Below are 60,948 nucleotides of genomic sequence, written 5' to 3' on the forward strand. Positions count from 1 at the left end.
TGTCCTCCATATTCCCTAACCCTAAAACTGAGAAAATTAGTTTAAACAAGCTAAATTAAAGTCCGTCCATGAAAATGGAAATTAGTCATGAAAACCCTAAATCAATAAATTGAAAATGAGAATAATTCAAATGATGAGATGAAGTTAAATAGATGAAATTCATGATGTAGGAGATCCAGAAAGTATCTGGAATCACGCCGGACGCGAGGAAAGAAGTTGAGACACCGACAAAAGAGGAGTGAGAAGATGGAGAATGGCTTTAATGGAAGCTTGTTAGAGACAAGATTTGAGGTTTGAAAGGGATAGTTGGGCTTGAGATTCCTTTTCCACCATTTTCAGGGAGAGCTCGTGATAAAGGAAGAAGAATTCTGGTTGAAAAAGTTGCAGAAAAGAGAGATGAGAGAGGAAATTAATTAATACGGAGTATTACTTGGTATTTAGCAGCAAGTTGAAATGTAAGGGAAGTGAGACGGAATCAAAGAAGAATGCCAAACATGTCTCACTTGAGAGAGAGAGGGGTAGAGAGTACCAATTATTAGTTTGTGGATTAGGGTTGTAATGTTTTGTGTTTATGTGGGGACAATGGTCCCACCATGTTATATTTTTTGACTTTTTTATTATTAGAGAAATTTGTGACGATAAATTTTTGGTTTTTTCACCGGTGGATAAACAACTGTGTGGTGAGTGGTGATTCTAAGCTTATAATTTTTTCATAAAGGTTAACGTTTGTGTTAAATTTACGTTATTAGTATAGAAATCGGTGCAATACTTGAAGTTCTTAGTATGAAGATGTATAAATAAAATTTTCAAATTTACGTAATATTCAAATTATTTAGTTTATAAAGATGGTACATTTACGGTACATAATATATTCAAATCAATAATTTTGTCTAATCTAGCTCATTCTAAGTCATAATAATTCAATTTATTCTGTTTTTAAAAATAGTAAATTACTCAATTTAATTAATTTTTGAAATCGCTAAAAATGTCATGTTGATTGATTTTATTTGCCACGTAAGCCATCATCAACCAATAAAATCACTTCATCTTGTGTGGAACTCCATGAGGATAACATGTGGAATTTTCTAATTTTTTAATTAGATTGTATGATTGTATGATACCATCTTGTGAAGCTCTATGAAGATGACACGTAGAATTTTCTAGTGTTTTTATTATATTATATGATATTACCCAACATAACGATTCTATTCATATAAACAAATGTCGCGATTACCCTTATAGAGTACATTTTTAGAAAATTTATTCGAATTAAGTACTTAATTTAATAAAGAATTTAAACCTTTTTCTACCATATGAAAAAGTTGAAAGCTCGGGGCCACCTCGCGGATTAAAAAAATATTTGTGTACCATGCGAAAAAGTCAAAAACTCAGATCTACAACATGGTATTATGAAGTTATTAATATTGTAGGGACTTAGGGCTATTTTGTAAAAGAGCTGATTGAGGAACTTTTAGCTAATTGAGTGAATTAACTAGTTTTTATGGGTTAAATATTATATCATCATATCATACAATCATACAATATAATAAACAAACTGGAAAATTGCAAATATCAACTTCACAATTCATCCAAATAAAGTCAAAACAATTTGAATCAAAGTTGAATAAAAAAATATTAAATAATTATATAAGTATTATCAAGAAGAGAGTCAAAACAACTATATGAAGCTATAATAAGTCAAAGTACAGCAAAATAAAAAAAAATAAAAAAAATCCCTCCAAGGTACATTACCTTCTCTAGTCCTCTCCAAACATTCTACAGGTATGAGAAATAATTCATTACGCACTAAATTGGCTTTACGATTGAAGGTTTGAATAGGAGACTTCAATAAACTCTAGTGAATTATTAATGGTGAAACTTTACTAATAATGTATATTTTTTTTTTAATGAAATATATTAGAATTTGAAACTTTATTATCTAGCACATACTTTAATATAAAAATACAAATATATATTGTAAAAAATTTTAATTGGAAATCTTATGTTACTTTTAAATTCAAAAAATATGATATTCATACTTTAATATAAAAATGCAAATATATATTCTAAGAAATTTTAATTGGAAATCTTATGTTACTTTTAAATTCAAAAATATGATATTTTAAGAAAATTTAAAAGAACATATTTTATTATGATATATACTACTCATATATTAAGGAATATATTGATATTAATATTGGCAATAATTATTCCACATGACAAATCACAATGAGAGTGTCCTACGAAATTTTATAGTCTCTTTATTACACTGTACTAGATAGATTTTCGTGCCAAGTAGGACAAATCAAATTATTAACCTAACTCAAAACGCTGAATTTTCTTTCCCTCAGTTGGGACATCCTTAGGGCAAAACTTCAAATATTCCATAAATTTCTGATAATATTCATCCACCGTTAAGTTTCCCATTTCGAACCTGGCAAACTCATTTGATTTGTCCTTCCTCACATGAGGCGGATAGAATTGGTCCCTTAACGCCCCGCCCCCTTAAAACCTTCCCAGCTTAAGTCACCGTCGTTTTCTGATATCTATCTTACTATGTGTCCACCAATAGTCAGTGTCTTCCACTAGTAAAAACGCGGCTTGGTCAACCATGAGCTCAGCAGGACATCTCACCACACTAAAAAGCTTGTCAAATTCTCTCAGCCAATTTTCCAGCATAGAAGGTTCACCTTTTCCACTATAAGTCGAGGGTTTACTCTGGGCTATTCTCTTACTAATTGACGAAGCCTTTTCCTCCAAAGATTTCTGTCTCAGATTCCTTGCGCCAGCTAGGGCCTTAACTAGGTTTCGAAGCACGCGGTCAGAGTTTCCTCTTGGCACAGACCTTTTCAAAAAGGGTGGCATGATGGCAGGTAAACTACATTAGGTTAAACAAGGTATGTAAATACATTTCTACAGCGTTGGTGTTTAAGGAAAAACTCATTATGTTATTGCTCTAAAATAAACAAGGTGATAGCCCTAAAAGGTAAAAGAGTTGAACAATGAGTCTATAATCAAATCTATTCATTTTTCAATAAATACAATACTTAATCGGTTCTACTTACTAATGTTTAGACTTTTAAAAACAAAATTCAAATTCAAAACAATAATACCATATAGTTCCAATCTAAAAAGAAATACTTGGGTATAAATTCCCACATAACCACAGTTCAAATACTACAAAAGTCCGAGATAAATAACCAAATCATTTAACCAACAAAATTTTTCGCGATATATTTTACTAAGGAACTAGACATACGAACTCGTACATATGCATAATCAAATAGAGTAGAAACAATCAGGCAAATAAAGGCGACGCATCCAGACGGTCCTGATCCTCCATGTATCGATCAGGGTCAAAATCAGCATCACCAGAGTCATCGCTAGACGCGCTATCGGAATTAGAAGGGGTTCCTACAGATAAGAAATCACTTATAGTAAGTCGCGCTACGGAATCAGAAAGTTCTACAATTATTGGTTCAGGTGGTTCTTCCTCCCACGTAATTATCTCACTTTCTTCCTCACTTATGACATCTTCTCGCCTCACCGGCCAACCCCCTAGAATAACTACCTCGCTATCAGTATCGCTCATAATTTCATCTCTATCAGCTATTCCCCCCTCCTCATCAGCATTATATCCATCTCCCAAGTTATCCTCATAAGGTTCTTCTACCACTCCTAAGGAATCTTCCTCCATAATTTTAACCTGTTCCTCATCAAAATTTTCCTCGAAATCCTCCTCAAATTCTTCTTCTGGGTCCTCATCGAGGTCCTCCTCCGAGTCCTCTTCTGGATCCTCCTTGGGATCCTCCTCGAAATCCAACTCGTCGAAGTTTATTAGTAACACTGATTTTAAGTTTACTACGGGAACAACCTCCTCAATAATATTTGTCTTAGCCCCACTAGACTCTGGAACGTCAAATTTGTCCCGACCCACTGCTCTTACCCTTCTATCAAGTTCTAGGTGTAACTTTTCACTCCTCTCTTTCAGTACAATCATCTCTTCGTCCATTATCCTTTCATACACTTGTTTGGATCTCTTGTAAATCATTTCCATTCGTCGGGTGTAATCCAAATCGCTTTCTCCCTCTTTTCTGTCCCAAATTCCCAGAGCCTCTATTTCTGCCCAGGCTGGGGCATTAACTAAAGCTCTCCAGGGTTCCTCTCGGGTATTAATTCCTTCCTCGGCCGGTATTTTTCTTTTATCCATTAAAGAAAAGTAAAAATCGAACTTCCTGACTCACAAAGAAAGAAAACGAGACAATTAATTTCTGAGATAAGACAAGGATAGATAAATCAGAGCATCAGAGATATAAACACAGAAATTCTATCATGCACACATCAAAGTTATCCATGACATCATGCTTAAAGACACCAAGCACAACACATCATATCCCTTTAATGTCTACCCCTTTTACTCTCGTCAAATTTTTTTTTTTTACTTTTTTTTATTTTTTTTTTCTACGTTAGTCTATCGATATAGATAAACAACACTAAATAAAACTCCCGCACTGATACCAGTTGTAACATCTCAGAATAACTCGGGTCGTACGAAAAGAGAAGATGACTTTTTAAAAAACGAAATAAATATTGTCCAAGTCAAACCGGGATGTTAGAAGGCAGTTAAAACGGATTTGAAGTTAAGGGAAACTTGCGGATCGAGTTCTATTAGTGTTATTATAAACTACTAGATATAAGAAATTCTTAGCAGCGGATAAGAACGAAAAGTTAAATCTACTTATTACAACTTGAGAACGAAAATCGTCTCATAAAACCAAATGTTCTTTAAACTTATTTAGAAGTTCTTATCAAGACTTCTATATCCTAATGTAACACCCCGTAATTTTTCGGGTTTAAAAATAAATAAAATATAATAAAATAAAATAAATAAGTAATATTAAATTATATTATTTTACATAGTTAATTACAAGAAATAAAGTAGGTTTAATTTTAATGGTAACAAGTTTTATCGCGTACGATGTTATCGCGTGACATTTCTTGCTGTTTTAACAAAAGTATAATAATTACTCAATTAATAAAAAAAAATTATGGAAGGGAGGTGAAGGGCTGCCGGTTTGGGTGAGTATGGGAGGAGTCTTGTAACTCCTCTCATAATGGTGTAATTAGGAGTAATTAAGTTGGTCCTTAATTTCCCTATTAATCCTTAAGCTTCAATTTGAATTCCTCACATTCCTAATCACATTTTTAATCTTCTTAGTGAGAAAAAAATTCAGAAATTTTTCCCTTTGTGTTCTTGGTTTCGGCACTCAAGAAGAAAAAAAAAAACTTTTTCTTTGCTCAATCCAATCTTCTAATCAAAGGGTAAGTTAAGTTGTTAATTACTATTTTTATTTATAAGAAATTTTAGTATGAGATTACATAATCTTCTTTCCTTTTATGATGATATCCTATGACTTATTAGGAGGATTGAGTATTTTATATAAGTTTTCTTTAATAATCATTTGATAAAATTGGTTTGTTAAAAGGATTAAATCCTATTTCTATTATATAAAATTTTCCTTGATTTGCATTCTTTAACAAAGTTTAAATTTGTTATAAGAATAAAGTCTATTCAAAGGTTAAAATGGATTTATTTTACGATTTATATTTCTCTAGCAAGATTTTAGTTTGTTAGAAGAAATTTTAAGTGTATGAATTAAGTAATGTAGGTATCCAAGAGTTTATAAATCCATTAACAAAATTTGATTTGTTTAAAGGATTGTCCTTATATATATGTTTTGATTCAAAAATGATGATATATGATTCTCTACAAAATTTTAATTTGATAAGAGAATCAAGTATTTAATTTTATTATCATGGTTTATGAAATTTTAAGTACTCTTGAAGGATCTTGTGGATGAGTATGTCTTAAGTTGCTAGCTTTATGTTTTTGATGATGGTTTAGATTGTTGATGGGATTTTGTATATTGTTAGATGTGTGGAAATATCAAGTGGTTGTGTGATAGGAGAATTGGTTTTGTTTGCTTTATTTTAGTAGAATGTAAATTCGGTTTCGGTTAAGTGTATCTTGGTAATGAGGTTTAAAAAGGATTAAATAAATTAAATAGAAAAAAAAATATATAAAATAAAAATAATTAAAGTAAAAGGAATTTTGGACAGCAGCTGCTGCCTCGATAGTGGCGCCCCGATCCGAGCGTTGGGTGTGTTTCGTTGTTGTTTTATTTAACCGATGCGTTTTAAAACTCGTTAAAACGCTTAAAATAATTAAAAATAATAATTGGATGCTAGAAATTATGAAATTTGGTACCCAAGGTAATTGATGCGTTCCGGACGCAGCGGTGAAGTCGGATTTTTAATTTGAATTTTCTAAACTGTCCGAAATGGCCATAAAAGTTTCTGGTCAGAAGTAAAAATTTGGAACTATTGGGAGTTTGATGAAAACATTTGAAATTATCAAGTCTTAGTGATATTTTAATGGTATTGAGTGGATTAAATGTTTAAACACGGTCTAATACGTGATCGTTTTGTGTGTGTGTTATTTAGGACCTCGTTTCATAAGAGGGCGAAATTCTAATTGTGCTTGAACAACGTGTGTTTGCAGCTTTCAAAGGTACACGCGTAGACCATACTGTTTATATGGTTGTGCAAGTAATGTTGTTTTATTCCTAATCGAGGCATTTGTAATCACATAAGGATTAGACACCTCAAATAATATGAAATAATCAAGTGTAAATTGAGAATTTATGTGTTTGTCACCCAGAAGGGTTGACGTTTGGTTATGTTACCCAAAAGGGTTAACAAATGGTTTGGAATATTATAAATTATTTTTCCCATGGCAGTTGTGGATCATTACGGTCACCATGGGGGTATGCATACTTTAGCCTTTGGCAACCCGAACAGGACGGGCAACGTCTTAGGTAGGTGGTTGCCTTGGGATTAGCTCTCCCAAGTGTATTCCACCAAAACAAATTTGAAATTATACTTGTACGACCCGAACAGGACGGGCAACATTACAAGATTGGAAATATTGAATAAAGAATAAGTATTAGAGCCTTTGCATGCTAGGGTAAACACAATGCTTGTATTCAACCTGTTTAATATATGTATGAAGTCTCTGACGTGTATTGGTTGTTCTTTGGAACCTGCTACGTGTTATCATACGACGTGCAGCAGGTTGACTGCAGGAGGGGGCTGGAGTGAGGATTCAGCTTAGAACCCGTAACCATCAAATCTAGACATACTTTGTAATGAGTCGAAATAACTCAGTTTATGTAACCAAAGTTTTTGACGTATTCTTTTTATCTCGTACAACTTTTAGCTAGTCTAAAGGCCGGTGGGCTCTTGAGTTGTATGTAAAGACTTCCGCTGACTTGTTTTATTTTGCTTGGCGTTGTTTCCTGTGTTGACCATATTCCTTTTACCGTTGGAACGTTGACGATCCGAGTAAAAGTGAATTTTCTTTTGTGTCCGTTTTTGAACCGGAATCATGTTTTCATATGATTTTCTGGGTCACTTAAACCGGGCCGTTACACCTAATGATTTATTTCTCCAAGGGTCAATCCTCACTCCCCAGACCTGCAACTTAACTTACTGCTAGTCATTGCCCAGATAGGAAACAACATCATGGCATGGTCGTTAAGACCAAAAGTACACGTCAGCAAACGTCGCATACCAAATAAATAATAACAACAAGAGAAAGTTTTAATTTAATAGCTGTCAATTCACAGCAAAGTACGCTGCGATCATGCTAATAAAGAATAATTATTTTCATATAAAGATTAGTCAACCATACTGCTGTACTATCCAGCCATACTGCCGGTATAACTCCAATTTCCATAAGTGAGACATTACATTAGGGGGAGCTAACCCCTAAGCAAGTCTGTACCATAGACACTCGCCTTACTTCGGTGCATATGGTTAAGTATGCATACCCCCGCGGTGGCTCATAATGCCCCCATATACCGCGAGTAATTCATTTCCACCAATTGACATCATACTACGTCCACTTTTAAGGTTAGTGAGGTCATACTACCTCTGCTTACCAAACAGTGTATCAAAATTATTTATTCGGAAAGATAACATTATTCATACTATATATATCCATGCTTTACTTTTGTATACCATTATTATATGATACATCGGACTAAATGCGAACTTCGCTGCGTGTACATACCTTAAGCAAGATAACCAACTCACAAGCGTCTTAATCAATTCCCGGTCACGAATCGACTTCCTACAAGGTTCAATCGTATTCGGGAAATAAGCACACATACACATTTTCCTCAAATCATCCATAACACACATATACAATTACACCCATACCTAGAATACCACACACAACATGAACATCCATCACATACTATAACATGCTAAATGCACAAAACAAGACAGCATACATAATCTGTCCAGAAACACAACTTAAAACTGTCAAACTGAAAATCCGACTTTACCGTTGCGTCCGGAAGGCGTCAAAACCCCCGGGTACCAATTTCCATAATTTATAACATAGTATAAGTATTTTTAACTGAATTTCAAAGCCAAAAATGTTCCAAAAACACATTTTTTTTCACCATTTTCAAAACCTACGGGATTTTGTCATTTTCATTTTTTTATCACAAAAATATAAATTTCAATGCTTTATTTCCTATTAAATCTAAACAACAAAATTTACATAATTTTCATGATCATCTACGAAAATAAATTTTAATTAATTATTATTATTATTTCCTCAAAAAAATAATTCTTTTTACACAAATGTACACACACATACACATCATATATAAACATGTATTTTTCCCTACCAACATTATAAATTCCTTCTATTAATATATATAAAAAAAAATAAATTTCTAACACCACATACATTTTTTTCTATGAGCATCCATTTTTTATATATATATACTTTTCAATCATCCATCAAACAAATCCTTCACACACATATAAACATATCTAAAACCCTAAAAACCATACATTAATTTAGATAGAAAAATACATCATACTTTCACACATGAATTTTAAATCATAAACAAATCATAAATTATAAAATAACACACATAAAAATCATAGAAATTTAAATTAAAACTTAAAAATAAAACTAGGTTAAGAATTACTTACAATTGCACAAGAACAAAACACCAAATTGATGAACCAATTGATGATTTAGGCGTGAGGATTAGAGAGCATTTGGGAGTGTTTTTTTTTCTTGCAAATGTTTTTGAAATAAAAGGATGTAAGGTAAGAAATCAATTAAGGAATTATGAAATTTAATTATGATAATTGCCTTAACCATCCAATTACCAAAATGGAAGTTACAAATCTTCCCCAAATCCTCCATATGGCCGGCCACCCCTTTTCAAATTCCCTCTTTTATTTTTTTTATTTTTTTTTTTGAAATTAAAGATAGGTTAGAAAAAAGGTTTGGGCTTAAAATGGTTTTAATTGCCTTAAAAGTTGAAATCTCATGATCTAACCCACTAACAAAAATAAAAAAAAAATATACTCTTCTAAAAAGAATAATAATAATAATAATATTATTAGTAAATCATTTAATATATCGGAAAAATATCGGGGTGGTACAGTTATTATATCCAATATGGACACTATGACTTCTATACATACTCAAACACAAGATATCTTTCAAGTGTACTCTAATCACCTCCGCTATCCCTTTGTTAACACAAGATATGAGAATGTTTTTGGCCGGTACCGATCTGTAAGCTATCTAAAAAAATAGAAACAACAGGAAGTCAGATTTAGCTGAATGTGCAAAAGCAATCCAAACCACAACATAATACGAGAAATAAAAATAAAAGACTTAAAAGCAATATTAGTCCTAGATTTTTGTGCACACTAGGAGTCCAGTTGAGAGGAACACCCATAGCGCTAAGACTATGTCAATCTCGGGTGAAACTAGTCAATATCTAAATGACAACTCGCCTCAAAGAATACGGAGTAGGAAAACAATGCCCCTCTACTCTGTTAATGACCAGCCCGTGACCCCGATCCATTGACCATATCACAATATCAATATAATCAGTCATAACAATTTTGTTTCAATAATTATCAATTTCAAAAGAACTATGATAAAACTATTTTCAATACAACAATCTGACCAGACTTTTTAAAGGACTGCTAATACTCACCAACAATGTCGCTTCAAGGAGTCAAGTCCAGTCCACAGCTATCAGCTAGAAGGGTTTCTCGATGATATCGTCTCCTGAAGCATACAACATCACCAAAGAGCGTTTGATACTACTAAACTAATATATAACTTATTACATCCCCTCCTAAAACTGTAGGTTAACCGAGACTTTGTTTCAGCATTTTTAACATTTCATGTCATAAGGTTGTTTCTAAACATATCAAATAACCTAGAGCTAACCAGCAATACTCATAAATTTATATTCATCCTAAATCATCACTTATCGATACCCTCAAAAATCATCTAACATTTCATCTTTTTGTTTTTTTGTTTTTCTTTTTGTTTTGTATTTCTTTTTTTTTTTTTTTGCTATGTAGAAATTAGGTTAATAAAAGAAATTATATTTAAATAAAAATACATAAAATGTGAAAAGAAAGGAAGAACTACACAAGTAAAAGAGAGATTGTAGCGGATTTGCAACACTCTCAATATATAATTAACACTAATAATAATATTTAAGATAAATAATGTAGAAGTGTAAAATGTCAAACTGCTAAAACCATTAAAAAATTAAAACCGTTTAAAACATAAGTTAAAAATATTACAATTGAGAAAAATATAACATAAAGGTTGCTTAAATAAAAAAACATAAGTATAATATAGTCATCAAAGTCATCAAGTAAAATCAATGCAACTAAGTTGTCTATTGAATGATTAAAGTTGTGGCCTACATCAAAATCTAAGCTAAATCTTCATGTAAAATACTGCCATCCATAATATGGATGACAGCCGATTGAATCGGTTAGCGATAAAGTTGAGTACAATTTTCTCAACAAATTTAAGATGCAATAGTTAAATCATGCTTACAGAATAATAATCAAGCACAATATATTTACTCATTATTGACCTTTGTTAAGCTATTAAGTCACCGTTCTCAAATACTTGTAGAAGTTCAGAACTGCTACTAAACACTTGGTAACCTTAATGCTTATTTAATCAAGTTCGATTAAGACTCATAACTTTAACATCATAGCATATCACAAGAGCACAACAATAATGACTACTAATATATGTAAAGGTCTGGTTATGTGAAGACCGTTGTCCTAATCCCTTTTGTTGTGGGCGTCATTACTCCTTTCAATACTGTTATGCTCAAGTCTTCACAAGATGAATTTTTCTTGAACCTCCTGTCTGACACCGCATTTTATTTACCGGCTTACACGGGCGCCGAAATTTTACATGTCGGTCCATAGTTCAACGTTATCTAACTATCAGAGTCATACAATCAATATTATGAAATATCAAACAAGACTCTACACCAAAAGGTTTACATTCTTACAAGACAAACTTCCACTTAGTCAAATTTAGAAAATTTTACCCTTTTAATAAAAACAAATTACTAGTTATCTAATAAAATAATATCTAATTAAATAATAATTTTTCACAACATATACTAAAATTTCAAAGACTAAACTAAGTCATTATTAGGCATAAATAATCATAAAAGTCAGGGATAATACTTTCAAATACTTAATTACTCATTTTATCAAATAATCAAGTAAAATAATAAAATGAATCTATAATAACCATGAAAAATAATGTAAAAAGTTATTAAGGGTCCAAAATATAAATGAAATGAGTTTTTAAACCAGAAAGTTCAAGAAACCAACGCTAAGCATTTCACAATTTAATTTGGTTATTTTACTGATAAACTGATTAATAGTTCTTTTTAATTACTCAAGTATAAAATAAAATTTTATAAAAAATACCAAGGTGATTGTAACACCCCGTCATTTTCTTACGTCATTATTTATTTATAATAATGATTTAGAGATTTTTTATTTTAATAATTATTTTGAATTAGTTTATCTCAGTTATTTACACATGTATACGAATGCCTACAAATTTATATTAAGAGTATATTTATAATTACTCAAATAAAGATGTTCAAATTAAACTTATACTTGTAATTTAAAATTTTACTAGCATATTAAAAGTTGTCTTAATTTAGGCTTGTTAGTAAATATATGATTATATAAATGGATTTGAGCTTTGAATTAGGAAAAATAAAAAACAAAAAGAAAGAAATAAATAAAAGAACCCAAAGCCCTTACTCATTCTCATGGCTTCCTACATCTCTTTCTTCTTCACCTCTCTTCCTCAACACCAAGTATCAACTGCCAGGTAGCGCCGCCGCCAGCCAGCCACCGCTGGAAGCAGTCGTACGACCACAGCCACCCAGCCGGCCAGTCGCAGCCAGCCTCCACGCGGCCTCTTTCTTTTCTTCACCTCATTTTTTGCGAGCTTCTCTTTCTTGTTAATTTAGTGCTATAATTATAAAGTTTTGGGTAAATTCATGAATCTGAGCTTAAATTAAGTTATATCTTGATAGAATTTATAGTGAGTAAGTGTTAAAAAATGTGATTTAAACATTAATAAGTTAAATTAGGATGAATTTAAAAGTAATATGTACTACTTTTATGGTTTGGATGGTGTTTTATTAATTAAAAAACCTTGTATAAGCTTTGTGTATGTGACATTGTTTATGTGTAACATTTGAGAATTTAAAATAAATATTAGGAATATAAGTTTATTTGGGTTCAAGTATATAATTAATATTAGATCCTTATTTAATTATTTGTTAATTGAATCTTTTCCCAAAATATTGAAATTTAGGAAAATAATTCCCACTTTACGTCAAAGGGAATTAATAATATTAGATTACTAGATCCAATTGCATATCGCTCATGTTATATATAATAACTCAATCCTCCATTTGGAATGCATATTCCATTTTCGCACACCAAGGTTATGAAAATCCATGAGAAGCAACTGGGCGTATAGTATGTGCCAATTGCCATTTAGCTAATAAGCCCGTGGATATTGAAGTTCCACAAGCGGTCCTTCAAATACTGTATTTGAAGCGGTTATTCGAATTCCTTATGATGTGCAATTAAAACAAGTTCTTGCTAACGGCAAAAGGGGGTGTTTTGAATGTGGGCATTGTTCTTATTTTACCTGAGGGATTCGAATTAGCCCCACCAAATCATATTTCTCTAGAGATGAAAGAAAAGATAGGCAATATTTCTTTTCAGAGCTATCGCCCCAATAAACAAAAGTTTCTTATAATAGATCCTGATCCTGAGAAAAAATATAGTGAAATTACCTTTCTTATTCTTTCTCCGGATCTTGCCACTAAGAAAGATGTTCACTTCTTGAAATATCCCATATATAGATGGTAGCAAAGGAAGGGGCCAAATTTAAGGTTAAAATAATAAATAGTAATGTTAGTTTAAGGAAAGAAAATTCAAATGTAACGTTTTACAAAATCGTAAATATAATGATAAAATGTTACTCTTCATAATATAAAATAATAAAATAATATTTTAGTGCTTAAGGAAATTTTTTAAAGAAAATAATACTTTAAAGTTTAATATTTGGAAGAAATTAAAAAATCGGGATGGCTTGAATTGGATAACTAAAGTATTAGGAATTCAAATTGAATATTTAAAATAATTAACATAAGAATAAAATTAAGAATTTTGAGTCTGTTACAAAGATATAATACTAACCATATAATTGGACACAATTACATATCCACAACTCCTTCTAACTTTAACCCAAATAAACTTATATTCTTAATATATTTATTTTAAACTCTCCGATTCTGAAATATTACAATTTTACAACAAAAAAAATAATATAAAAAATAATTTAAATGTTCAATGTCTTTATAAAACATTAAAATAAGTTTTCAACCTAAAGAATATATTTTTTTACTATAATAATCAACATATAACCTAATTTATTTATTTATGTATTATAAGCTTGTGAAACATAGGTGATAAAATTATCATTTGAAATTTATTTCACCGATATTTATCCTAACTAATTAATTAAATAATTGATGTGTAAACTATTTAATTTGTGTAGTTTTTGAATAGGAAAAATAGCCTAAACTAATCCAACCATTTCATGATTTTACTACAATAATTCCACCTGTTGATTAACCATCAATAATCCAATTTTAGAGGGCATTTGCCTAGAGTAAACTTGGGTAACCCAATGACCTGCTATAGTAGGTAATTCACCAGTTTAGTAAACTGAAAATTAATGTAAACTTAGAGAAAAATTTTGAAAATTTACATAAAAAGTTCTGAATAATAAAAACAAATCAGAATTTATCGAAATTTTATTGGGTTTACTCTAGGAAAATACCCTTTAAAGTTGAGACTATTCATGGTTAATCAATAGGTGGAATTATTGTAGAAAAATCATGAAAAGATCGAATTATTCTAGGTAATTTTTCCTTCTTAATATAGTCATGTAAGTAATATATATGATTATCTATAAAAGAAACTCTTTCAAAAAATATTTTCTTTTTATAATTTATTGCAAAATATTTTAATGAAAATAAATTTTTTTACATAAGTAATTAATATATTATCTGATAATTATCCATTGTAATTAAAAGATACTACTATCTTAATTGATTGTATATGGTAAAAATTAGTAAATAAGGTATAGTTTTAAAATCTTTTATAACTTATAAATTAAACAAATTCTTTGAAAAAAATTAATTAAATAAATCTAATAAGAAAGATATTACATTATATAATAAAAAATAAATGAATTAATAGAATTAAAGATAAAAAATTACCTAAAACAACCTAAGTAGTAGAATTGGGAGAGAAAACTTCTTATTGCAATGACACATGTTTAAGTATTCTATTGTTTTAATATGAAGTATGAACTAAAAAATATTTGACTAATAAGAGCATGAAACAGCTAGAACTTTTTTATCGTAAAGTCGACATGTGTCTTAATTGTTTCGCCATTAGTATGATTTATATAGAAGATTGTTAAATAGATGAATTAATAAAATTAAAGATAAAAATTTATATAAAATAACCTAAGTAGTAGATTTGGAAAGAAAAACTTTTCTTATTGCACTGATACGTGTTTAAGTCTTTTATTGTTTTAGTATATAGTATATATGATGGTATGATTGTCTAAAATATTATTTACCAAAAAGGAGTATAAACGGTATCAATAATTGCAAATAATAATTGCACTTATCGGTCTTGTTTTTAATAATCAAAATGTTGATATCTTTACTAAAAGCTCTTGGCATTCAATAATTTTCGTCTCTTTTTTGCAAGTTAAACAATTGTGACCTACATGCTTCAACTTATAAGTATTTAATGTAACAGTTAATTATTTTTCTTTTTTTTGTAATTTTAGGGTCAAGCCATCTAACTATTCTAAAGCTAGGCATTTTAATCTTATTAGCCGGTCTTGGCCGAGACCGTCTCAAATTGAGACCAAGAGTGGTCTGCCCAATTCGCACATGTATCAACCTCACATGCTTTATCTCGTTTTTTCATTTTTTGGACATTTTTCAATTTTAATCTTAAAGATATTAATTTTGACTTTAAAGAGTATCAATTTCAACTTAAAGTAAACTTTAAACAAACCAATTAATATAAAAAGTTTCAATTTTGACCTATTCGTGATCAATTTTGACGTTAAACTGATCAGTTTCTACCTAAATATGGTTCTGTTTCACAATTTGAGAACGAAGTTAATAAAATGGTATTATTTTATCATTCTATGGATAAATTTTAAACAACAAATGAATGATCAATAACACTATCAATAAAAGTGTTAAAACATTGTACAATACATATACTTTTATTCAAAGCATGATGATGGTTCTAATGGAGCATAAGAGTACTTGTACTCTTTAATCATTGATCAATAATAGTGATATTACTCTTTCCTCAACACGTTTATATATATTTGTAAATAGTTCAAATTGAATATGTTAATAGTTAAATTATAACACATAAATTGACAATTAATGTTTTATGATCTAACTCAATTTTGAATATATAAGCTTCAATTGTCGTTTTCAAAATAAGTATTTCAAAGTCTATAAAGATATTGTATAGGATTTAATTCAAATTGAATATGTTAATAGTTAAATTATGACATATAATTTGACAATGATGTTTTATAATCTAATTCAATTTTGAACTTCTAAACTTCAATTATAGTTTTAAAAATAAATATTCAAATTGTATAGATATATTGTATAGCATTTAGTTCAAATTTAATATGTTAATAGTTTTAACACTATTATTGATAGTTTTATTGATCATTTATTTGTTTTTTGAAATTCATCCATAGAATGATAGAATAATACCATTTTATATAACTTCGTTCTAAAATCGTGAAACAGAACCATATTTAGGTAGAAATTGATCAGTTTAACGTCAAAATTGATCACTTATAGGTTTAAATTGAAATTTTTTACTTTAATTGATATGTTTAAGTATTATTTTACGTTGAAATTGATATCTTTAAGGTCAAAATTGACACCTTTAAGGTCAAAATTGACACCTTTAAGGTCAAAATTTATAAATGCCTAGAAAATGGAAAAAACAAGGGGAAAAACGTGTAATGTTACACGTGCGAATTGGGTTGGTCCACTCTTGATCTCAATTTGAGACGGTTTCGGCCAAGTTTTTGTGTAATCTTATATATAAGGGTAACTTAAACATTTTCTAATGTTTATGATTGCTATATATTTTTCTCTAATTTTCTTGTAACATTATATAATACTTATGATTTTTACGTGTATTTCACTAATTTTATTTTGACATTTTTAATTGCTTTTGGTTTTTATATTTTTTCCACCTTTTCATTTTTTTTATTGTCCTTATAATTTTCACTAACGTTATTATTCAAATATAAAATCTCGAACATAGATTCTCAAATGAGACAGTCTCACGGTGATATCATCTCTATTACACCCACCTAATATACACTTATTGTCTTAAAGAAATCACTTATAACTTTAAAATGATTACTTGCAATTTTGAAGTGATAACTTTTTATAATCTTAAAGCGATCACTTTTAAACTTAAAATTATCACTTACATGTTACAATCTTAAAGTGATTATTTAGAGAAATTGGCTAATTATATAAATTTGTTTCATGATGAAACGGTCTCAAACAAAAATTGTTGTATCTGCATTGTCTATTACTCCCATCTAAAAGTATCAACTTTTCTTAATCGTTGTGAGAATTCTGATCGAAAACATCATAGAGGAACACAGAGTGTATTTTTATAATGTAATTTTATATGGATTATGTTAAGATATAGACAAAAACATAACTTTGATGCTATCATATTGAGCATTTTTTGCTAACACCGGCAAAAGATTTTTTTGCCATTTCTTTCTTGCCTATTTTATCGTGCTCACTCCTATTCTAATTAAATATCTCTTTTGATAATATATCAATTTTATAAAAAGGATCGATGAAACCACGTAGGAGTGACTAAGGAAAAAAGTAATAATTTAATGATTATTGTGCAAATAGTTGAATCTCATTATGTAAGGCATAAGTGAAATAGGTTATCAATAAACTCTATCTAAGCTACTTGCTTTTCTTCTTTTTTTCTTCTCTCTCTAAAAAACCCTAATCTCTATAGTTGGTTTGGGGTCATCATCAATCTTTTGGTTGATGCTAAGCCCTTAACCCTGAGGTTTTGGATATTTGTTTTGGATATTCCACGTGTTAACCCTGAGGTTTTGGGTTTTCCACGTTGTATCTAAAACTTTTAAAAAATCTACGCGATAACCCGTAACCCTGAGGTTTATCAAATTGTTCCACTGTAACCTTTTTGCACATAAAAACATTAGTAAACGTTAATTTTGAAACTTTAAAGTTATTGTACGCCTATTTATGCGACTCACAATTTCAAATGTCATCAGTTTCAACCTTTTCCCTGAAAACATAAACCCTAACTCTACCATTTGGATTTGGGGAAAAAAATATGATTCAGATGAAAGATGGTAGAGTTGGGGTTTATGTTTTGGGGGAAAATGTTGAAACTGATGGCATATGAAATGGTTAGTCGCATGAATAGACGTAGATCAGCTTTAAAACTTCAACATTAACGTTTATTAAGTTTTTACGTGCAAAAAGGTCAAGGTGGAATAATTTGTTAAACCTCAGGATTACCATGTGGATTTTTTAAAAGTTTTCATTAGCACGTAAAAAACCCAAAACCTCAGGTTACCACGTGAAATTTCCCTATTTGTTTTCTCCCTATAGGAGAGTTGTTCTATCTATTTATTGTGTTAATTCTATCCATATATTGAGTTTTGATCCCTCTCTTGATATTTTGGGGTTATGAATTTTGTTCTTTAGATGATTTGTTAGTAGAGATTAATACGATAATGCAGTAGACATCAAAATTGCAATTACCATCAATAACATCAAATTCAATTCTATCTCAAGACTACAACAAATCGATAACCCATCATAGAAGACTATAACAAATAGCAATGTGGAAGAGGAAATTCAGAATTGTCAAATCTATCATAGTTTTATTAATTTTAAATTATATTTGGTTAAAGTTGTTACGTACTTGTTGATTTTTATCTCTTATGTAGATGTCGTATGGCTCTTTAATAATAAATCATGTACTATTAAAAAAAAGTAGAAAAAAGTTATAAGATAAGAAATAAAACATTTAATGTGATATAGAAAAAAGTTATCAGATAAGAAATAAAACATTTAATGTGAACATATTAGGAGTAGTATCTAGCCTACTTTGGAATGGATGGAACAAATCTTTGGCAACGACCTTTGAACATGTAGAAATTTTCATATGGTCCTTTTGATGATGTTCATTTTTGAGGGAACTTTCCCCCTTACACGATGCAAGCAGCTTTAAGTCTGATAATTTTAAGTCTGATAATTATAATACAAATGAAGAAATACATGTTGATTTTGCGGCCTTTGATGAGAATAATAATGTTGGGGATGAAGACTTGAATGTTGATGTAAATTTGGGATCGAATGATGCTTTTGACACTGGACACTTGGGTGAACAGCAGCATCCAACGTCTAATGGTGAAGTCCGTCACGCCTCGCAGCCAGCTTCTGTTTCAGAGGCAGAAGGCGCTGGCTGTGAACCCCAGCAGCCGCCACCTATTGTTCAAGCACCGCCACCCTTTGATAATCTTACTGCCCAGTCCGACACCTCTGCTGGATCAGAGCAGGTACAGCAGCCCACTCAAACAAACTTGGGGCGTGGCTTTCGGGAAAAGCATCCTAATGTTAAATATCGAGATTTTGTCTTGGGTACAGTTTTTGCTAATAGTCCGTCCCCCTCTACTTCGTCGTCCAATCCTCCTTCAGGTACTCCGTATCCTTTAGCACACTATATTAAATGTGACAACTTTTCTGTAAATTATCAAAAGTTTATTGCAGCTGTTATTACAGACAAAGATCCGAAGTCCTTTAAGGAAGCAATGAAATCTGTTGAGTGGCGAAATTCCATGAAGCAAGAAATTCAAGCGCTAGAAGATAACGATACTTGGTCTTTGGAGCCTCTTCCTCCTGGTAAGCGTGCTCTTGGTTGTCAATGGGTTTATAAAACCAAATTTACTCTAACGGTGATGTTGAAAGATTGAAGTCCAGATTGGTAGTATTGGGTAATCATCAGCAGGCGGGTATTGACTACAATGAAACATTTGCACCTGTAGCAAAAATGACAACAATACGAGCCTTTCTTGCCATTGCAGCTTCCAAAAATTGGGAGCTCCATCAAATGGATGTTCATAATGCGTTCCTACACGGCGATTTAGATGAGGTAGTTTACATGAAACTTCCACCCAGATTTCATAGTTCAAATTCATCCTTGGTTTGCAGACTGAGGAAATCATTGTATGGCCTCAAACAAGCCCCCAGGTGTTGGTTTGCAAAGCTAGTTACGGCTTTGAAAGAGTATGGTTTCTTACAGTCTTATTCGGATTACTCCTTATTCACCTTTACTAAGGCTAGTGTTCAGATTAATGTCTTAGTCTATGTTGATGATCTCATTATTTCTGGTAATGATTCCGCTGCACTTCGTGTCTTTAAAGCTTATCTCTCTGATTGCTTCAAGATGAAGGACTTAGGTCCATTGAAATATTTTTTGGGGATTGAGGTGGCTCGCAGTTCTGCAGGCTTGTTTTTGTGTCAACGCAAGTATACGCTTGATGTTATTTCTGAAGCAGGTTTAATGGGAGCAAAGCCAAGCGGTTCTCCAATAGAGCAAAATCATAAGCTTGGTTTAGCTAATGGTCATCTTCTTGCAGATCCCGAGGCATATCGAAGGCTTGTGGGACGTATGATCTACCTTTCAGTCACTCGCCCTGATCTAGCATACTCTGTTCATATTCTCTCTCAATTTATGCAAGCACCCCGCATTGATCATTGGGATACAGCTCTTCGTGTGGTTCGTTACTTGAAAGGCACGCCCGGACAGGGTATTTTATTACGTGCTGACAGTGACTTGACTCTACAAGGATGGTGTGATTCAGATTGGGCTGCTTGTCCTATCACTCGTCGTTCACTTACAGGCTGGCTAGTTTTTTTAGGCCAATCTCCAGTGTCGTGGAAAACAAAGAAGCAAAATACAGTGTTTCGCTCTTCTGCAGAGGCTGAGTACAGGTCTATGGCTGCTATCACTTGTGAGTTGAAGTGGCTAAAAGCTTTATTGTTGAGTCTCGGTGTTCATCATCCTAAAGCCGTTAAGGTGCTCTGTGATAGTCAGTCGGCGTTACATATTGCGAAGAATCCGGTGTTTCATGAACGTACGAAGCTCATCGAGATTGATTGTCACTTTGTTCGAGATGCCATCAATGAAGGACTTATTTCTCCTTCTTACGTTTCTACCGACTCACAATTGGCGGATATATTTACAAAGGCCCTTGGAAAACCGCAATTTGATTTTCTACTCTCCAAGTTGGGCATTTACGATCCTCATGCTCCAACTTGAGGGGGTATTGAGATAATTGAGATATTCTGTAATTGAGATAATTATGGTATATCATTGACTAATTGGTTTGGGTAGGATTTCATGGGATTTTGCCTTGTATTATGGGATAGTGTTATATTTAGTTTTCCATATTTATCTCTTAGGAGATTTCCAGTGTATTCCTCTTTATATGGCCAAATTGGTGCCAAGGCCAAGCACACTTTCTGCAGGATTCACAAATTCCTTGCATACCATTTTCATATTGCTTTGATTTTATCAGATTCTTAAAGAAGTTAACTCCAAGATCGAACTTGATATACTTTGAAATTTGAGCCGTATAACTGAATAAATTTTTATTTTGTATATAGATGAAACACGTCATTCACCATGCTTGTTTCTGATGAATCTGCATTATTGTTTATTCGGTGTTTTGTTGAGTTAATTGATCATTTTATTCGGTTCTTGTTCCTAAATGGGCTATAACCAACACTCACACAATATATGCGTAATTCTAGCTCTATGAGTAACTTTTGTATTTTGGTATCCTTTGTTGTTTCATTTTCTTATGTTATGTGCTAGTGGATGTAAATTTAAATTTCTTTTCCTGATTTTTGTCAATCTCTTTATGTAATGTAACAGGGACATTACAAATGAGGGAAAAGAATTGTTTTTTGACCATGGTGCTCCTTACTTCACCATTGAAAACACTGTTGTTTTGGATGTAATTAAGGAGTGGAAGTCAAGAGGTCTGATTGCTGAGTGGAAAGAAAAGTTTGGAGCTTTTGATTGCATTTCTAAAAGTTTCATTGATTCTGGGGAGGTAAGTGTCTCTATGCTTCTGTTCCATCTAGTATTTACATCATTCTTTCTCTATGATATCAAAGAAAGATATAGAGATCTTCAAAAGCACCTGAGTAAGTTTAATACAGAGTGCAATGGATTTCTATTAGTTGTCCACTAAGGTACAAATATATTGATGGGTTGATGCAGCAAGTGTTTGACTAAGAATAGGATGAATAACTGAGGACTCACTAAGGAAAAAAGAAAGATGTTAACCTTACACTACGATTAATCTACTCTCACTTTATTTGCGCACTAGGCAGGTAGAAACCGTACAAATTTAGATTTCTGTGCCCTGGGTAATATGTTTCAATGCACTGCACCTTTGACTTTGTACGAATTTGCTTCTCTCGTCACTTGCATGGTTAAGCTACGGTTGCTAACAGTTCTCATGAATATAAAGAGAATCTGCAAACTCTTAGTACATATTTTTCAATTTTAAAAGAATGGTGTCAAAGATGTTTGCAAGAGGCGGTAATTTAAACTTGTTGAAAAGCAGATTTTCCAGCTTGCCTATTCATATGCATCCTTTATATCATCTTGTGTGACTTATTAAATCTTAAATTAGAAAAACAAACCATGATTTTCATAAGGGTTTGATTGGGTCAAGTGAAAGTCAGTTGCGAACCCAAGGATGCTGGAAGTTTGGTGCAACTCCTTGTTCGATTTCAAAATTAAGAGTGGTTTCATTGTCTTGGTTTTTCATGACATTTGGTTTGAGGATTAAATTAAAAATCAAACTTTTAATTCAATGTTAAATCAAAATGTTCTTATCTAGAAATCTATCAATTCTGAAATAGTAGCTTGAATGGTGGCTAAAAATTGAAATGTTATAGTTTTGAGACTTTCTAAAGATTGAGAAGAAGATTAAATTTTTGGAGTTTTGTCAAGTCTTTCTTTTGAAGAGGTTTCTTTGGTGAATTTAAGGAAATTGTTGGAGGATTTGGCAGCTTGGAAAGAGTGGCTTCTTTTGTGTTACGAAGTTCAGAAACTCTTTGAAAGAAAATTTCTCATCCTTTACCCTGGTTCTTACATTTTTGAAGACATTTTACAAATTGTTACAGCGAAAAACTTGAGCTCATGTTGGAGAGGAGCAGAATCTAAGGATGTTTTTAGTGATCTTTCCTACTTTAGTTGGTGAACTTTGTGCTAGGGATGAAGAGCATATAAATCATCTTTTTTTCTTTACTTGGTTTCTCACTCTTTGGCACTTCTCGCAAGCTTTTTCCTAGGAGCTCTAAAGATTTTCTTGTTTTTAGAAGAGAAGGATGATAAAAATGTGGCGTGCTGAAGTGTGAAGTTGGTTCCTCTTAGGCCTAGGCAATTCGGTGCTTATCTTCCCTTTGTTCCTTGTTTCGGCATTCAAAAGAAAAAAAATATATATTTTCTTGTGTTCCATCTAATCTTTTGATCAAAGGGTAAATTTAATCGAATTGTTAATTATAGATTCTATATACAAGATTTCTAATATCAATTATATTTTATGTATGATGATATCCTACACATTGTAGGAGGATTGAATATTTTTCTTTTATATATAAAAATTTTCTCTAATATTCCTTTAATAAACTATAATTTGTTAAAAGGATTAAGAAAAGAGCTTCATGATCAATATTCTTTAACAAAATTTAAATTTGTTATAAGAATTAAGAATTTAAAGTTATATTGATATTTAAATAAATTTCTTATGGTCTATTTTCTCTAACAAAATTTCAATTTGTTAGATGAAATTTAAACGGTATGGATCAAGTAATGTAGTCATCTAAGAATTTATATATCCGTTAGCAAAATTTGATTTGGTTGAAGAATAATGTTATATTTATAAATATGTCTTGATTTAAAAGGGTGAATTGATTTTGTAATTCTCTACAAAATTTTAATTTGTTAAGAGAATTAAGTATTAAATTTAGTTATCATAATTTATGAAATTGTAAGTCTCTTGAAGGATTTGGTGATTGTGACCTTGCTAGAGTTTTTGGGTTATGAGATTTAAATGGTTAATCATTTGAGTAATGTATATATAATAATAATAATAATAATAATAATAATAATAATAATAATAATAATGATTAAAAAAAAAATACTTTTTCAGGCAGCAGCAGTTCTGTCTCGGTAAAGGTGCCGATCCGGATACGTTACCCGTGTTTCATTGTTTTATGTACCGATGCGTTAAAAACTCGTTAAACGGTTAAAATAATTAAAAATAGTAATTGTATGTTAGAAAATATGAAAATTGGTACCCAAGGTAATTGATGCGTTCCGGACGCAGTGGCGAAGTCGGATTTTTCATTTGAATTTTCTAAATTGACCGAACTGTTCGTTGAAGTTTCTGGTTAATATGTAAAGTTTAGAACTAATTGGATGTAAACATTTAAAATTATCAAGTCTTAGTAACATTTGAGTAGTATGGAGTGGATTAAAGGTGTAAAAACGTTCTAATACGTGGTCATTTTGTGTGTGTGTTATTTAGGACCTCGATTTATAAGAGGGCGAAATTTCTATCGTGATTAAATATCGCTTGGTTGCAGCGCTTAAAGGTACACGCTTAGACCATAATGTGGTTGTGCAAGTAGTGTTGTTTCATTTCTAATCAAGGCATCGTAAATCACATAAGGATTAGACATCTCAAATAATTTGAAATAAATTAATTGGAAATTGAGAATTTTTGTGCTTGTCACCCAAAGGGGTTGACGTTTGGTTGTGTTATGTTACCCAAAGGGGTTAACGTATTGGTTTGGATTATTACAATTATTGTTCCCATGGCAGTTTTGGATCATTACGGTCACCATGGGGGTATGCATACTTTAGCATTTGACGACCCGAACAGGACGGGCAACGTCTTAGGTCAGTGGTTGCCTTGGGATTAGCTCTCCCAAATGTATTCCACCAAAAGGATTGGTTTATACTTGAACGACCCGAACAGGACGGACAACGTTACAAGTTGGATTAACTAATAAAGAATCTATTTGAGCCTATGCATGCTAGGATAAACATATTGCTTGTATTCAACTTGATTGATATTTGAATGAAGTCTCTGACGTGTATTGGTTTGTTTTCTTTGGAACCTACTGTGTGTTGTCATGCGACGACTAGTAGGTTGATTGCAGGTGGGGTCTGGAGTGAGGTCTCGACTTAGAACCCGTAATCATCAATACTATGCTTTTACCCTTTTGTATTGGATTATGAGTAGAAAGAAACTCTGTACTTATGTAACAGGAAATAGTGTAGTTTTCTTTTCGCTTTCGCTTATTTCAATTAGTTTGTCTAGAGGCCTTTAGGCTCTCGAGTTGTACGTAAGAGCTTCCGCTGACTTATTTTTCTTTCACGCTGGTACTGTTTTCCTTTTTAGCTATATTTCTTTATCGATGGAACGTTGACGATCCTAGGGAAAAGTCTTCTCTAGAGTCCAAAGAGTGAACCGAAATTTGTATTTTCATATGGATTTCCGGGTCACTTAAATCGGGCCGTTACAAATTTTCTTGTAACATTATACAATACTTATGATTTCTACGTGTATTTCACTAATTTTATTTTGACATTTTTAAATGCTTTTGGTTTTTATATTTTTTCCACCTTTTCATTTTTTTTTATTGTCGTTATATTTTTCACTAACGTTATTATTCAAATATAAAATCTCGAAAACAGATTCTCAAATGAGACGGTCTCACAGTGATATCATCTCTATTACACTGACCTAATATACACTTATTGTCTTAAAGAAATCACTTATAACTTTAAAATGATTACTTGCAATTTTGAAGTGACAACTTTTTATAATCTTAAAGAGATCACTTTTAAACTTAAAATTATCACTTACATGTTACAATCTTAAAGTGATTATTTAGAGACATTGGCTAATTATATGAATTCGTTTCATGATGAGACGGTCTCAAACAAAAATTGTTGTATCTGCATAGTCTATTACTCCCATCTAAAAGTATCAACTTTTCTTAAACGTTGTGAGAATTCTAAAACATCATAGAGGAACACAGAGTGTATTTTTATAATGTAATTTTATATGGATTATGTTAAGATATAGACAAAAACATAACTTTGATGCTATCATATTGAGCATTTTTTGCTAACACCGACAAAAGATTTTTTTGCCATTTCTTTCTCCTGCCTATTTTATCATGCTCACTCCTATTCTAATTAAATATCTCTTTTGATAATGCATCAAATTTTTTTAAAAAAAGGATCGATGAAACCACGTAGAAGGAGTGACTAAGGAAAAAAGTAATAATTTAATGATTATTGTGCAAATAGTTGAATCTCATTATGTAAGGCATAAGTGAAATAGGTTATCAATAAACTCTATCTAAGCTGCTTGCTTTTCTTTTTTTTTTTGCTTTCTTCTTTTTTTCTTCTCTCTTTAAAAAATTCCTAATATCTATAGTTGGTTTGAGGTCATCATTAATCTTTTGGTTGATGCTAAGCCCTTAACCCTGAGGTTTTGGATATTTGTTTTGAATATTCCACGTGTTAACCCTGAGGTTTTGGGTTTTTCACGTTGTATTCAAAACTTTTAAAAAATCTACGCGATAACCCGTAACCTGAGGTTTACCAAATTGTTCCACTGTGACCTTTTTGCACATAAAAACGTTAGTAAACGTTAATTTCGAAGCTTTAAGGTTGTTGTACGCCTATTTATGCGACTCACAATTTCAAATGTCATCAATTTCAACCTTTTCACCCAAAACATAAACCCTAACTCTACCATTTGGATTTGGGAAAAAAAATATGATTCAGATGAAAGATGGTAGAGTTAGGGTTTATGTTTTGGGGGAAAATGTTGAAACTGATGACATTTAAAATGGTGAGTCGTATAAATAGACGTAGATCAGCTTTAAAGCTTCAAAATTAACGTTTATTAAGTTTTTATGTGCAAAAAGGTCACGGTGGAATAAATTGTTAAACCTCAGGGTTACCATGTGGATTTTTTAAAAGTTTTCATTAGCACGTAAAAAACCCAAAACCCCAGGGTTACCACGTGAAATTTTCCTATTTGTTTTCTCCCTATAGGAGAGTTGCTTTACCCATAATTCTATCCATATATTGGGTTTTGATCCCACTCCTCGTGATATTTTGGGGTTATGAATTTTGTTCTTTAGATGATTTGTTGGTGGAGATTAATGCGATAATGCAGCAGACATCAAAATTGCAATTACCATCAATAACATCAAATTCAATTCTATCTCAAGACTACAACAAATCGATAACCCCCTCGTAGAAGACTATAACAAATAGCAATGTGGAAGAGGAAATTCAGAATTGTCAGATCTATCATAGTTTTATTAATTTTAAATTGTATTTGGTTAAAGTTGTTACGTACTTGCTGATTTTTATCTCTTATGTAGATGTCGTATGACTCTTTAATAATAAATTATGTACTATTCAAAAAAAAGTAGAAAAAAGTTATCAGATAAGAAATAAAACATTTAATGTGATATAGAAAAAAGTTATCAGATAAGAAATAAAACATTTAATGTGAATATAGTATCTAGCCTACTTTGGAATGGATGGAACAAATCTTTGGCAGCGACCTTTGAACATGTAGAAATTTTCATATGGTCCTTTTGATGATGTTCATCTTTGAGTGAACTTTCACCCTTACACGATGCAAGCAGCTTTACTGCATCATACGTAAACCTGGGAAAACGGTCGGTCGGTCGGGTTTTGGGTCGGATCAATTTCGGTCGGGTCATTTTCGGGTCGGGTCAGTTTCGGATCAGGTCAGTTTCAGGTCGGATCACTCTGGGTTTCGGGTAGGTTCGGATTGACCCAACGGGTTACCATAAAATATTAGAATATCCAATCGACTAATTCAACATAAAAAAAATCATTAAAATGTCTAAAAAAAATCATTAGAGAAATTACATGTACGATTTTCAAAAAATAGTTGGTATGTCAGGTTCGTTTAAGTGCAAGAAAAATAGGGGAATTAATACTTATTTTGAAAGACTTCTAAGATACGCGCTTTATAAAAGTTATTTTGTTTATTATAATTGTAACGTTAGATAAAAATGACGTTAAAATTATCTTCACAATTTTCATGTTGGAAAGATATACAACTAACTAAGTACTTATTTCGTCTTATAAGATACGCGTTTTATAATTTAGGGTAGCGACATTCGTTTTTTGAAAAGCTCATTCAAACGTGCGAAACGTTCGTATAAATTATATTGATTTGCTTACTGAAATGTAGAAGAATTAAAAACTCATTTGACTGATTTAACAAGATACATGTATTCAATTAAGATGATTATAACGTCCTGTTTTTAAAGAAAAATAATTACGATGGCTAAAAAGACGTTAAATACGTGTTTTTTGAGATCTATTGATGAGTTTTAGGGTTCAAGTGATATACTCAATATGTTGAGATACTTTGAAAACTAAAATTTTATTTGAAATGAATTCTAACATTGAAATTACTCTAAAAATTGATATTAAATCTGTCAAAACGGGTCGGTTTCCGGTCGGGTCATTTTCGGTCGGGTAATTATCGGGTCGGTCATGTTTCGGATTAAGTCGCTTTCGGGTTTTGTCGGGTCGGGTCCCGGGTTCATTTTCGGGTCGGATCAAATTTTCCCAGGTCTAATCATACGCCTATGCGCGTCTTATGTGCTTCATTACCAAGGCCGGTTGTTAGCCTATTTCGGATAGCCGATCGTTTAAGGCCTTAAAAAATAAGGAACCTCAAATTTAAAATGGTATTATTCATGTCTAATTCTAAGCAATAATTTTTAAGTAATTTTTTGTAAACTTTTTTATATTTGAATTAATTTTAGAATATAATATTACAATACATTTAATCTTGAATCATTTTTCTTAAAGGGAAAAAATTTTATCTTTTGATACAATGAAAGACCCCATTTCGAAAAACATCGAAAAAATAAATAAAGGCCTCCATAATCTTTACTCTGTCCTTGTTCATTACATATTTACCTCACTTTCTTTTTAATTTTTACCGTTAAATTTGCATCATTTCTATTTTTGATCATGATTCACACTTATTTTTATTTTCATATGCATATTTAATTTACATTTTCCTCTAATCCACACATTTTTATCATTTTTCCATAAAATAACATTTTACCCACTTTTTTCAATTTTCCAATAAATTGCCAATGGCAATTGTCATGGGATTAGAGGTAGTATAATCTTGATTCTCGGGATGAATTTTAAATTTTCCATTCTGATAAGAATTATTCTAAATAAATCCACACATACGTCCAACTGGCAACCATAGTAAACAGGTAATGTGAATGGGATTTTCTCATAGTAATAGTTTAAAACCTGTTTTGACTTTAATATTAGTCGCCTAAAAGACACTCTTAGATTTGACCGGGAAAAGTTGAACACCCAAAACTCAGCATTTACATCAATAATTTGGCTGTCCATAAACTCACTCAGCAATGGCCGATAATTATCACCATTACTATTTACTATCCAATTATCCATTACCAGTTTATTATAACAAAAATCAACTAACTCAAACTTATGTGCACCTGCCTTTAAGAACATTGAGATAAGATTGTCTTAGTAATAATATGTTCTAGAGATTAAATACTCCTTTCGTAAACGGCTGTGAATGTCAATGTGGCACTAGTTGATGCACCTGATGAAAACGTCGAGTTGTTCATGCTGTCTGAACTGTCAGTAAACACAGTTTTAGGATCTCGGGGATTTCGAACAACTAGTTCCGAAAGATCAGAGATTAAACCTGGTGCTGTTATCTTCATTTCATCGATACTTACTACGCCTGTTAGCATCTTCACCACAGTAGACATGGATGGTCGCAGCTTCGGAGCATCTTGGGTACAAAGCAGACCGACCTTCAGAAACTTGCAAGCCTCCTCTACATCATACTTCCCTTCTAATGTGTCGTCTATCAGTGCTACTAGCTCATTTTTCTGATAGTGTTCCCATGTCTGACAAAACAAATTTATGTTCTATAATTAACTTTGGCTGGAAATACTTTATGAGGAAGATCTCACATCACTAAATTAGTGGGTTGTGGACTTGAATATAATATTTGGTGGGTAATCCTCACTAAATTTATAAAGGATGGATCACTGAAGGGAACAGCACCGAAATTTTACAATCAAAGTTTTTAATCTATGTTCAATATGATGGATTGGTGAGAGAAGAGGATGCGCTAAGTAATAGTAGTACAATTTAGTCAATGTTTTGGATGAGCTGCGTTCTTCAACTAAAAATATCTGAACTTTAGCTCAAAGCTTAGGAATAAAACTTTTAATACTTTGTTTGGATAAGAATTTTGAGATAAAAGGAAGGGTGAATGATAAGAACATTTTACTTATTTGTTTAAGAGAAAAAGGAATGGAAAGCATGAGAAAACCCACTTTCTTTCTAAATGTTTTTACTTATGGAGATATTTTATGGTTAAAATAATGAGGGAACTAATCCATTCAAACCCCTTCTTTTCAAATCTATTCCCTCTAAATTTGTTATTCTAACAAAAGACATGGTATCCTGTTAAATCTCTTCCTTTTCTTTCCTTCTAATTCGTTCTATTCAAAAAAGTGTAAAAGAAGAAGTCTAGTTTAGTTGCTTTAAGATATGAACTCTTAAGCAAAAGATTAAATACTAGACAAAGAAATTGGCTTTATTTAGGATAAATCGTTAGCTGTTAACACCTAAAGCTAAGTTAATTAGAAGTAAACTATTTTTCTTTACTGGGTTCGCTCAATAGGTTTTGAAGCTTATAAAGTAATCCCACTCAAGTTTTGCACTCAAGTGTAATTAGGCTTACTAGACACAACATGATAACCTGACACAAACTTGAGACAACCATACTCAACACACCTTACTTGATAGGCGCTAGCGCTATAACATGCTCCACAAATAACCTCTCATGACATGCATCACAAACCTTCAAATTTCAGCTCAATCAAATCTGAATTTTTTATACTACCATCATCTATTAATATTTGGAACAAACCCAATACGATTAAGGCAAGTCCATAACTCATACATAAGGGACTACACGATGTTCACACAAAGCTAACCACATGCCTAACATTTTTTGATAAAGTCAAGCAGACTATGTTTCTGTAAACCAGTTTAAATGTAAAATCCTACTTGCACATTCAACTACATATTGTAAACTTTTGGTTGAGTTGGTGATTCAATGATCAATCCATGTTCATTATTTTTTTGGCAATCAAAGTGACTGTAGAGCTATTTCAAAGTGACTGTAGAGCCACAAAGGCTATCTTTTATAGAGAGGTATTTCCTGGCAATCCATGTTCATTTGTGAGGAACATTAGTGGAGCTTCTTGCTTGAAATTTCTTATGAACATAGCAAAATTATCAATACAATTGTGTTCCATTGTTTTGGTGAGTTTTACAGTCGTTGAGTGGATTTTCCTACCGGATTTTTCCACCTTCCAAAATTCTTCAATTTATCTTGATTTGTCAAATTTTCATTTTTAATTGTTCTTACTCTAATTATTAACCAACTAGTATAAAAACCCGTGCAATGTACAAAGTTCTAAGTATGAAGATATATAAAAATATAACTTTTAAAGATATTTAATAATAACCATACTTTATACTAAAGATGAAATAATAATTGTTAAGATATGTTAATATTACATTGTTTATCTGTGTAATAACTTAAATAGTTTGTAGATGAACTTGAATATCAGGAATGAACTTGTCTTGTAAATTAAATATAATTGATTTATTCATTCATCTATTACGTATAAATTCTTTTTTTAATAGATCATGTTATCTTTGTTGTTTCCTAACGTCGCTCCACACTTATAATTAAATTCTCCATAAAACACAAAAAACTTATACAACGGTGCTAAACTTGAATTTACGAAACTAATTTGAAGTATATAATCTCATCATTATTTGTATTTGGACTAAGTTGCTAATTGTTCTTTTGTTTAAATGGTCAACCTCTACGACGCTTAAGTAGATTTTGATCATTCATTTGAAATTTACTTTTCATATCACTATATTTCTAAACAATAACATAAATAAACCTATTAAAACTATTAGACATTTTATATAAAACTAGTTTAGAAACCAGTGCAATGCACAAATTTATAAAAATCGACATATGTAAATTTTAATTTATAAATAAAGGGTAAATTATATATTCATTATCAGATTTCAAATTTCAGTATTTAACAATTTGATAATAGACATTTAGATGTATATATTGATGCAACTAAACATATATATATTTTACCAAATTTAGATTTATAAATAAATTATTGTTTGTTAATTTCTCATAACAACTGTTTATAAGGCTGTAAGATTCAACATTAAAATAATGCTAAATTTACATTTGATAATTTCCTTATATATGTGTTCATTATAGGTATCAAATATTTTAATGCTATATAATGTAAAAAATGCCAAATTACATTAGAAATAGTTTAAATTCAAAACTCTTTTAGTATGTAACTTTTCTTTTTATAAAAAAAATTTCATTATTTTATCCAAGTTTTATTTAGTTTACATCTAAATAGTTTTTGGCCCACTAAAATCTTGACATTTGTCTGGGTAATTAAAAGAATGCCACGTGGAATTTGGCAACTCTTTTAATTAGGTGTATGATAGTTTTTGGCCCACTAAAATATTGACATTTGTTTGGGTAATTAAAAGAGTGGCACGTGGAATTTGGTAACTCTTTTAATTAGTTGTATGATTTAAAATTGTTTAGCATGTAATTTATCTCTTTTTTTTAAACATTTCATCATTTAATCTAAGGTTTATTTAGTTTACACCTAGGTAGTTTTTGGTCCACTAAAATCTTGACATTTGTCTGGGTAATTAAAAGAGTGCCACGTGAAATTTGGCAACTCTTCTCTTTTAATTAGTTGTATGATATTAAAAATGAAACTAATGATTTTATTAATCTAGTCATTAATTAGTCTTACAAATATTATAAATAATCAAGACACTTTTAGTTAAGTACTTTTGGTAAACTGCAACCATGTTACAACGACGACAAAGCTAATGAGAAAATTTATGGCTGACATTTTCCTAATTATAAGTAAATATATATTGTAAGATATAAAATATAAATAAAAATAAAACCATGTATTTTGGACTATTATTTATGTCAATTATGTCATTTAACTAAGTAACTATTCTAGAAGGGTCATCTCTTTTGCCTCGTTATTCTTTTTTTATACTATTATTGTTATGTTATTATTATTACTATTCTGAAAGACTCCAATAAAATGATACAACTCGTATTTAAAAATAACCAATTATGTCATTTGAAAGCACACAATGAATTACTCACAATAACATTTCATTTCATTTTCCCAAGTCTAGAAGAATCTAAATGCTTTTTAATTAATCGGTCATTTGAAAATAATTTGCTTCCAAAAAAATCCTTAAAAAAGTCCAATTTCATATTCAAATTAATTAAACCACTATGGTGGATAAATTTTAATAAATGTATAATCCAAGTTATTTTTGAACCTTATTTATATCATTCGATGCAGTAAAAATTCAGCTGATTAGTCTTATAATTGTATTTAAATTATTTAGTTTATAAAGATAGTAATCTTACGGTATGTAATAAAATTCAAATCAATAATTTATTTAATGTAGCCTAGTCTAAGCCAAAATCATTCAAAATATTTTTTTTATAAATGGAAAATTACTTCGTAATTATAGGATGGCTAAAAATGACAGGTTGGTTAATTTTTTTGCCACGTAAAGCCAACATCATAAGGATGACATGTTGAATTTTCCAATTTTTTTTATTAAATTGTATGATTGCTCTAACACTCTTTACTGATAGCCATGAAAAGTGTACCTATCACAAGTTGCTAGAAGCCATTAACCAAACAGGCACATGCACACCAATAAGAACCACTCGAGTCAGCACCAACATATTGTTTTTTATGGTCCCTCCATCTTATGTATTAATCTATCGCCCATCCATCCTCCGTACTTGTTTGCTAATCAAAGCCTAATAGATTGATAAAACACCTAGAACTAAGCCATAGCAACTTGATTATGGCTGCGGACCGACACTTTAAAAGTTGCGTATCCTAAAGAGGGATCTACCTCCATTTTAGCTTTAATCAAAAATATAGTAATTCAATGCCTAAAATTAAGATTCTATTGAGATAATTGAGATATTCTGTAATTGAGATAATTATGGTATATCATTGACTAATAGGTTTGGGTAGGATTTCATGGGATTTTGCCTTGTATTATGGGATAGTGTTATATTTAGTTTTCCATATTTATCTCTTAGGAGATTTCTAGTGTATTCCTCTTTATATGGCCAAATTGGTGCCAAGGCCAAGCACACTTTCTGCGGGATTCACAAATTCCTTGCATACCATTTTCATATTGCTTTGATTTTATCATGGTATCAGAGCCTACCAATTAATTTTTTTTACAGCAAAACAATGGTGAAATGATAATACTTCACTGCCTCCTCCTACAAAAATAGAGCTCAATTCTCCATTTTACCTTGGTCCTCAAGATAGGCCAGGGGATTTCATAACCTCTCAACGTCTCAAACTCGATAACTATAATGATTGGTCTCACGCCATTTACATTGCTCTGTCTTCCCGACGAAAATTTGGTTTTCTTGATGGTTCAATCATGGATTTTTCTACTCCGTGTACAAAGGATGATTGGGTAACCATCCACTGTATGCTTGTTTCTTGGATTATGAATACCATCGAGCCTGAGGTTAAATCAATGCTCTCACACTATGACAATGCCAATAAATTATGGGATGATTTAAAGGAACGTTTTGGTGTTGTTAATGGCCCTCGTATACAACAACTTAAATCCGATATTAATCGATGCGAGCAGTCCAAAACCATGCCTGTGGCTGTCTATTACAGCAAGTTGTCGATGCTATGGGACGAACTTGATAAACACGAACCATTAATTTCTTGCAAGTGTGGCAATTGCATTTGTGAAATTGGGAAGCAACACGCTGAAAGGCGTGACAATGATCGCCTACAGCAGTTTCTTCTTGGATTATATTCTAAATATTATGCCTCTCTTCGCTCTAACCTCTTGTCCAAGGACCCTTTACCTACCTTGAACAGGGCATTTCAGCAGGTGGCTCAAGAAGAACGGGTGCGTGGTATTTCTCGGGTCAAAGATGACCCTCCTTCAGCTGTTGGTTTTGCTGTACGGGCTGGAAGAGGGAGAGGTACTGGAGCTGTTGACAGACCCGTGTGTGAGAAGTGCAAGAAAATAGGACATGAGACTGCTCAATGTTGGTCTGATAAAGTTTGCAATCACTGTCAAAAGAAGGGCCACGTAGAACGTCGTTGCTTTGAACTCCATGGATACCTTGACAACAGGAATGATGGAGAGAAGTCCGGGAAGCCAGCTGGACGAGGACGTGGTGTCCCTGCTCGTGCCAATGCTGCGTCTGGCAGTAGCAACATCCTTGCATCACAATCTCCCAATGATGCCTCGTTTGGGGCAGTGTTTACTCCGGAGCAATGGAAAGCCATTACGGGCCTTTTTGGTAATAATAAAATTCCAGAAAATCGTTTGAATGGTAAGTTTGATAGTACGTCTTGGATTATTGATACGGGTGCCACTCATCATGTAACTGGTGAGAAGTATTGGTTGTTTAATGAGACACAGATTAATTGTCCCGTTGGATTACCCAATGGTGACACGATTTTTGCTTCCCTTACGGGTTCGGTTCGCTTGTCCGACACAATCACTCTTCGTGATGTTCTTTACGTGCCTAACTTAAGCTGCAATTTACTTTCTGTTACTCAACTTAATGATGATTTACAAACAATTGTTCAATTTAATAATTCTATGTGTGTCATACAGGACCAAGCGAAGGAGCTGATTGGAATGAGAGTTAGACGGGACGGACTGTACTATTTTAGCAAACCGGAGGTGGTTCAACATGTGTCAACTGCTGGAAATACATCAACTTTGAATTTGTGGCATAGAAGAATGGGGCATCCCTCCGAGAAAGTAGTTAAGTGCCTTCCCCATGTTAGTAGCAATAAAAGTCATTTAGATAAGGGATGTGAAGTATGTTTCCGCGCTAAACACCATTGAGATAAATTTTCTTTAAGTGATAATAAGAGTAGTAGAATTTTTGAAAAGGTTCATTGTGATTTGTGGGGTCCCTATAGACATGTTTCATCTTGCGGGGCTCGTTATTTTTTGACTATTGTAGACGATTATTCCAGAGCTGTTTGGATTTATTTGTTGAATGATAAGACTGAGGTTTTTCAAATGTTTATGTCTTTTGTTGCAATGGTTGAAAGGCAATTTTCTCAGACTCTTAAAATCGTACAAAGCGATGATGGCACCGAGTTTAAATGCTTGCTTCGTTATTTTACCGTCGTGGGTATTTTATTTCAAACCTCTTGTGTGGGTACGCCACAACAAAATGGGCGTGTTGAGCGTAAACATAAACATATTTTACAAGTTGGGAGGGCTTTACGTTTTCAAGCACACTTACCTATCTATTTTTGGGGGGAATGTGTTCTAGCTGCAGCCCATCTAATAAATCGTACCCCAACGCCTCTATTACAAAATAAAACTCCCTTCGAGATTTTGTTTAATAAGCCTCCTTTGTATGATGCACTCCGTATTTTTGGTTGTTTGTGCTTCGTTCAAAACCAAAAAACCCATGGAGATAAGTTTCCTAGTAAGAGTCGAAAGTGTGTTTTTCTTGGCTACCCTTATGGGCAAAAGGGGTGGAATTTGTATGATCTTGACACTCATGAATTTTTTGTGTCTCGTGATGTTAAATTCATCGAGGATACTTTCCCATTGGCTTGCTCGGATGATGTAAATTTTAAGTCTGATAATTATAATACAAATGAAGAAATACATGTTGATTTTGCGGCCTTTGATGAGAATAATAATGTTGGGGATGAAGACTTGAATGTTGATGTAAATTTGGGATCGAATGATGCTTTTGACACTGGACACTTGGGTGAACAGCAGCATCCAACGTCTAATGGTGAAGTCCGTCACGCCTCGCAGCCAGCTTCTGTTTCAGAGGCAGAAGGCGCTGGCTGTGAACCCCAGCAGCCGCCACCTATTGTTCAAGCACCGCCACCCTTTGATAATCTTACTGCCCAGTCCGACACCTCTGCTGGATCAGAGCAGGTACAGCAGCCCACTCAAACAAACTTGGGGCGTGGCTTTCGGGAAAAGCATCCTAATGTTAAATATCGAGATTTTGTCTTGGGTACAGTTTTTGCTAATAGTCCGTCCCCCTCTACTTCGTCGTCCAATCCTCCTTCAGGTACTCCGTATCCTTTAGCACACTATATTAAATGTGACAACTTTTCTGTAAATTATCAAAAGTTTATTGCAGCTGTTATTACAGACAAAGATCCGAAGTCCTTTAAGGAAGCAATGAAATCTGTTGAGTGGCGAAATTCCATGAAGCAAGAAATTCAAGCGCTAGAAGATAACGATACTTGGTCTTTGGAGCCTCTTCCTCCTGGTAAGCGTGCTCTTGGTTGTCAATGGGTTTATAAAACCAAATTTACTCTAACGGTGATGTTGAAAGATTGAAGTCCAGATTGGTAGTATTGGGTAATCATCAGCAGGCGGGTATTGACTACAATGAAACATTTGCACCTGTAGCAAAAATGACAACAATACGAGCCTTTCTTGCCATTGCAGCTTCCAAAAATTGGGAGCTCCATCAAATGGATGTTCATAATGCGTTCCTACACGGCGATTTAGATGAGGTAGTTTACATGAAACTTCCACCCAGATTTCATAGTTCAAATTCATCCTTGGTTTGCAGACTGAGGAAATCATTGTATGGCCTCAAACAAGCCCCCAGGTGTTGGTTTGCAAAGCTAGTTACGGCTTTGAAAGAGTATGGTTTCTTACAGTCTTATTCGGATTACTCCTTATTCACCTTTACTAAGGCTAGTGTTCAGATTAATGTCTTAGTCTATGTTGATGATCTCATTATTTCTGGTAATGATTCCGCTGCACTTCGTGTCTTTAAAGCTTATCTCTCTGATTGCTTCAAGATGAAGGACTTAGGTCCATTGAAATATTTTTTGGGGATTGAGGTGGCTCGCAGTTCTGCAGGCTTGTTTTTGTGTCAACGCAAGTATACGCTTGATGTTATTTCTGAAGCAGGTTTAATGGGAGCAAAGCCAAGCGGTTCTCCAATAGAGCAAAATCATAAGCTTGGTTTAGCTAATGGTCATCTTCTTGCAGATCCCGAGGCATATCGAAGGCTTGTGGGACGTATGATCTACCTTTCAGTCACTCGCCCTGATCTAGCATACTCTGTTCATATTCTCTCTCAATTTATGCAAGCACCCCGCATTGATCATTGGGATACAGCTCTTCGTGTGGTTCGTTACTTGAAAGGCACGCCCGGACAGGGTATTTTATTACGTGCTGACAGTGACTTGACTCTACAAGGATGGTGTGATTCAGATTGGGCTGCTTGTCCTATCACTCGTCGTTCACTTACAGGCTGGCTAGTTTTTTTAGGCCAATCTCCAGTGTCGTGGAAAACAAAGAAGCAAAATACAGTGTTTCGCTCTTCTGCAGAGGCTGAGTACAGGTCTATGGCTGCTATCACTTGTGAGTTGAAGTGGCTAAAAGCTTTATTGTTGAGTCTCGGTGTTCATCATCCTAAAGCCGTTAAGGTGCTCTGTGATAGTCAGTCGGCGTTACATATTGCGAAGAATCCGGTGTTTCATGAACGTACGAAGCTCATCGAGATTGATTGTCACTTTGTTCGAGATGCCATCAATGAAGGACTTATTTCTCCTTCTTACGTTTCTACCGACTCACAATTGGCGGATATATTTACAAAGGCCCTTGGAAAACCGCAATTTGATTTTCTACTCTCCAAGTTGGGCATTTACGATCCTCATGCTCCAACTTGAGGGGGTATTGAGATAATTGAGATATTCTGTAATTGAGATAATTATGGTATATCATTGACTAATTGGTTTGGGTAGGATTTCATGGGATTTTGCCTTGTATTATGGGATAGTGTTATATTTAGTTTTCCATATTTATCTCTTAGGAGATTTCCAGTGTATTCCTCTTTATATGGCCAAATTGGTGCCAAGGCCAAGCACACTTTCTGCAGGATTCACAAATTCCTTGCATACCATTTTCATATTGCTTTGATTTTATCAGATTCTTAAAGAAGTTAACTCCAAGATCGAACTTGATATACTTTGAAATTTGAGCCGTATAACTGAATAAATTTTTATTTTGTATATAGATGAAACACGTCATTCACCATGCTTGTTTCTGATGAATCTGCATTATTGTTTATTCGGTGTTTTGTTGAGTTAATTGATCATTTTATTCGGTTCTTGTTCCTAAATGGGCTATAACCAACACTCACACAATATATGCGTAATTCTAGCTCTATGAGTAACTTTTGTATTTTGGTATCCTTTGTTGTTTCATTTTCTTATGTTATGTGCTAGTGGATGTAAATTTAAATTTCTTTTCCTGATTTTTGTCAATCTCTTTATGTAATGTAACAGGGACATTACAAATGAGGGAAAAGAATTGTTTTTTGACCATGGTGCTCCTTACTTCACCATTGAAAACACTGTTGTTTTGGATGTAATTAAGGAGTGGAAGTCAAGAGGTCTGATTGCTGAGTGGAAAGAAAAGTTTGGAGCTTTTGATTGCATTTCTAAAAGTTTCATTGATTCTGGGGAGGTAAGTGTCTCTATGCTTCTGTTCCATCTAGTATTTACATCATTCTTTCTCTATGATATCAAAGAAAGATATAGAGATCTTCAAAAGCACCTGAGTAAGTTTAATACAGAGTGCAATGGATTTCTATTAGTTGTCCACTAAGGTACAAATATATTGATGGGTTGATGCAGCAAGTGTTTGACTAAGAATAGGATGAATAACTGAGGACTCACTAAGGAAAAAAGAAAGATGTTAACCTTACACTACGATTAATCTACTCTCACTTTATTTGCGCACTAGGCAGGTAGAAACCGTACAAATTTAGATTTCTGTGCCCTGGGTAATATGTTTCAATGCACTGCACCTTTGACTTTGTACGAATTTGCTTCTCTCGTCACTTGCATGGTTAAGCTACGGTTGCTAACAGTTCTCATGAATATAAAGAGAATCTGCAAACTCTTAGTACATATTTTTCAATTTTAAAAGAATGGTGTCAAAGATGTTTGCAAGAGGCGGTAATTTAAACTTGTTGAAAAGCAGATTTTCCAGCTTGCCTATTCATATGCATCCTTTATATCATCTTGTGTGACTTATTAAATCTTAAATTAGAAAAACAAACCATGATTTTCATAAGGGTTTGATTGGGTCAAGTGAAAGTCAGTTGCGAACCCAAGGATGCTGGAAGTTTGGTGCAACTCCTTGTTCGATTTCAAAATTAAGAGTGGTTTCATTGTCTTGGTTTTTCATGACATTTGGTTTGAGGATTAAATTAAAAATCAAACTTTTAATTCAATGTTAAATCAAAATGTTCTTATCTAGAAATCTATCAATTCTGAAATAGTAGCTTGAATGGTGGCTAAAAATTGAAATGTTATAGTTTTGAGACTTTCTAAAGATTGAGAAGAAGATTAAATTTTTGGAGTTTTGTCAAGTCTTTCTTTTGAAGAGGTTTCTTTGGTGAATTTAAGGAAATTGTTGGAGGATTTGGCAGCTTGGAAAGAGTGGCTTCTTTTGTGTTACGAAGTTCAGAAACTCTTTGAAAGAAAATTTCTCATCCTTTACCCTGGTTCTTACATTTTTGAAGACATTTTACAAATTGTTACAGCGAAAAACTTGAGCTCATGTTGGAGAGGAGCAGAATCTAAGGATGTTTTTAGTGATCTTTCCTACTTTAGTTGGTGAACTTTGTGCTAGGGATGAAGAGCATATAAATCATCTTTTTTTCTTTACTTGGTTTCTCACTCTTTGGCACTTCTCGCAAGCTTTTTCCTAGGAGCTCTAAAGATTTTCTTGTTTTTAGAAGAGAAGGATGATAAAAATGTGGCGTGCTGAAGTGTGAAGTTGGTTCCTCTTAGGCCTAGGCAATTCGGTGCTTATCTTCCCTTTGTTCCTTGTTTCGGCATTCAAAAGAAAAAAAATATATATTTTCTTGTGTTCCATCTAATCTTTTGATCAAAGGGTAAATTTAATCGAATTGTTAATTATAGATTCTATATACAAGATTTCTAATATCAATTATATTTTATGTATGATGATATCCTACACATTGTAGGAGGATTGAATATTTTTCTTTTATATATAAAAATTTTCTCTAATATTCCTTTAATAAACTATAATTTGTTAAAAGGATTAAGAAAAGAGCTTCATGATCAATATTCTTTAACAAAATTTAAATTTGTTATAAGAATTAAGAATTTAAAGTTATATTGATATTTAAATAAATTTCTTATGGTCTATTTTCTCTAACAAAATTTCAATTTGTTAGATGAAATTTAAACGGTATGGATCAAGTAATGTAGTCATCTAAGAATTTATATATCCGTTAGCAAAATTTGATTTGGTTGAAGAATAATGTTATATTTATAAATATGTCTTGATTTAAAAGGGTGAATTGATTTTGTAATTCTCTACAAAATTTTAATTTGTTAAGAGAATTAAGTATTAAATTTAGTTATCATAATTTATGAAATTGTAAGTCTCTTGAAGGATTTGGTGATTGTGACCTTGCTAGAGTTTTTGGGTTATGAGATTTAAATGGTTAATCATTTGAGTAATGTATATATAATAATAATAATAATAATAATAATAATAATAATAATAATAATAATGATTAAAAAAAAAATACTTTTTCAGGCAGCAGCAGTTCTGTCTCGGTAAAGGTGCCGATCCGGATACGTTACCCGTGTTTCATTGTTTTATGTACCGATGCGTTAAAAACTCGTTAAACGGTTAAAATAATTAAAAATAGTAATTGTATGTTAGAAAATATGAAAATTGGTACCCAAGGTAATTGATGCGTTCCGGACGCAGTGGCGAAGTCGGATTTTTCATTTGAATTTTCTAAATTGACCGAACTGTTCGTTGAAGTTTCTGGTTAATATGTAAAGTTTAGAACTAATTGGATGTAAACATTTAAAATTATCAAGTCTTAGTAACATTTGAGTAGTATGGAGTGGATTAAAGGTGTAAAAACGTTCTAATACGTGGTCATTTTGTGTGTGTGTTATTTAGGACCTCGATTTATAAGAGGGCGAAATTTCTATCGTGATTAAATATCGCTTGGTTGCAGCGCTTAAAGGTACACGCTTAGACCATAATGTGGTTGTGCAAGTAGTGTTGTTTCATTTCTAATCAAGGCATCGTAAATCACATAAGGATTAGACATCTCAAATAATTTGAAATAAATTAATTGGAAATTGAGAATTTTTGTGCTTGTCACCCAAAGGGGTTGACGTTTGGTTGTGTTATGTTACCCAAAGGGGTTAACGTATTGGTTTGGATTATTACAATTATTGTTCCCATGGCAGTTTTGGATCATTACGGTCACCATGGGGGTATGCATACTTTAGCATTTGACGACCCGAACAGGACGGGCAACGTCTTAGGTCAGTGGTTGCCTTGGGATTAGCTCTCCCAAATGTATTCCACCAAAAGGATTGGTTTATACTTGAACGACCCGAACAGGACGGACAACGTTACAAGTTGGATTAACTAATAAAGAATCTATTTGAGCCTATGCATGCTAGGATAAACATATTGCTTGTATTCAACTTGATTGATATTTGAATGAAGTCTCTGACGTGTATTGGTTTGTTTTCTTTGGAACCTACTGTGTGTTGTCATGCGACGACTAGTAGGTTGATTGCAGGTGGGGTCTGGAGTGAGGTCTCGACTTAGAACCCGTAATCATCAATACTATGCTTTTACCCTTTTGTATTGGATTATGAGTAGAAAGAAACTCTGTACTTATGTAACAGGAAATAGTGTAGTTTTCTTTTCGCTTTCGCTTATTTCAATTAGTTTGTCTAGAGGCCTTTAGGCTCTCGAGTTGTACGTAAGAGCTTCCGCTGACTTATTTTTCTTTCACGCTGGTACTGTTTTCCTTTTTAGCTATATTTCTTTATCGATGGAACGTTGACGATCCTAGGGAAAAGTCTTCTCTAGAGTCCAAAGAGTGAACCGAAATTTGTATTTTCATATGGATTTCCGGGTCACTTAAATCGGGCCGTTACAAATTTTCTTGTAACATTATACAATACTTATGATTTCTACGTGTATTTCACTAATTTTATTTTGACATTTTTAAATGCTTTTGGTTTTTATATTTTTTCCACCTTTTCATTTTTTTTTATTGTCGTTATATTTTTCACTAACGTTATTATTCAAATATAAAATCTCGAAAACAGATTCTCAAATGAGACGGTCTCACAGTGATATCATCTCTATTACACTGACCTAATATACACTTATTGTCTTAAAGAAATCACTTATAACTTTAAAATGATTACTTGCAATTTTGAAGTGACAACTTTTTATAATCTTAAAGAGATCACTTTTAAACTTAAAATTATCACTTACATGTTACAATCTTAAAGTGATTATTTAGAGACATTGGCTAATTATATGAATTCGTTTCATGATGAGACGGTCTCAAACAAAAATTGTTGTATCTGCATAGTCTATTACTCCCATCTAAAAGTATCAACTTTTCTTAAACGTTGTGAGAATTCTAAAACATCATAGAGGAACACAGAGTGTATTTTTATAATGTAATTTTATATGGATTATGTTAAGATATAGACAAAAACATAACTTTGATGCTATCATATTGAGCATTTTTTGCTAACACCGACAAAAGATTTTTTTGCCATTTCTTTCTCCTGCCTATTTTATCATGCTCACTCCTATTCTAATTAAATATCTCTTTTGATAATGCATCAAATTTTTTTAAAAAAAGGATCGATGAAACCACGTAGAAGGAGTGACTAAGGAAAAAAGTAATAATTTAATGATTATTGTGCAAATAGTTGAATCTCATTATGTAAGGCATAAGTGAAATAGGTTATCAATAAACTCTATCTAAGCTGCTTGCTTTTCTTTTTTTTTTTGCTTTCTTCTTTTTTTCTTCTCTCTTTAAAAAATTCCTAATATCTATAGTTGGTTTGAGGTCATCATTAATCTTTTGGTTGATGCTAAGCCCTTAACCCTGAGGTTTTGGATATTTGTTTTGAATATTCCACGTGTTAACCCTGAGGTTTTGGGTTTTTCACGTTGTATTCAAAACTTTTAAAAAATCTACGCGATAACCCGTAACCTGAGGTTTACCAAATTGTTCCACTGTGACCTTTTTGCACATAAAAACGTTAGTAAACGTTAATTTCGAAGCTTTAAGGTTGTTGTACGCCTATTTATGCGACTCACAATTTCAAATGTCATCAATTTCAACCTTTTCACCCAAAACATAAACCCTAACTCTACCATTTGGATTTGGGAAAAAAAATATGATTCAGATGAAAGATGGTAGAGTTAGGGTTTATGTTTTGGGGGAAAATGTTGAAACTGATGACATTTAAAATGGTGAGTCGTATAAATAGACGTAGATCAGCTTTAAAGCTTCAAAATTAACGTTTATTAAGTTTTTATGTGCAAAAAGGTCACGGTGGAATAAATTGTTAAACCTCAGGGTTACCATGTGGATTTTTTAAAAGTTTTCATTAGCACGTAAAAAACCCAAAACCCCAGGGTTACCACGTGAAATTTTCCTATTTGTTTTCTCCCTATAGGAGAGTTGCTTTACCCATAATTCTATCCATATATTGGGTTTTGATCCCACTCCTCGTGATATTTTGGGGTTATGAATTTTGTTCTTTAGATGATTTGTTGGTGGAGATTAATGCGATAATGCAGCAGACATCAAAATTGCAATTACCATCAATAACATCAAATTCAATTCTATCTCAAGACTACAACAAATCGATAACCCCCTCGTAGAAGACTATAACAAATAGCAATGTGGAAGAGGAAATTCAGAATTGTCAGATCTATCATAGTTTTATTAATTTTAAATTGTATTTGGTTAAAGTTGTTACGTACTTGCTGATTTTTATCTCTTATGTAGATGTCGTATGACTCTTTAATAATAAATTATGTACTATTCAAAAAAAAGTAGAAAAAAGTTATCAGATAAGAAATAAAACATTTAATGTGATATAGAAAAAAGTTATCAGATAAGAAATAAAACATTTAATGTGAATATAGTATCTAGCCTACTTTGGAATGGATGGAACAAATCTTTGGCAGCGACCTTTGAACATGTAGAAATTTTCATATGGTCCTTTTGATGATGTTCATCTTTGAGTGAACTTTCACCCTTACACGATGCAAGCAGCTTTACTGCATCATACGTAAACCTGGGAAAACGGTCGGTCGGTCGGGTTTTGGGTCGGATCAATTTCGGTCGGGTCATTTTCGGGTCGGGTCAGTTTCGGATCAGGTCAGTTTCAGGTCGGATCACTCTGGGTTTCGGGTAGGTTCGGATTGACCCAACGGGTTACCATAAAATATTAGAATATCCAATCGACTAATTCAACATAAAAAAAATCATTAAAATGTCTAAAAAAAATCATTAGAGAAATTACATGTACGATTTTCAAAAAATAGTTGGTATGTCAGGTTCGTTTAAGTGCAAGAAAAATAGGGGAATTAATACTTATTTTGAAAGACTTCTAAGATACGCGCTTTATAAAAGTTATTTTGTTTATTATAATTGTAACGTTAGATAAAAATGACGTTAAAATTATCTTCACAATTTTCATGTTGGAAAGATATACAACTAACTAAGTACTTATTTCGTCTTATAAGATACGCGTTTTATAATTTAGGGTAGCGACATTCGTTTTTTGAAAAGCTCATTCAAACGTGCGAAACGTTCGTATAAATTATATTGATTTGCTTACTGAAATGTAGAAGAATTAAAAACTCATTTGACTGATTTAACAAGATACATGTATTCAATTAAGATGATTATAACGTCCTGTTTTTAAAGAAAAATAATTACGATGGCTAAAAAGACGTTAAATACGTGTTTTTTGAGATCTATTGATGAGTTTTAGGGTTCAAGTGATATACTCAATATGTTGAGATACTTTGAAAACTAAAATTTTATTTGAAATGAATTCTAACATTGAAATTACTCTAAAAATTGATATTAAATCTGTCAAAACGGGTCGGTTTCCGGTCGGGTCATTTTCGGTCGGGTAATTATCGGGTCGGTCATGTTTCGGATTAAGTCGCTTTCGGGTTTTGTCGGGTCGGGTCCCGGGTTCATTTTCGGGTCGGATCAAATTTTCCCAGGTCTAATCATACGCCTATGCGCGTCTTATGTGCTTCATTACCAAGGCCGGTTGTTAGCCTATTTCGGATAGCCGATCGTTTAAGGCCTTAAAAAATAAGGAACCTCAAATTTAAAATGGTATTATTCATGTCTAATTCTAAGCAATAATTTTTAAGTAATTTTTTGTAAACTTTTTTATATTTGAATTAATTTTAGAATATAATATTACAATACATTTAATCTTGAATCATTTTTCTTAAAGGGAAAAAATTTTATCTTTTGATACAATGAAAGACCCCATTTCGAAAAACATCGAAAAAATAAATAAAGGCCTCCATAATCTTTACTCTGTCCTTGTTCATTACATATTTACCTCACTTTCTTTTTAATTTTTACCGTTAAATTTGCATCATTTCTATTTTTGATCATGATTCACACTTATTTTTATTTTCATATGCATATTTAATTTACATTTTCCTCTAATCCACACATTTTTATCATTTTTCCATAAAATAACATTTTACCCACTTTTTTCAATTTTCCAATAAATTGCCAATGGCAATTGTCATGGGATTAGAGGTAGTATAATCTTGATTCTCGGGATGAATTTTAAATTTTCCATTCTGATAAGAATTATTCTAAATAAATCCACACATACGTCCAACTGGCAACCATAGTAAACAGGTAATGTGAATGGGATTTTCTCATAGTAATAGTTTAAAACCTGTTTTGACTTTAATATTAGTCGCCTAAAAGACACTCTTAGATTTGACCGGGAAAAGTTGAACACCCAAAACTCAGCATTTACATCAATAATTTGGCTGTCCATAAACTCACTCAGCAATGGCCGATAATTATCACCATTACTATTTACTATCCAATTATCCATTACCAGTTTATTATAACAAAAATCAACTAACTCAAACTTATGTGCACCTGCCTTTAAGAACATTGAGATAAGATTGTCTTAGTAATAATATGTTCTAGAGATTAAATACTCCTTTCGTAAACGGCTGTGAATGTCAATGTGGCACTAGTTGATGCACCTGATGAAAACGTCGAGTTGTTCATGCTGTCTGAACTGTCAGTAAACACAGTTTTAGGATCTCGGGGATTTCGAACAACTAGTTCCGAAAGATCAGAGATTAAACCTGGTGCTGTTATCTTCATTTCATCGATACTTACTACGCCTGTTAGCATCTTCACCACAGTAGACATGGATGGTCGCAGCTTCGGAGCATCTTGGGTACAAAGCAGACCGACCTTCAGAAACTTGCAAGCCTCCTCTACATCATACTTCCCTTCTAATGTGTCGTCTATCAGTGCTACTAGCTCATTTTTCTGATAGTGTTCCCATGTCTGACAAAACAAATTTATGTTCTATAATTAACTTTGGCTGGAAATACTTTATGAGGAAGATCTCACATCACTAAATTAGTGGGTTGTGGACTTGAATATAATATTTGGTGGGTAATCCTCCTAAAACCATATGACCTCATCAAGTGCGTATACAATGGCATTGCCCGTGGGTTTAAGGGCCCTAGCCCACGGGAGCCCTATGGGTGTGTCCACATGAATGGGCCTACAGGGTGATCATGTGACGAATTTTCACGGCGTAACAGATAACAAGTGTAACATCAACTCATACAAGAAACAGTATATAAGCAACTTATACTCCTTAATCCTGTCCCATTCAAAAACTATACAATTATACCGACACCCAGCATGTAAATTTTGTCACTTAGTTGGGCCAACAACCTAATTATTTGCCATCTGCCTGTGGTGAAAAGTGATATTCCTAAAACCCTCCCTTTCATAGACAAGGAATCATTGCCACTTCATTGACCCAAGAAAAGGAAGGTGGGGAAATAGATATGTGAGGTTAATGAATGACTTGAATTAATCCTCAATAATGCAAAGCTGAAAATTCAAAGGAACATCATCTTGAACTTACATATTCATTACTGAATGTATACGCAGGGGCCCCAAAATAAGATTTCTCAAGGAGTAAAGGAACAAGTTTTAGGATATTAGGGAGGATGAATGAAATTTTCTACCAATTTTAAAATTTTTGAATATAGCATTTACAACCCCCCCCCCCCCTCCCCCAACCACCACGCGCACACCCTTTTATTCTAGCCCAATTTCAAAGCAAAGAAAAATATTGCAAATCGTTAAACTTACATTCTATCAATGCACAGAGTAATCTCCAAATCTTACTCCATCCTAATCCATATGTAAAGGTGCATGGTGACATTCGATAGATCTAAATCTCCAACAACTGATCATAGCATAGATACCTTAAAGGGCCAGATTTTATTGTGAAAAGAAACTAAATGAAGAGTGACCGACAGAGCAAGATACATGAAAAAAAATCTGTTTTATAAATAAAAGAAGCTTGTACCCGTTCTAGAAGATATCTTTCGCCATTTGGCAATCTGTTATTTGTGTTACATCTGCCACTGACGATTTCCACCAGGAGCACACCAAAACTATATATATCTGCTTTTCGAGTTAGCTGCCCCCTTACTGCATACTCCGGTGCCAGATAACCTCTGGAAAAGAACGAAAAAATAGAATTTCAGACTTAATGCCACTTCAAAATTAGATGATTATATATATCATATGTACGAAATTGAAACTAAATGAACCAAAAGATTTAGAAGCATAATTACTTACAAAGTGCCAGCAACTCGAGTACTAACATGAGTGGCATTGGGAGGCATAAGTCTCGCAAGGCCAAAATCTGCAATTTTGGGAGTGAGGTCTTTGTCGAGAAGGATATTACTTGCTTTAATATCCCTATGCACTATATGTGGTCGTACTTCTTCATGAAGAAAAGCAAGCCCACGAGCTATTCCTATGCAGATACGTGTACGTGGTTTCCAACTAAACTCAATGCCACAGTTCCCGCTGCCTAAAATTATAGAAACTTAAGTCAAATTCATTAATTTGCTCGCACGCTTTAAGATAACAGAAACTCAAAAGGGAATTCTGAAAGTATGCATAGCAGGCCTTGCACCCTCACCCATCATGATTCTAGCATAGATGAGTATGAAGGTGGTAAGATGGACAAAAAAAAAAGTAATTACCTAATAGAGTCTGTGCTAGGCTGTTGTTTTCTAGATAGTTGTATACCAGTATCCTACGTCCCCCCTCCACACAACAGCCGTATAACTTCACCAAGTTTTCATGTTGTACCTCTGAGATCACCTTTATTTCAGTTAGAAACTCACGAACGCCTTGTTGTGATTCAGAAGACAGAACTTTAATTGCTGCAACCTTCCCATGTTTAAGTTTCCCCTGTAAACACAAATTTATTTTGTTCATTTAAAGGACATCAAATGTCATTCAAGATAATATTCTGTGCATTCATGGTAATGTGAAAGCCATGTTGTTACCTTATAAACAGACCCAAATCCACCTTCTCCAATTTTGTTTACAGGACTGAAGTCGTCAGTAGCAGCGCTTAGTTCCTTGTAAGTGTACAGCTTAACATTTTGACAAGCTGAGAATTCTGCAATCAGAAACATATCACTTAGAAACCCTTCAAACATGAGAAAAGAAAAGCAGCGCATAAACTAATCTTACGAAACAGTGATTTCATTATTATGCAGAATACTTGTAAAATGAAAGAGTTGAATTATCAAATTGATTGAAGGAGAACAGAGAGTACGTTGCAAAGGAGATGAACGTTAGAGATGGATTTAATTAAATTTCATTAGTTTTCAGGCATTTTCTTCTTACTTATTCTTTCAATATACCTCAAATCTCATGATGGTTAAAATGTGATTGATACTTTCTAAAAATGGAATCACAAAAGCAAAGTGTAAATTGGTTATGGATTCCACCATTCCATTCCTTTTGCAAGTTTTAAATCATGAAAACAGAACACCAAACAAATTGTAGAGTTTACCTTCAGATACATCAGAGGTTTTGACAGCAGACTCTACTCTTCTACCAAACAAGCAAGGGAAACAAGTCATAACTTAGGCAAAGAGATTCCTTTATTCCAAATAAGCTATCATAAATCACCCAAAAGCTGCAAAACAGAAATTGTTCAAACATTAATCTATTTCCATACAGAACAAAAAGTGGATAATTTGTACAGCACATTGGAAAAATAGACGAGAGAGAAGCTTAGCTAGAAAATTGCATTGCAAAGTTACATTCAACATTCATCGACCAGAACTGAAAAATACATTCAATGCCATTCCATTACGATGATATCATCAAGTCACTCCTAGATAGGGTTTTGGGTTCATATGTAAGCTACTTTACCATTGTTAGTGATAACAAAGAAAAGTTTCTATTGAACCTTGTAGCAAATATCACTACAACTTATTGGGCCCAATGAATAAGAAACATGAAATGTTAAATTGATAAAGAAAAACGTAATGAAAAAAAAAAGAAGCATAAATTGAAATTTGGAGAGAAATCAAGATTGAGCCTTAATCATGTTTTGGCAATCTTACCCAAAAAAAATGCATTTCAACAAATTGTTTATTTTGGCAATCTTCAAATTCTACCTTATATAGTTACCAAACTTAAATATCATAATTCACAGGACTTTGTATAATAAGTACAAAATACTGGAAATCAACTCTTGCTAACCAAATAAAAACTTGTAATTATTTAAACTACTAGGGATTTTGTGATCATAAATATCGCATTCATATGCCCAGAAAATGCTATCCGGAAAGCAATTCTTATTTTCATGGATTCCATAAGTTGATCGAACATCCGTTTCCTTTATTCCATAAGATACTAAACATTGAAACCTTCATAGTAGAAGCTAAACATAATCAGATCCTAAACTGTAAAGATGAGTTCACAAATCACTCCAATTTCGTACCTTACAAGTTACAACCCTTAAAGTTGTATAATGTAGCCAAAAATGACTCAATAATGAATTTAATAATTCAAGAAAACAAAATCAAGTTTCAAAATTCAATCCTAAAAACTAGAGAAATAAACGAAAATTACAGAAACAATTGATGAAGACCAAAAAAGGAAAATTAAAGAAAAAAAAAACAAGGATGTAAATGAAAAAAGCAAAGAATACCTCTGAAAGATCCAATGTAGAAAAAAAGTAGAGAGATGGAGAAAAAGAAAGAGGGAAATGGAAGTGTTGATGAGTTGAAGAAGAAGAAGAAGTAGAAATAGTCTACGAATTAACTAAAAAAAAAAAAGTTGGTAATAAAAATGATTATTTAATACTAAAAAGATGATAAGTAATTACACGGAAATAACAAAAATGATTATTCAAAACTCAAAAGATAATAAGACGGAATTAAAAGGTTTTTGTAGTATGAAAAGAAAAAACAAATATAGATAAATTATTAGTCATAATAATACTCTTTTGAATTTACATTAATTGGCCCATTTAATTCTTATATTATATTTTCTCGGTTTCACTATACTTGTAATATTTGATTTTTTATGCAATCTAATGCTTTATATTAATAATTTTTATATTGAACTATAAACACTAAAAATTATAAAAAGTTAATATTATTAAAGTATTCAATTAGACGATTCAAATAAGATTTCACTGGACTATACACATTAATCGCAATATATAAAATAAGCTTCAACAATAAATAGTATTAATAATAGAAATGTAACGATTATTTCAGAACAGAGAAAGTATCTAAATAATTATTCTTGCAAGTACCTCTTCTCTTAAGGATATTCTCGAGCCGATGGAATCTTTGGTTTTATTCTTTTTTATGAGTATAAGTTATCGCCTTTATTCCTTTCCAGACCTTAGCCATAGTTTTCTATAGGGCGGATACATTTGGTACGATGATAATGATGATTAAGTCTAAATTAATAGTCTAATTTAATCTTAAATATTTCTAATTATATAATTAAAATTAGAAAAAATTAATATTAACAAATTTTAATTGAGACGAATTAAATAAAATTTAATGTAACTATATTTGAACATTTAGATTATTAACAAAATATAAATTAAAAGTAAATGATTAATATCTTAAAAAATGAATTGGATTAATTAGTCTGAAATAGAGGGTATAAAGTTGTTTATATTTAATTGGATGGATTATGGTTTTCTCGTTTGATAAATGGATTCCAGTGTTGGATTTGTCAAGTCAAGAGACTCAAGATCATGAATGCCTGAAATTCCAATTTCCGTGCAGACAGACAACTATTTGTGTTTAATGTTTTGTTAATATGAACAAATTGACCTACTTGTTGACCAGCTCATTTGTTGATGGCTGACCAAATCGATACAATAACAGACCACGACAAGTAATTTTTTTTTTTTTTTTTTATAAACTTAAATAATACTCTCTCCCATTCACCATATATATTCTATTTGACTTTTTATTAACTTTTATCCCTTCAAATAGAACCACATGTGTAGAAGAAAGGGTTTAATTTATAGTAAGGTTTAACATATGTGTAGAAAAGAGAATGTAATTTATAGTCAAATGAGACCACATGTGTAGGAGAGATAGTCTAATTATGGTAAAAAAAATACTAAAAATAACAATGCAACATTTAAGATGACTTGACTCAATATGAAAGGACACGTGTACTGAAAAGGAGGAAAGATAATATAATAATAATAATAATAATAATAATAATATAATTACTATTGTAGTCTATAAGGCTATAAGCCTATAACTATAATACAATGTGGATGCTTTCAAGTGGTTGCCTAATCCATATTTTCTAATTTTTATTTATTTATTTATTATTTTCAAATGTCAAGTGTAGTTGTCAGCTTATACATTTCCTTGTCGTTTTCTTTTTCTATACATATATTTTCTACCACTTTGATGTTTTCATTAAAAACAATTTTTTAAAAAAAATCTAATAATTTATTGATAAAAATGTCATCCGACATTAACAACATATTATTAATTGAACAAATATATAATAACTTTGATCAAAAAAATTTTTAAAGAAAAATTTAATGATCATTATGAAACAGATTTAACATTAAAGTCTTCCCTCTATATTATTGTTTGATACAGCCTCCGAAGGGTCTTTAGATCTAGTGTAGCTTTGAAATAATGATAAGTTTGGCATTATTGACTATATTAGCAGAACTAGCACCCGTGATGATGTCTTATATCTTTTTATCATCGAATTGATAACAAAACTCTAAACTCTCACCGTGAGAGACTTTAAACCTAATATATGGATAGATTGAATGAATAAATGGATAAAATAACTCTATAATATAGAGAAAATGAATATTATTTGTAACTAAAAATGAAAAAAGCAAAACTAAAAAAATTAGAGACTTACCATCAACCATAAAGTTCATAGTTGCCCAAAGTTAACAATAGAGACTAGAATATTTTTTAGAGAAAAAAGTAGGAGAGAGAAGAGAGACTAGGGCTTTCCCACTATAAGAAAATAAAATAAATATGAATCCATCCAAAAAAGATGAGACTCTCACTAAAATTAATTAATTCTTTTAAAAAGTAAAGTACTACTACCTTCGTTCTTTTAAGTTCTTCCACCTTACTATAATAGGTAGTTTCATAAGTTCTTCCACTTTAGAATACTTTCTATTATTTTTAGAAAGTTTTTATCCCACTTTTACCTCTTAAAACCCCCCCTTTTCTTTTAATGTACCCGAAATCATCCGGATACATTTATTACTCCTTCTTGGGCTTTGCATTTTGCATTATTACGCCTACTGCCTTCATGAACGGTCATTTCTTCCTCCTCCTCTTGAACGGTCATTTCTCTTCCTACATGAACACTATTTTCATGGCTTTTCCCACTGTTTGTTCTTCATTTTTAGTGCATTTTAACTGCATTAAAATGTAGATCGATTTATTCTCATCATTTTGAGGTTCGTTTTGTTTGTTTTGGCAAAGTTTCGAAATTTAAAGCCCCCTGTTCTGGAATCCGCCATTAACTTCTCGTTGAACCTTAAAGGATTTGCAATGGAAAACAACGAATCTAAGAGTGGCTCCATAATTCCTTCATATCTTTATGACGATCTATGCGATTATGGTGAGTTGTGTTCTTGTTCCCTCCATGGTCGTTCTCATTACTACTCCAATGAAATTTTAAAGTGGTCAAAAAAAGATCTTGAGGCATATCAAAAGGTACTTGAAGATGATGCCACATTTGTGTATCATGAATCTCCACCAACTTCTCCTATTGTTGAAAAGGAACCATCTCAATTATATCCATTAACTCCAACTAATGTGAAAGAAGATTAAATCAATTTGGTTGTCCCTGACACTCCTGAAGATGTTATTGCGTCTAGGGCAAAATTGAACCCCAAAAAACGTGCTTAATGGTTGTAAGGTTGTTCTGATTTTTCGTTTTTTTTTTTGTTAATTAAATTTGAAAAATTAGAGCTGGTTTTATCTGTTGTTGTTTGATGCAGGATTATGATGATCTTGTATTTATGTTTGATGTTTGTTTTTCGTTTGTTTTTTATGTGTTGTTGTTGATATTGTGTTCTTCTGGTTTATTTGGGGTTTTTTTCGTTCTACTGTTGGTATTATGTTGCTGGTTTTAGGGTTGATGTTTGTTGCTGGTTTTATGAGTACAAGCCCTTGTGATGTCAAATTGTTGAACCTCTAAATTCTGAAAATTTTACTTTGATTACTTGGTTGAGTAGCATTTGGTAAGCCTAAACCCATCACTTGATTTTTTTAGCATGTTCAGTTACTTAATTTGTTGATGATCAATTATAATCTGAGAGGTTTCATAACCTCTATGAAGAATCAGAGGGCTTTTTTTTTCTGAAATTATGTAAATAATGAAGTGACTTGCTAATCATTAACATGGGTTTTGATTAACAAATTATTGCTCCTAAGTTTTTAAAGTTACAATTTTAATGATGATTTGAACAAAATAAACTGAGGGGCTTTGATGTTTGTCATCCTTGAGTTTCTTCAACTGCCTAATCATAAGCTTCTTGAATGATCTCTGTTGTTTGTGCAGCATCCTCATTTTCTGTTAATGCTTGTGTTTGTTGCTGATCCCTGTTTGGGTTAAGAAAAGCTACAGCTTCTCTAACCAATTGTGTTGGAATTCTCACTTGAATCCTTAACCTGCCATTGTGTTTTTCAACCTTCTTTCCAAAGTGTGGTTGTATGTAGTCATTAGACCCCTTAACTTTTAAAATCTCATTTAAATGGTGTTGTAATGAGATCCACACATTAGTTAAGGTCTTTGGATGTAACTCTCTGAATGCATCCTCAACTGCTGTAATTAATTATGTAATGTTTTTGGGCATCTTTTTATGCATAAGTGATTGTATTAGAGATGTTGTTGAGTAAGAATGAAAGTTAAACCCCCTTGCCTATTGTGTTGTTGCCATATTGGATCATCGTTTGTGATATGAACCCTTGCATTATCTTGTTGAATAAAAATAATGGAAGGTCCTTCACTTGGCCATTTTCTTAGTATAGCCGGAATCAATTGTTGTATGAGCATACTCCTATGAACTTCTTGATTAACTGATTCGGTTGGTTTAATTTCTATTGAACCCCTTGGTCGATTCTTTGAATCTCTTTGTGCTGCCACCATATTGATAAAAGGACAAATTCCAATTTTCCCATCAAACGTATATTGACCAAAACGATCCCATCTAGGCCTAGCAACGGCCCATAAGAACATGGCCTTAGTTATGAACTTTGATGACTTCGCTGCCCTATATGGGACCATTTCTTTGTGTGCTAAATAAACCCTTTGCGTTTTCTTGGTTAAATAAAACCACTTCTTGTCAATGTGAATATAATCGTACATTACTTTGTAAATCGGGTGTCTTTGAATGGTGTCTTCTTGGATAAGGCTCAAAATCCACTCTGCCCTCCTTATTTTGTTGGCATCGGTTAAAGCCGGGTGTAGTGGATTTGAATGAGCCTTTATCTCGCCTCTTTTTATCAACCTCCACACCGTTGACAGTGCCAAATCTAAACATGTTGCAACATCTCTAATGCAAGTGCATTCGCCAATGGGTTTAGACTCAAGTAAGTTTGGTGGTACGACCACTCTTTTTCTTCCACAATTTTTGTACTTGGGTTCCACAATGTATGGTTTGTTTGCTTCCTTGGTTTGTATTGCTCGTTTCCATAAATCTCGGATGGTTCTATGTGTGTAGCCGTATTTTTGAGCTATGCGTTTGAATGTACCATGAGGAAGTGAGTCACTAACTTTTAGCGACAACATCTCTTGGAAAATTAACTCATTCGTGAGTCTTGGCTTATACTGTTTTGTGGACTGTTAATATAGTGTGATTAGTAATATGTAAAGTCACTTTTTTTTAGATTACAAGCTTGTAATTTCAGATTTGAGGAAAAATTAATGTTAATCCATGTAAATATAGATTGCCCAATACAAGGCTCTTTTGTATTTTTTGTATGGAGGGATGAATTTCCCTCATTGTTGTTGCTGCTGAAAGCTCCAAACTTTCCTAATTTGGAAAGTTTGTTAATTTCCCTCCAAAATGTAAAGTTCTCTCTCTTCATTAATAAAATCAGAATTTTTTTTTAGTTTTATTAATAATTATTTTCTCTCTCATACTTCTAATACAATCATTACTTCACACTACTATTTAATTAAAATAATACCCACTACAACCCAAAAATTCTATCTTACTTAATATGTGTGAAAAACCTAAAGTGAAAGATCTTAAAAGAACAGAGGGAGTATTATATTGAATAATAGTTTTAATTCAAAAAATAGAGATTATTAGAATTAAAAAATATGTATAATAAAATTAGTGAAAAAAATTGAGGACCACAAAACATTAAAAATTTTTTAAAATAAAATAAGTGGGAAACATGTGTGAGGAACATAAATATAATAATAATAATAATAAAAAAAATTTATAGAAAATATGAGGATCATAATTCATAAACATTATAACTATTAAAATTAGAGTGATTGGTTAATTATGTCCATAAAATAAGATATGATATAAATATAAAGATTATTTATGCGAATAACAAAAAAATTGACTAATATAAAAATCTTGAATACAAAATAGAAATGCAATGAGTACTTACTCGTATATTTCTTTAATTTGGTTTTTATAATTACTAGTTGTGGGGCCGTTTATACTATCAAATTCATTATTCTATTTTATACATTTCTATTAATAGTCAAACACGCAAACAAACAAATTGCCCAACCCAAAAAGATATTTGAGGGAAGTTCTTCCCAAAGAGAAAGATCTTAGTCTTATAATCATTCAAACGCTATTCGACATTTATATCAAAACTATTGTCCAACAAAAATATATGCAATAAAAATTTTCACTTCAATTAAATATGTGCAAGTCATTAGCAGCAAAAAAAAAAAAAAAAAAAAAAATTGATAAGCTGCTTTTAAAGCTTGATCGTGATTTTCTACAATCTGAACACAACTACCTTATAATACTTGGGTTCAAATCTATGATGGAGTTGTGTTTTAAATTTAGTAGGAGCGTGTTTTAATCATTTACAATATAAAAAGGATTTAACATTCAATTCAAAATAGACTAAAATGAATAACTTTAACCCATATTGAGTTTCTTTGTAAATAAGTATATCTTAGAGTTTCCATGTATTCTTCCACTCCAAAATATACCACATTGTCATCATCATCATCATCCAACTCAGTGTATCCCGCACATATAAATATATAAACAGGGTCTGGGGAAGAAAGGACGGCGGCAACTCATACCCACAGAGGAGAGCGCAGTCAAATGAGTCCCCCGGCATTGTAATTTCCATAATCTAGTGCTTAACAATTTATTATGATTCTATCTATACCGGTAATCGGCTAATAGCACACATCCTTCGCTACGTTCATCTCCCAATCTTCGTCTTTCTAGTTGAACCATCACAAGTCTTATAAAACTTTATCTTCAAATTTAGATCACAAATTAACTCAACACCATTTGAGTCATCCAAATTTGATCATGCATTTACATAACAAATACTTCCATTCTTCTAAATGATAGACCCTAAATATCTAAAGTATCAACTGAAATTGCTTCATCTTTTCTATATTCACATCAAATAAAACAAAACGTTAAACTCATTTTTCGAATTAGACGTCATCAAGAGCTTTTTGAAGTCCTCAAGAAGCTTCTAGAATTCTCTTGTACACACTAGAATGATATAGAGTATTATCCATACTTGTAAAAGTATCTAGAAACTAGTAGAAAGACCTAGGTTAGGAGATGTCCTAGAATTCTCTAGACAAACAATGTAGAATAGCTAATGGAAATCTCTAGAATTCTTTAGGGGCTTGGTTATCACTATAAATACCCTATGTCCCCTCATTTGCAACTCAATTAATTTGTGTACAAAGCATTCAAGCAATACAAAGCTTTTCTACAAAAACACTCTTCTTCAAGTATTTTCTTTAGCATATTCAAATTAAAGCCTTTAAGTTCTTCTTACTTAAGCGTATTTTCAAAGCTGAGCTAGTGCAATTTTTAGCCATTGACATTAGTGCTGCACGGTTTTCACTAAGTCAATAAGTGACCCCGTGACACTTGTATAATTTAGAAATGAACTCAACTAAATCATTATAAATAATTATAATTAAACTAGTTTATATACTCGTGCAATGTATGGATAAATAAAAGTGTGCGAATACATATGAATAAAATGCAATAACAGATATAAACTAATTATAATGTAATTGTGATAAATATTAACATTGAACATATTAAAAATTCACAATTGTTTAAATGATACCGATTTATATGAGAAACAAATTAGTTTTTATTTTCTTAAAAAAAACTTTACAGTAAATAAAAAATAAAATTAGGTAAATATATTCATTACAAAATTATTTAATTATCTTATCTTATATAAATACATGCTATATTAGTTTAGATCTTTTTTTTATGTAATTTTCTCCATTTAAATTAAAAATAGTTAATTAGATATTTGATTTTTCTTTTTCTTTTAATTGGTACAAGTTAACATTATTGTGTAAAAATAACTTGCCAAGTAATTAAAATTTAGCAAGTCTCAACAATTCAAGTGGACGCACTCCCAAGGGAGTGCCATTTGAAAATTTTCAATCTTTCTAATAGATAGTATGATTTAAATTAAACATAGTTAATTAGATATTTGATTTTTTTTTATTTATTTTAATTGGTAGAAGTTAACATTATTATGTAAAAATAACTTGCTAAATAATTTAAATTTAGCAAATCATAACAATTCAAGTGGTAGAACACCCAAGGGAGTGCCACTTGGAATTTTTCTATTTTTTAATAGATAGTACGATTTAAATTAAACATAGTTAATTAGATATTTGATTTTTTTTATTTATCTTAATTGGTAGAAATTAACATTATTATTTAAAAATAACTAATTTATTTATTTTAAAGTTTCCACATTATTATTTTGGATATAACTCCATTTATAACACCCAACACAAGTCCACAATTCATTTATGTATCTACATCTATACTTATTATGATCCAACTAAATGAAAATACTTTTCCTTAGAAATAATCTTAAGGGATAATAAAGTACAATCTTCCTCTCTCTAAATTAAAATCTATAATTTCTATTCCATCATTGAAAATGACGTCACTTAAATACCCACTAAAATACCCACTTTTTTTTTTCCCTTTGTTTGTTTGCAAATGTCACGTGGTAAACTTGGGGATTGAGCCAATTTGCTTTATTTTTTTTTTTTCTAATCGCTATATTAAATAAGACTTCATTTATAATACTCCACTTATCTATTCCCTCATTCTAGTTGTCTTTGTGAATTAACCTATTTTTTGGTGTGTGAATATTAAAGTGTAGTTACAGAATAATAAAAAATTACAAGTGAATGAGAGAAATGAGTAATTGAGATGAAAAAAAGAATAAATTTGTGGTTGAGATTAAAATAAGCGAATAGAACTATTGCCAATAATAAAAAAAAGAAATGAAAAAAACAAAATGAAAAAGTGGTGTATTTTCATTGGGATTGAGCCAATTTGCTTTATTTTTTATTTCTACATTAAAACCTATAATTACTACACCAAAACCTATAATTACTACACCAACATGTTTTCACCAACAATAGTCTACTAAAATAACCATTAAACCATTTTTCTTAATTTTTGTTTCATCCCTTGAAGAGCAGTATGATCTCAAAGGAATATAAGAAAACTCAATAGAAAGACATTGTTATATGTTGTTCACTCAAAATGGTATTTCTTTTGTCCCACTCATTAAGAGGAGGAGTTACATAAACCTTCTAGAAACCAATCATCCCTTCCTTTTCCCCTTAGTAATTTTTTTTATTTAATAATAATAATTTGATTAAATTGTTCAATTAATTTAAATGGTATAATAACAGGGTGTTATAGACTACCCCCTTAAAATAAGTTAAGCCTTCTTAACTTGCACAAACTCTACACAAAAAAGGAATTGATAAAATCGACTCAAAAGATTGATTTTGATCATCGAAATATATTGTTAACATATTAACAATTCTCATATCACAGACGTACGTGTCGCAACAAACTGACAGCATACATCGACTTATCTACTAATTCACGTGAAATTCCTGTCGCAGTTCACCCCCTTTAAGAAAGTTACGTCTTCGTAACTTTGCTAATCTGAAATAGGTGCAGGTACTTCTCACGCATGGAGGTTTCGGTCTTCCATGTAGTCGCCTCTCACTCATGATTTGCCCATAAGACTTTAACCACGGTGATTCCTTTCTTTGAGTACTACGGACTTTTCATACCTAAAATATGAACATGTTGTTCAGCATAAGACAAGATGGCATTATGTTCTAGAGGCTCTAGGCCTAGAAAATGAGATTACGCCTCACCACTTCAACTGTGAGACGTGGAAAACATGATGAACTTTTTCTAAAATCTCATAGGGTCCAATAGACCAGACTACGACAACAACGCCTATATAACGCTTCAAAAGGAG

The 60,948-nt window shown here is 32.1% G+C and overlaps 4 protein-coding genes and 1 pseudogene across 5 annotated transcripts in view; 1 reads left to right on the top strand and 4 right to left on the bottom strand.

Annotated features, from left to right (window-relative positions):
* Positions 1–514, bottom strand: part of LOC130828909 (uncharacterized) — a 12,859-nt gene extending 12,345 nt beyond the window's left edge. Inside the window, exon 1 of the mRNA XM_057694949.1 lies at positions 1–514. This exon is cut by the window's left edge and continues 311 nt beyond it. Coding sequence (XP_057550932.1) covers positions 1–10 — 10 coding nt within the window. The 5' untranslated portion in view covers positions 11–514.
* A 9,039-nt stretch (positions 515–9,553) lies between these two features.
* LOC130828583 (cytochrome f-like) lies at positions 9,554–13,366 on the top strand (annotated as a pseudogene).
* A 15,961-nt stretch (positions 13,367–29,327) lies between these two features.
* On the bottom strand, positions 29,328–30,761 carry LOC130828585 (cold-responsive protein kinase 1-like). The gene is made up of 3 exons (XM_057694549.1): positions 30,662–30,761; positions 29,868–29,977; positions 29,328–29,696 (listed from the first exon to the last, which is right to left on the bottom strand). Exons 1-3 carry the CDS (start codon positions 30,759–30,761, stop codon positions 29,328–29,330), a joined length of 579 nt encoding a protein of 192 aa, XP_057550532.1.
* A 16,090-nt stretch (positions 30,762–46,851) lies between these two features.
* Positions 46,852–51,252, bottom strand: LOC130796899 (cold-responsive protein kinase 1). 2 transcript variants are annotated; one of them, XM_057659328.1, is made up of 8 exons: positions 51,114–51,218; positions 50,194–50,239; positions 49,965–50,090; positions 49,450–49,565; positions 49,141–49,351; positions 48,728–48,965; positions 48,453–48,603; positions 46,852–47,407 (listed from the first exon to the last, which is right to left on the bottom strand). In XM_057659328.1, exons 3-8 carry the CDS (start codon positions 50,032–50,034, stop codon positions 47,039–47,041), a joined length of 1,155 nt encoding a protein of 384 aa, XP_057515311.1. In that variant the 5' UTR covers positions 50,035–50,090; positions 50,194–50,239; positions 51,114–51,218; the 3' UTR covers positions 46,852–47,038. The 2 variants fall into 2 exon arrangements, with proteins under 2 accessions (XP_057515311.1, XP_057515310.1); XM_057659327.1 differs by lacking the exon at positions 50,194–50,239 and having other exon boundaries at positions 51,114–51,252.
* Positions 51,253–54,956: 3,704 nt separating this feature from the next.
* LOC130828586 (uncharacterized) lies at positions 54,957–56,227 on the bottom strand. Its single transcript, XM_057694550.1, has 2 exons — positions 55,351–56,227; positions 54,957–55,261 (listed from the first exon to the last, which is right to left on the bottom strand). Exons 1-2 carry the CDS (start codon positions 56,225–56,227, stop codon positions 54,957–54,959), a joined length of 1,182 nt encoding a protein of 393 aa, XP_057550533.1.
* Between the last annotated feature and the right edge of the window lie 4,721 nt (positions 56,228–60,948).

Source organism: Amaranthus tricolor, chromosome 12 (genome assembly GCF_026212465.1).
Source record: "Amaranthus tricolor cultivar Red isolate AtriRed21 chromosome 12, ASM2621246v1, whole genome shotgun sequence".
NCBI classification, from domain to species: Eukaryota; Viridiplantae; Streptophyta; class Magnoliopsida; order Caryophyllales; family Amaranthaceae; genus Amaranthus; species Amaranthus tricolor.

Excerpts from the sequence above, each read along its gene's own strand:
- LOC130828585 (XM_057694549.1), bottom strand. The coding sequence starts at position 30,761 with ATGAGTTATGGACTTGCCTTAATCGTATTGGGTTTGTTCCAAATATTA. Across the intron at positions 29,978-30,661 it reads GATTGAGCTGAAATTTGAAG|TTGAAGAACGCAGCTCATCC; the intron begins GTTTGTGATGCA and ends AGATATTTTTAG. Across the intron at positions 29,697-29,867 it reads ATAGATTAAAAACTTTGATT|ACATGGGAACACTATCAGAA; the intron begins GTAAAATTTCGG and ends TTGTTTTGTCAG.
- LOC130828586 (XM_057694550.1), bottom strand. The coding sequence starts at position 56,227 with ATGTTGTCGCTAAAAGTTAGTGACTCACTTCCTCATGGTACATTCAAA. Across the intron at positions 55,262-55,350 it reads ACAACACAATAGGCAAGGGG|CAGTTGAGGATGCATTCAGA; the intron begins GTTTAACTTTCA and ends AATTAATTACAG.
- LOC130796899 (XM_057659327.1), bottom strand. The coding sequence starts at position 50,034 with ATGACTTGTTTCCCTTGCTTGTTTGGTAGAAGAGTAGAGTCTGCTGTC. Across the intron at positions 48,966-49,140 it reads CCTAGCACAGACTCTATTAG|GCAGCGGGAACTGTGGCATT; the intron begins GTAATTACTTTT and ends CTATAATTTTAG. Across the intron at positions 48,604-48,727 it reads ACTCGAGTTGCTGGCACTTT|AGGTTATCTGGCACCGGAGT; the intron begins GTAAGTAATTAT and ends GTTCTTTTCCAG.